Source organism: Temnothorax americanus, unplaced genomic scaffold (genome assembly GCF_048541705.1).
Source record: "Temnothorax americanus isolate GAGA-0224 unplaced genomic scaffold, ASM4854170v1 Scaffold38, whole genome shotgun sequence".
NCBI classification, from domain to species: domain Eukaryota; kingdom Metazoa; phylum Arthropoda; class Insecta; order Hymenoptera; family Formicidae; genus Temnothorax; species Temnothorax americanus.
The window spans coordinates 929,574-1,001,662 of NW_027509526.1; the positions used below are offsets into that span (position 1 = coordinate 929,574).

Here is a 72,089-nt window from a genome sequence, read left to right on the forward strand (position 1 = left end):
GCGCGCTGTTTGTCTATCACTACGAATCCGTACTTTTGTTGCCAACAATCGTGGCACAACGAGCAAAATTTATCGTACGACATATCGGAATTCACGTGATCGTTGTACACGTGTTTCAAATTGGTACCATCCTGTTTGAACAGGATCAGCAGATTCGCGTTGTCCCGTATCAGATGTTTAGGTATTCTCGCGTACGTCTGACAGAGATAGAAGGAGTCGACGCTCGAGTGCCTGCCCATTGAGAAATACTCTCTCACAGCGTCTTGCTTATCGCACGCCACGTCATCGAAGACGAAGATCGAGTTTGGACGTGCATCGCTCGGTGGAATGACGTCACTGTTATTGGAGAACGTAAAATAGCCGATTTCGTCGATCGATGTCAACAAATTCTCCAAATATCGATATTTCGGCTGTTGCAGCGATTTCGAGTACACGTACACGTTTTCGAAACGTACACCGTGCGGACTTTCCAGCAAGCTGATCAGAACGTTGGTTTTACCGCAATTCGAAGGGCCGCAAATGATCGCGCGTATAGTAGTCGGTAACATCGTACCGTGCTTGCGTTTCTCCACGTTGCCCCCCATCGACCGTGATCTGTCGTCGCAATTCGTCACGCGAATCGCCAACGGTTGTCGCACGAATCTCATTTCTTTCCACACTGCCGACTTTCTGGCTGACTCGAACGCCTATTTATAGGCGAGCGGAACCGCGAATCGCTCAGTAGCAAAAATGTTCGTCCTACTGTCGAGATCTTCCGATATTCGCGACTTGAGCGCCGAACAGCTGCAATTTGTGCCGAAAGTCGTTCTGCTGCAAACGTGCGGCGATCACGTCCACTACGTGTGGGACAAACTTCCGGAACATTTAAAGGCGGATTTGGAGGTTCAGATATATCGTCGCTGTTACGAACATTACAATCGACCGTGGCAGCGAACGCACATCGACGGTCCCGCGCCAATGATAAAGGATTGCGGCGAATGTCAACGAAAAAAAATGGTGGAGGCCTGTTAAGTCGCGCGATAAACGCACTTCCGTTCGAATTACACATTCCCAGCTATCAATTTTGCGGTCCGGGAAGTCGTTTACAAGAACGATTGGCGAGAGGCGATCAAGGTATTAATCCATTGGACGCGGCGTGTCGCGAGCACGACATAGCCTATTCGCGTAACCGCGATCTCACCGAGAGACACGCGGCGGACGAGATACTCGCTGCGAAAACGCGAAAACGCATTACCGCGAGAGATTCGACTCTCGGAGAGAGAGCTGCCGCTACAGCCGTCTGGGCGACCATGAAGGCTAAGACGAAGCTCGGAATGGGTTTGAAAACGAAAAAATCGAAAACTGCGAAGAAAAAAAATCTAACGAAAAAACGGATACTTCCTACAGCGAAACGAGGCGGCGTATTGCCAATTCTACCGTTGTTGGGAGTTCTCGGCTCTCTGGCCGGCGGAGCGGCGGGAGTCGTAAAGGCCGTGAACGATAACAAAGCCGCGCGGCGTCAGCTGGAAGAAATGCAACGTCACAATCGCGCCGCGGAAGGTCGCGGACTTTATCTCGCTCCGTACAAATACGGACGAGGGCTGTATCTCGGCCCGCACAAACGCGGGCGAGGAGTAGCGTCGAAAATAAAAAAAAAAAACGTCAAAAAGACGTTAAATATGCCCGCGGGTATTTACAATTGAATCGATTGGCAAGGCGTATGCGCGTACCGTTCTTCAGAGGTGTCTTCATGCGTGATTCGTTACCGATCGGCGGTGTACGTCGAAACGAGAGCGGTATCGTAAATTTGGACGACGCAGCGGGTCCCGGTACTCATTGGGTAGCGTACGCAAAGAGGGAAGATCGAGTCGTATATTTCGACAGCTTCGGCAATCTTCGACCACCGAAAGAATTGGTGCGATATTTCGGGCCGAGCGTGACGAAGATCGAGTACAATTGCACGTCTTATCAGCGATACGATCAGAACATTTGTGGACAATTGTGCCTGCGATTTCTCCGGACGATCGATGCAAATTTAAAGCCCGACGGTGCGCCGTGGTGACTCAGTATTCGTTAACGGTTTCCGCCGACATGTCTATAACGTTCACGCTGACCGGGAAGAGCAGCATCCTCGCGGAGCACTATGTTCCCGCCGTGGATCTGAGCGACGGTGACTACGAACTCGGTCTAACGTGCTTTGAGACTTATCACACGATTCCGAACGTGAATTCTTCAAACAATAAATTTTATTTCGACGAGGATGACACGGAAATTACGATTCCCGAGGGATCGTACGAGATACGAGCCATAAATGAGTTTTTGAAACGCGAAATTTCACGAAAACGCCCGCGACGCGTAAATCGTTCCAACGATGATCGTACGTCGGTCGCGAATATCGCGCGAGAGACGACCGCTCGCGCGAACGGCTACGAAGACGAGGCCGCGGAATACCCGATAGTGCTCCGCGCAAATTACAATACGATGAAGAGCGAGATCAAGTGCGCTTTCAGAGTGAACTTTAACAAACCGAGCAACGTTGGATCGCTGCTGGGATTCTCGTCGAAGCGTATATTGCAGCCGAGACAGTGGTACGAGTCGGACGCGTCGATTAATATTATCAACGTAAACATTATCCGCGTGGAGTGTAACGTAACCGCGGGTGCGTACAGCAACGGCAAACGCGTTCACACGATACACGAATTTTCACCGAGCGTACCACCGGGATATAAGATATCGGAAACGCCGGCGCAGATCATTTATCTGCCGATCATCGCGCGAAGCGTTACGGATCTAACGATACGCGTCACGGATCAAGACGGACGATTGCTCGATTTTCGAGGAGAAGAGATCACCGTCAGATTGCACGTACGACGGCTACAACGATAACGCGCGACGTGTGACATGCTCGTGTTGAACGACTCGGAGCACGCGACAAATAAGAATATCTTTACGACTGCGACGATCGACGATATCATCAAATCGACATTCGGTAGCGTTAAAACTGAGACGAAAACAGAGACGAGAAAAAAGCTCAACGCATCGAACGTTAAATTTTTACAATCTCTGGGATTCGCGGTACGAAACATCTGAACGATGACTGAAATTCTTAACATCGGAGGCGAGCCGGTCTTTGACGATCGCATCGTCAAGGTCGAGACTCACACGTACAACCCGTACGCCAACACAACGTTCGAGTATAGCGACGAGATACGAATACCCATACAACAGCAGGATCTGTATACGTTGCCGTGCGAAAGTTTTCTCTACGTCGAAGGAACATTGACGGTGACCCGAGCAGCCGGCCAAGCCGATGACGTGGTATTGGGGAATAATTGCGTCGCGTTCATGTTCGATGAAATTCGATACGAGCTCGACGGTGTGGAGATTGATCATTGCAGAAACGTAGGAATAACCAGCACGCTCAAGAACTACGTAACGGTATCGTCCGACAGAAGCGTGATCCTGCGAAACGCGAGCTGGGAACCGCATAATAACGCGAACGGATATTTCAATTTCTGCGTACCGCTCAACCTGTTACTGGGATTTTGCGAGGATTACAAACGCGTGGTGATCAACGCTCGTCACGAATTAATCTTGATACGATCGCGCACCGACAACAATTGTCTGATGGGAAGTCTCGCGTTGGAGCCTACTGTCAAACTCGTCAAGATACAGTGGCGAATGCCTCACGTGGTATTGAGCGAGGTCAACAAACTGTCGATGCTGCGCACCTTGGAAAACGGACGATATCTAAGTATGGGTTTTCGTTCGTGGGATCTGTACGAGTATCCCCTGGTGCAGAACACGACCAAGCACTCGTGGGCCATTAAGACCGCGACTCAGCTCGAGAAACCGCGATACGTCGTCTTCGCTCTGCAAACGGGTCGGAAGAACGTCATGTCCGCGGACACGAGCCGATTCGACGACTGCAAATTGACCAACGTGAAACTCTACCTAAACTCGGAAGTCTATCCGTACGACGATTTGAATTTGGACTTTGGTAAACACAGATGGGCGATTCTGTACGATATGTACGCGCGTTTCTGCAAGGGCTATTACGGATACGAATATCTCGAGCCGAGTCTCACCGTTTCGACTTTTCTACGTAACGGCCCGTTCGTGATCATCGATTGCTCTCGACAAAACGAATCCGTCAAAAACGCCACCGTGGATGTCAGACTAGAATTCGATTGCATGGAGAACGTACCGCCGAATACCTCCGCGTACTGTCTCATCATACACGATCGCGTGATCGAGTACAATCCGTTGACCAACGTAGTGCGCAAAATAGTCTGAGTGTTCGCGGCAACGTCGACGAAAATTTTGTCTCTCTTTAACCCCCGATACAAATTTATGCGAGGGGAAAAAGGGGAGCAGGATATAAAAATCAGAGTGTCGCGAAACGCGCGTCATTCCTCTCGATTCACGCATCGAAGAAAGAGAGATATCTCTTCATGTCCGCACCAACGTTCGTCGACCTGCAAGGTTTCGTCGTCGGGATGAAATTTGTCGTAAAGGAGGCCGCGGTGCTGAAAAACGGGGCCGTTCTGGCGCATTACATCTTTACATGCCCCATGCCGTGGAATCTCCTCACAAAATCCGACAAATCGTGCGCTTCCTGGTTGATTCGCAATCACCATGGATTACGATGGGAAGACGGAAACGTGCCGTACAGCAAGGTGAAGCGTTTAATTACATCGGCCGTGTTCGGTGAGGAAAAGGACGACAACGATGACGACGACGACGACGACGACGATGACGACAAGATGCCGACTCTCGTGTACGTCAAGGGATGCCAGAAACGAGAATGGCTGGTGGATCTGCTTGAGAATAAAGCGAGAAACCTAAACATCGAGACTCTGGATGCGGATTACGAAGATATCGAATCTTTAAATATTCTAGATGCTACCAATACTATGCGATGTGGAAAACACGTTAAGAATTGCGCGTTGCAAAATGTATTAAAAATATTTAACTGGTGGTCGAAACGCCAGAGAGAATTGTCATCTTTCTAAAAAATAAATTTTATATGTATGTGTAAATTTTACAATGCTTTATTTCTTTTCCCCATTAATCGATAGTGTACAAAAATTAAAGAATAAGTAGGTATCGTGACGAATTCTAACTCGATAGCTTCGATATCAGTTTTAGACGAACATGTTTGAACATGTTTCGCGGTTGATGTCTTGTGGAGGGGGGAGGGGGGATATACGTCTTAATAAAAAAAAAACATCTTACCTTAATCCCCTCTCCTAAAATTCAGAGCGCTAATTGGGCGTTCCAGAAACATTAATTCCCCCTCCCCCCTCCTTCATCATAGTTTTGTAAGTTGCCGCGTATATTCGATTAATTTTTTATACGACTAGTCTCGTATCGACTGCTTGTGCGAACGGTGTTCACTTCTCATAACCGAGAGAAAGAATGTATTCCGCTGAAGGAAGCAACGGCGGTAACAGCATTGGCAGTAGACGTATGAATTATTACGTGCCGATTCCCGATGTTGAAACTCCAACGTGTGAAAACAAGTAAGTTTTGTATAATTTATAGAGCTTTATATTTTTTTATATTTTTTTTGCGAATTGTATTATTTTGAAAGTAATCTCATTATTTTTTCTATAGCATTTCGTTGGAGCGTCGCGCGGTTCGTATACTAGGCAGACGATACGCATTGACAGCAACAGCTTATAAATATTTGGATATTGGGATCAACGTGGGACCTATGTCCTCTGTGGATATACATATTGGCGATAACCGAGGCAATTGAATAATTCTGCCTCATGCAACGTGGGTGACGTTCATCGAAAGACGTGCGGATATTCAGCAACTCGTGCGGTCACCATCGCATGCAGGACCATCATCGCTAGCGTTTCGAGATCTCGAACTCGTTAAAATATGCGACGCAGATATTGTAAAATTGGCCTCGTGCGACACCAGCTTGTTCGAACTAGAAGGGGACGGAAGCGAGAGAGAAACTGCGCGCGAGAGAGAACGCGAACGAGAAGACGGTCCTTTTTCAAGAGGAAGACGAAGAAAAGAAGGAAAAAAAATAACGCGCAACGTCACATGTTCACCAAAAAAAAACCTCAATAAATTGCCCTAAAAGACATGTCTGAAGAGGACATTGCGGCGGTATACATGCACAGCGGGGGTCTCCGAGAGACTCCCAGGCTTTTTTTTCGGCGTTTCATTGTTTCTCTTTTTTACCCCGTATATCTCGAAGTTTTTTTAGAAATTTTTTTTAAAATATATGTAAAAAGAAAAAAATATTAAATAATTATAAATAATTATCTATTCTCTTTCTTAGATAATTCTCCTAGACAGAAAAAATAAAGAGGAGAGACCGCGACGGTTAAGTCAAAAAATTTTTTGGTCGAGTACCTACGTCGTCAGACCATCGACGCTCGCTTTTGTAGTGAGACGCCGTAACCGAATGGCGGCTCGCATGTTCTAGAAGGGTGAGATCACTGCGGAGTCAAATGTCTAACTCGCTGTTTTGTTTATATTCGCCGATAAAATTCCAGCAGCCGAACGGCGCCTTTGTAATACCCCCGCGCCGATAAAGTGACGACACCCCCCCCGGGGGGACCACCCTCGGCGTAGAAGTGGACACCTACCCCCCCCCTCGGCGGTACCTCTTGTCAATACGAGATATGTTTATTAATATTTAATAAACATGTCCCGACACGCTCGCCAACCCCCCCTCGCTCCCCCCTCACCAACGAGTCGTCCCCCCGCCCCGGCTGACCCCTCGCCTCCAAGTCGTCCCCCCTCTCCGCTCCCCCTCGCCGCCAAGTCGTCCCCCCTCTCCCCGCTCCCCCTCGCCACCAAGTCGTCCCCCTCTCCCCGCTCCCCCTCGCCTCCAAGTCGTCGTCTCCTCCCCGTTCCCCCCTCGCCCTCCCACCGCCCCGTTTCCTTCTCGCCGCCAAGTCGTCCCTCTCTCCCCGCTCCCCCTCGCCATCAAGTCGTCCCCCCATCCCTCCCCGCTCCCCCTCGCCACCATGTCGCCCCCCCTCCCCGCTCCCCCTCGCCACCAAGTCGTCCCCCCCTCCCCGCTCCCCTTCGCCACCATGTCGTCCCCCCCGCCCCGCTCCCCCTCGCCACCATGTCGCCCCCCCCCCGACCCGCTCCCCCTCGCCACCAAGTTGCCCCCCCCCGGCAGACCCCTCGCCACCAAGTCGTCCCCGCGGCGCCTTCCCCCCCCTCTCGCCCCTCACCCCCCCTGAGATCCCCGGCCTAGAACTGTTATTGATATATCTACTAAAAATCAACAAATTCAACAACAAGGTAAGCTGCTGAACTGATAAAATTTTTCTTACATTGAGAAATTGTAGTGTATTATATTGCAAAATCGTTAACAAACTAAATCAATTTCTGTTTTAAACCTTTAGGAAAATAAAAAAACTACGCCCAACAGGTGAAGACATCACATAAATATGACAAAATAACAAAGCCAGCCTGCGTTCACAAATTGTGGAAGAATATATACGATTAAGAGGACGATAAGTATAGGCATATATCCACGCGGTAAAAATTTTTTATATCAAAACAAAAACATATATAAATATATATAATTATATATATTTATATGTTTTTTTAAATGTTTTTTTATGTTAATTATACATACATAACAACTGTTACATTTATACATTGTGACGTTGCGGCCCGCCGCTTCGTGGCAGCGCCCCGCCACCGTCACAAGGCGCGGAAAATTGCGCCCAGGGACGAGCCAGAGAGGCGACGACGAGATCTCCAGAGGCCAAAAATCGATATCGTTTCCGCGTTTTGATTATTCTCTTATTTTCATGTGTAATTGTAATGCGTACGGCGCCTCACCCACACCACGGCGAATCTTCGAGGGATTACAGATAACGAGAGGGGTCCGGGAGGACCAAGGACCGAGGAGGGTTGGCGAGAGCGGAAGCTACATGGATCACGGGCGGGGAGAGCAACGCGGCAGGCGTGCGGCGAATGAGGCGGCGATGGACAAGGCCGCCGGTAGCGGGGCCCCAGGTCCCGGGGCAAACCCGGCCTCAGCAATCTGCCTCCACGAAATACCGGCCCGCGGGGTGACTGATCACCGCCCCGAGGGCAACCGGAGGCACACCGGCCAGAGCAAAGTTCAGTCCGCTGCCCAGGGACAAATTGAAGAAGTCGCTACGCCGCCGAGGGACCGTTGCGCGCCCCCGAAGGATCCACCTTACGACGATCCTGCTTGAGGATATCGCGCGAGCTTGCACGCTCGCTCTCCATTGGTTGGCACGCCCCTACGGAAGGGGGTGCCGCATCGATTCCGTTATCGAGCGAATTTAGCGAGACACTCTCTGGTCGTCCGTCGGCGAGTCCGAACGTTTTCTTAAACTACGCGATAGCCGCCCCGAGTCGGGAAAATCTGTTGCGCTGCGACGATCCTCCGTACGAGGTGACGGCGAGGAGCCCTACGAGGAGACATCACATCGGTGAGGTTGCCCGCAGTAATTAATCGCAAAATGTAACGCCACGACGCCGCCCTCCGGTGCACGCTCTCGTCCGGGATAACGTTGTAATATCGCGACGCGCGGTCCCTTGAGACCGCGTATCGAATGGCGATCGACAGCGAGAGCGAAGGGCCTCGGGATGATATCGTGGCCGCGGAATTGAAGTAAAGACGCGATTGCGAGCCTCTGGAGATCGCGATAGATTTGTGGCGAAATCTGTTACTGCGCGTCCGTTTCGCATAATGTCTGCGCTCGTGGTTGTGCCTCGCACCTTCCGTATTCCCGGCGTATCAAATTACCAAACATTGCTCTTGTGAAATTTCGCATGCGTCGGCCCATCATTCGCGTTAATCGGCCGTCTGTGAGTGGCTAATTGCCTCAGAGAATCGTACGTGTTAAGGTAATTATGTTCGGATGCGTTGTTCGGTGATTGCGTGTTATTATTGCTCGCGGTAATCCCGCACATTTTCCTCGCGTTTCTTCCCGTATTTCGCGTTACGCCGATTGCCTCGGCGTTTCGTTTTCGCGTTCGGAAATCACTGAAGACAGTATTGTCTTTGCCCGAATGACTGGCGCTACCTTTGGTCATTTCTCGCGTTAGATTAAGTCCGTATTTTCGCGTTTGTTATAGTATTTCGCGTCTCCTTGCGATCGCGCCAAAATTGATCTCGCGTTATTGTGTTGCGTTCGATCCTCATTACGTTGGGGCGTGGCTTACGCCACGATTCATACTTGCGTTAGGCTTAAGATAATTGGCGACAGAATTCTCGCGCGACTCCCGGCGTTGCGTTCACGCGCTCCGAGCGTGAGGTATCGCCCTTTCGCGATCTTTCTTGCGAGATCTTATTTTCTATTTCCGTGATTATTTCGCGTTTACGGTTGATGGTCCATATTAATTGTAAGTTTTGTCATACTGTATCTCTCTGATCTCATCGCAGCGCCTTCTGCGCGTTTATTATACGATAACGCCGTACTTCGTTTATTCTGGTGTCCGCGCTACCATTATTTTTTTTTGTTTCATCTCTGACGCTCGCGCGACTGATTATAGGATTTGCCTGACCGACCGAAGCCGGATCGGTCTTTATATGTTTCACGCGCGCATTTCTAATGAATAAATGTTATTTTTATTTATTAATTGCTTGAGTTCGGAACCTTATTTATGGCGCGTCACCCCGCCGAATATCGCGCCGCCCTTCATCAACCCCGCCCCAGCCCTTAGGTCGAGCTAGCCGATTCCTCGCACATCCGCACGTCTCGCTGTGCGTCTCGTGTTGGTTTTCTTTCGCGATTTCGCGGACGCGCGTTGACGCGTCTGGCGCTCAACGGTAAATTCGTTTCGCGAAGTGTCGGAGGTGCGAGGGAATCGTCGAGGAGGCCCGTCATCCCGCTCTCCTTACTCCTTTTGATCCGGCACACGTCCCGGAGCGGTCCGGGAGTGAAAAAGTTGTGACAAAATATATGATTATACATGGGCAATTTTTTTCTCATTACCTCAAACTTCACCTATTATAAAAAATGCAATGCGAAAATGATCTTTTTAATTATTTTTAGATTTTTCTTTTTATTTTCTTCTGTAATATATATTATAGAAGAGAGACAAAAACATGTATGGACATATTTGATATATTTAATTATAAATAAATATATATATATATAAATTTTTTTACCTGGCATTAAAAAACATACGTTTACAATTATCCATTGGAATAATGTGCAATAACAGATTTGTCCAATATTTGCAGAATTACTTGGATAAATTATACTAATAGGTTGTGGTGATGCAATATCAACGAAGTATTGAAGATAAAAACCGGCGATCGCTCAACGTTGGAGAAAGAAAGTGGGATACAATTTCCGATTTCAAATTCAGTATGCAATTTAAAGATCATTTATTATTAAAAGTATACATATTAAGTAAAAGTATCTGTGCGATTATTTAAACAAATAATGAGCATTTACATATTTATCCAATACTTTATTTGCAGATAAATAACTTTGATAAAGGATGAATTACGTTGGGACACAGGATGGATATACATTGGTTCATCCCAAGAAATTCTGATATATGTGAGTGTATAAGGTATCTACTTAATTGTTACGCCGATTGCACAATGTGTTATTTCTTTATACGCCGCAAGAGTATAAGTGACTTCCTCCAATAAGAAAAGATTTATAAGATGATATGACAAAATCTGAATGAAATTGGAAATGCTGCAATTATATGTCTCGATATTAATTTGCAACAATACTAGTAGAAATTGAGACCTTTGTGCAAATATTGAAAATTTGGACAATTTATTTATAAATAGTATTTCAGCAAGACAGCAGCGTTATGAAGAACCATCTTAGTGCAATAATTGTCCAATTGAATGACAATATTTACGTAATTTTCCTATCGGGGATCTTTCAAAGGAGCAATGGCTTTCGCTTTGTATTTTAATAAAATATTTTTATTTTGTACTGTTACCTCTGTAATTCTTTGTGGCCATTAAAAAATACACATGTAAATAACTTTGTATTTAAATATCTTGTATTCCCTTGTTAAATTTAAATAAAATTTTTTAATCTTATAAAATTGTTATTATACATTCTTTTTTAATTGACACAATGTAAAGATTTTTCAAAGTAGTGCAACAATTATTTTTTGAGGCAATATACATGTTCTCTCTGTAATTGGCGCTCTAATTTAAAGAGATATTATTTCTTTTTTGTAATTGTAATAAATCACTTGAAGCGCGACTCTTCTTTTTGAAAAGGTAACATAATTTTGTGACGTGTATCACTTGGGTTATAATTTTTCGGAAATAAATATACTACTGTTTAGATTTTTTCGAGATTTTTCGAGATATAAAAATCCACCACTTGTTACTTAGGTTTTTTCGAGGTATAATACTACCACTTTTTTTTTTTAGGTAACAACATATACACTACTATACGTGTACTTGGCGCCTTTTTTACCTTTTTTTAAAAAAGGTAATTTTGTGCGGATTTTATTTACTTGTTCCGTCTGTTTCTATTAGATTCAAGTTAGATCCCATATTCCAGTTCGATACATCAGCTTGACCTGAAAAACTCAGCGACGAATTTACGATTAAACTATATTCATAACAATCACAATTTCGCTATAATACACAATAATAAAATTAAGTTTCCTTGTTTGTCTCTAATTTTAAAAATTTAGTTAATATAATGTAAACTTTTATGCAAATAAATTTAAATTTAAAAAAATATTGCACAGTTAGTAAAGCCACAGTAATATATATTTTTTAACCCCGTTTTTACCTTTTTCTGCGAACATGGTATCTAAATCTATGCCATCCAAGCATAATACATTACTTTCTGTATGTTCTTCATTATTATTATTATTTGGTAATTCAGTATCAGTATCTAATAATGCAGCATTTTCTGTAAATAGGAAATATTCTCGTTTACTCGATTTCATCAAGAGACACGGTAGTGTCTCGCGCCAAGTACACGCGGAGCGAGACCGACCGTGACTCTTTTACGCGACGCGACGGGTTGCGAGTATACGAGATGTTGAGATCTCGATAACGAGTGAACGGATCAAGTTCTAAGTAGGCTTGATCGATAGCTTGGGGTCCAATTAGGGGGGGGGGGTTTCTCTTATAATATTCCGCTACGTGCCCTACGAGCGGAGATATTGCGACGCAAAGTCCAAATGTGAAAATTTTTTATTAAGATCCTTCCTTTTCCTCCTAACGCCGACGTCTGATATGATGACGTCATAATCAGAAACGTCATTTTCACTTTTTCGACGCTGGCGGCGCAGGTATCGCCAGTTTCGATATTGCGCGCGTATTTCGAAATTAGGTCGATAGACTTATCGGTCAGGAGGAAGATTTCTATTTAGGTAAATTAGGTATATATATAAATTTTATATATTGACGGAAAAGAAGATTCTCTACGCTTGGCAGAAAGTGCCGCTAGGGAATTTTTAAGTCGATTCTTATGAATCAAGTTTGAGTTTGATGTCTAGGTATCCCAGGTTGCCGATGTCGAGGTCCAGATAGTGCGCTTCATAGTTTTCGGTGTCCAGGTGTAATAATACGTTGAATTCGATGTCTACGTGTCCCAGTTTGCCGATGACGAGGTCCACATAGTGCGTTCCGTAGTTTTCTGTGTCTACGTGTATTAATACCTTAATTGATGTTTAGGTGTCCCAGGTTGCTGATGACGAGGTCCAGATATCGCGCTCCGTAGTTTTCGGTGTCTAGGTGTTATAATACCTCGAATTCGATGTTCACGTGTCCCAGGTTGCCGATGACGAGATCCAGATAGTGCGCTTCATAGTTTTTGGTGTCTAGGTGTATTAATAACTTTAAATCTGAATGGGTGCGTTCAGCCGATACTCCGCTAGCCTAGCAATCGTGAGCAGTCGCTCGTTTTCGCTCGTTTGCTCTCCTTTTAATTCATTAGGTCAATTTAAATTTTCGAGGTCTAACAGCGCCAAGTTTTTTTTACAAGAAAAATTTATGTATTTTAATAAAATATTTTTATTTTGTATTGTTACCTCTGTAATTCTTTGTGATTAAATCTTTTATTCTATTGAAAAATACATATATAAACTTTATATTTAAATACAAATTGTATTCCCTCGTTGGATTAAATATTTTAATAAAATATTTGTATTTTGTACTGTTACCTTTGTAATTCTTTGTGACCATTAAAAAATACACATGTAAACTTTGTATTTAAATATCTTGTATTCCCTTGTTAAATTTAAATAAAATTTTTTAATTTTATAAAATTGTTATCATACATTCTTTTCTAATTGACACAATGTAAAAATTTTTCAAAGTAGTGCAACAATTATTTTTTGAGGCAATATATACATGTTCTTTCTGTAATTGGCGCTCTAATTTAAAGAGATATCATTTCTTTTTTGTAATTGTTATAGATCACTTGAAGCGCGACTCTTCTTTTTGATAAGGTAACATAATTTTGTGACGTGTATCACTTGGGTTATAATTTTTCGAAAATAAAGATACTACTGCTTAGATTTTTTCGAGATTTTTCGAGATATAAAGATCTACCACTTGTTACTTAGGTTTTGTCGAGGTATAATACTACCACTTTCTTTTTTTTTAGGTAACAACATATACACTATTATACGTGTACTTAACGCCTTTTTTTACTTTTTTTTAAAAAAGGTAATTTTGTGCGGATATCACGCTTTTTTGTAGTATATTACGCATTTTATAAACAGTATGTACAGGATAAAGCTATTTGGAGGTATAATACTACCACTTTGTTTTTTTCGCGGTTAAATTTACATAATTTAAAAAAATTATATTTGTACCGATAACTTGTTTTCCATTTTTTAGTTCCGAACATCTTTGTTTTTCATGTATCGATGCTCCAAATTTGCAATCAACTGCAGATTTTTTTGATATTTTATGTTGAGCAGAGCTTATTGCTTCAACTTTTCTTATTGTTGGCTTATAGTTTATAGGAACTTGTGGAATACCTATTTTATTTCAATATTAATATTATTTCTAATATATTTATAAATTAATATGTTGAATGTTTTTAGTATATTTGTAAATCAATACTTACATATTTCTTTTAGTTTAATTTTAGTAGATGTGTCATTTTCATGGTAGGTTGATAGTTTATTAATTCTTTTCTTAGCTGTATTATCTATTAAAAAAACACTTGTGTAATATAAATATTGAAACTTATACAATTGTTTTCAATAGAAACAAAAAATTGTATGAGTTAACACATCTCACAAATTTTTATATTACTTTGACATTACATAAGACTGTTCTTCAACTAGAAGGATGTTATAAATTCTTATAATTTTATACATTGCAAATATAAAAGCTATTTTAAGATTTTAAAAATTTAAATAATTTAGTCAATGTGTTGTAACATTGTCTCAAACATCTAGCTCTATACTTCTTTAATACCATTTAATCATAAAAATTAATTTAAAAAACTTAATGCTTACCTAAATTTTCATTTTCTTTTTCTTCCTCGGATGAAGATGTAGTACAGTAACGAGGTGGTTTATTAATTTGTCTTTTCTGTAAAGATGCTTTATTATACATTTTTTCTTTTAGAGTTGACAATGTTTCTTCATCATTTGTAGAAATGTTTGTTATTTCAATTTCAAATTCTCTAGCTTTCTTGTATGTATCTAGAAAAGATAAAAATTAGATGAACAATTTATACATTAATTTTAATATATATTAAAGATAATATATCTGAATATATATATATATATATATATATATATATATATATGTATATATATTTACCAAAAGGACCTAATAATTTTTTATAGTGAATAATATCCCAATCATTATTAGGTAATGAGTTTTTTTTAGACTCAACACTAGCATTTTTCTCTTTCGGTGGCCATTTAAATGCTTTAGATAGTACTATTAACCACGATGATGGTATGGTTGCAGACCATTCATCCCACAATACGACAAAATACATTCTGTAAAGTAATGCTGAACCTTCACCGCAAATATATTGGATCATGGGACGAGATGAAAAAAATCATGCTGAGAATTCTTGCATGCTATTTTTAAATAAAAATAATGTTGCTATGAAATAACATTATAAATTGACATTACTTTAACTTCATATACCTAGGTATATCCTGTATTATACACATTTTTTAATAATATTATATTTAGAATATAAAATATTATTTAAAAATGCGTATGTCTAGAAGAATATTAATATATGTAGAAAATGGTAAAATGTAAAATTCTGCATTCAGCAAGACATAAAACTGAAAAAAATTAAATTAATTCATCAATTATCTGAATAAATATATGGAGCATAAATATTTATAATGTGAAAACTAAATAAATTTTAAAAATAAAAGAATTATAATGCGATTATTTAAGAAAAATTAATTAGACAAAATTGATAAAATTTTAGTTAATTGTGGATTATATGTATGTTTATAAGACACAATTTGAAATAATTTTATATTATTTTATACACATGAATGAATTATGGGAAAAAAACAAAAAGAATTCTTGTAAGGAATACAAATTGCTTTCATGTTTACTTCATCAATTGGAACATTTTTTAATTCGGACCATTCATTTCCAACAATTATGTTAAATAACTCAGAATTAACGGGATTTATTAATATTTTTCCTTGCATAATGGAATCTTCATTACATTTATAAATATTTTTAATATGAAAGATATCATTATTTTTTAAATAGCAAAAACTATCAGACTCTTTTTTTACTGACAATTTAAATGTTTTATAGAAAATGTAATCATATGCTAATATCGTTTCATTAGATTTTTTAGAATTATATTGAGCAACTTGAGATGTTGAAAAGTAGTGTTCTTGTAGCTTTTTCTTATATTTAGCACGTTCCACTATTCTATTATGTAATTGTTCGAGAGGTTTTTCTGCTTTCTTCAATTGTTTTTTAATTTCATATAAAAAACTTTCAAAAAAAAAACTACTAAATGAATCTAAAGGTCCAAATTTTACTACATCATCAGGTATGTGAATTAAATTATGAAATAAATTCTTAGCATACTCATTATTATTAATACAATCACTTTCATGGCACAATATTCTAATAGCACAATGTAAAGAATTAAAATGCAACAAATAATTTTGAGGTAAATAATTTTGGAATATAACTGGTCCTACATATAATAGAAATAGTCTGAATTCCGTTGCTTTCCAACGGTCCAACTCTTCTAAACTACGTGTCTTCCGTGCAAAATCACTTGGTATCCATGCAGATATATTACACAAAGCTTCTGAAATTTCCTGTATAACTGCAGACTTGAATTTTATAGCTTTGATTTTTCCATGTACAAAAATTTGAAGCATCTTTTTTACAACTCCCAAGCAAACTAAGTGCATATAATCTAATGGAAATTGGCTTACCATTCCCACATTTGCTCTCTCAAAAATTGATCTTCTAATATGATGCTCTTCATTTTCTTGATTAACAAAATTTTCATCTGTTCTCAATTTTGCATTTATTTCAGGGAAAAGCATTCGATGATTATTATAATCACCTTCTTGCATGCACTTTGAACAACCAAAATATCCATTAAATGTTTTCGTACATTTTACAAATGATCGAGCTGGAGAATCACAAACTATACATCAAATTGCAACGGTAAAATGTATTTCATTAAACTCAAATCCTTTTTCGTGTAATAAAATATACTCTTCGATAAAATCTTGTAGAAATACATTAGAACAAGCAGGTTTATTATATCCATGATATACTCCAATAACAAATGGTTCAAAATTTTTTGGATATATTTCTCCTAGTATTGGATAAAATTGGCTTTTTGAGTTTTTTGTTAAAGGTAAACCATCAATATTAATATTTATCTCTATGTTTTTAGATATTGTACTTAAACGTACAGTTTTTAGAATATCTATCAAAGCATTTTTTAGTCCATAATGAAAATATTTCCTAGGAGGGACTTCACGAACAACAATGTGCTTAGGAGTTTCAAGTAATGTTCTCGGATCAAGTGGAAGATCTTGTAATTTAGTATTATTATTAACATTTTTCAATAACTTTAATAAAGCTCCAGTAGCTCGATGAGTAATATTATATTCGAACACCCATTGTTTCAGTTGTTCTTTAAAGTTTGAAGTTTCATTTAGTGCTATATTATCATCTGTTATATCATTCAATTTATCTTCAATGAAATAGTTTCCTTCACTATTATTGTCACTGTTAATGTCATTATAGATATCAATATTTTCGCCTATATAATTATTGCCACTGTTATTGTCATTATTGATATCAATACTTTCACTTATATAATTTGCAGGATGCATTATTTCATATTTGACACTGTCACTGGAACATACTTTGTTTTCTTCTACATTATTATCACTTATTTGAATATTTTGTAAAAATTTATAAGCTTTGAGAAGCCTTTTATTTTTCTGACTCACGGATAAATTTTTAAAATTTTTGTGTAATGACATTTTTAATTTATCAAATTAATGTAATGTGTAAAGCATATGTGGCGGTTTTCCGACCGCACAATCAAGACGGTACGCGCGCCGCGCGCGCGCCCACCGATCACGCGCCGAGCGCGTGGGCCCGACTACGGCCCGCGAAGCTAGACGAAAGCGCCGCCGACAGGTGGCAGACTTTCTCGCGTTTCAGTTCCCGACAGGGAAGAATAAAAGGCCACACGGCGACGGCCTAGACAGCTTTCGACTGCTCTTCGGCTCAGAGCCGAGAACAGGAGAAGCATTTTGGTAACCGATCTCGCCGTCACCTTGCCGCCGCCGAAGCTACGGCCACCACCGAGACGAGCTGCGCCACTTCGCCTGCCGCTACCGCCACAACCTCAGCGGCCCCTGGACTACCGCCCAGGCCAACTGTGGAAGCTCGTCCAGCTCCAGCTCTCGCCGGTGCGATTGACTCGTCCTCCACGTGCGCTCATCACAACGTGGGACGTACGAGTTCGGCGCTACACGTCTCCACGACTAACGTGGACGGTGCCTCCACTCCTGTCGTCGCTGCCACCGTCACCCTCCGAGCGGGTACACCAGGGGACGCAGACCATGCGACCGCGCGCTTCGGAGGCGAGTTCGGAAACGATCCGACGAGCATCCTCAATGGAGAAGATACCGACTGAGGGGACGAAGGCGAGGATCGATAACGTGAGACGCCCAAACCGTAGTGACCGGCAGAGGCAATGGACCAGAGGACCATCCCGCATACCTGGCGCACGAATGTGCGACGCCAGATTTACCGACGAAGCAAAGTTCCCGAAAAGGATACCGGCTTCGGGTACAAAGATGCCCGACGGTCTTACCAAGACCTGGGATACCTCCCCAGGAGGTCGGCGCCATTGTCCGACAAAGTCCGGGCGAAACGCACTTTCGCCAGGAACTTGCACATCCGACGGCCGTACCAGGACCTGGGACACCCTCCCAGGGGGTCGGCGCCATTGTCCAGCCAAATCCGGGCGAAACGCACTTTCGCCAGGAACTTATCTACCCGACGGCCTTACCAGGACCTGGGACACCCTCCCAGGGGGTCGGCGCCATTGTCCAGCCAAATCCGGGCGAAACGCACTTTCGCCAGGAACTTATCAACCCGACGGCCTTATCAGGACCTGGGACACCCTCCCAGGGGGTCGGCGCCATTGTCCAGCCAAATCCGGGCGAAACGCACTTTCGCCAGGAACTTATATATCCGACGGCCGTACCAGGACCTGGGACACCCTCCCAGGGGGTCGGCGCCATTATCCAGCCAAATCCGGGCGAAACGCACTTTCGCCAGGAACTTACATATCCGACGGTCTTACCAGGACCTGGGACACCCTCCCAGGGGGTCGGCGCCATGATCCGGCAAAAACCGGGCGAAACGCATCTTCGCCAGGAACTTATCCATCCGGTGGACGTACCAAGTCCTGGGACACCCGCCTAGGGGGTCGACGTCGAGCTCCGACAAAGATCCCCAGGATACGCATCATCTCCGGGAACAGTGGCCCGGAACAGCGATACCAGCACCTGGGAGACACAGCCAGAGGGTCGGCGTCAACGGCCGACGACATCGACGTCACCCGGACGTCGTCTACAGGGAGAACACCCAAATTCACCTTCAGGGGCATCTTCGAGGAGGTGCGCATAGGTCGACGTCGTCCGCGTCGAACATTTTCCGGGAGTGAAAACCTGGTGCAGCGGTACCAGGGAAGGAAGGTTCTCGCACTGCGTTGCGCGTGGAAATTTCCACGGGAACCTTCTAGAACGGGCGATGCGCAAAAGGACACGCGAGAGGGTAGTGAAAATCATCGTGTTTTCGCATGATCGCGCCAGATGTGCCGGCCGCGAACAATAGACGATCGAGAAAGTTCCGGGGAGTGGGAACGATCCGGCATAAGTGGGGAGCCCAAGCGAGAGCGACCGCTCGAGGCAGTCTCTCGGGTATAGCCGTGGCGAACACACGTATCACACTCTGTACGATCGGCATACGCGTTATACTTTACAACCGAGAACTCCCGCGTACTATCGCGTAAAATTACTCGTCTTAACCAACAGCGAGGGGCAATTAATTGCCAAATACAATCGAGTGTTAGCAACAATACGCGAGTTGAAATTCGGATACATTGTTAATTAGTGGAAGTGCAATTATCGAGTATATAACAACCACGGGCATTGGGTCACGCGGATACGGAATATTGTGCGGACATTATTAATCATTGTATTTAACCACCGAATACTCGTTCGTTAATTCAGCGCACGAACATTGTATGATAGAGTGATGGTCACGGCCGAGTGCGTGATCATAGTTTAACAATCACGAGGTTCAAAGTCCTCCGATCGGAATAATTATCTGGAATAAAAGCATCGTATCGACTAAACGAATAAGCCGAGATACGCAATTTGAATAATTGTGCAACTTTATTAAAATAAAGCGACGTTCACACCGAGGCGAGAAACTCGCGTTGTGAGACACCTTTATGATATTGTGAAACGGCCTGTAACGTTGAAATGATGATGTGGCATTAAAGATTAATTAATTCTGAAACAAATTTTCCTGATTAATTATAAAAAATTATCGATACTTACCTTCTACTTACCTTGTCCTTCGGCGATGATCCAACGTTGTCCAGCGGCAATCCGGTATGCGATGTAAAGCGAGGATCCGGGGAAGCAGAGCAGCAACAAAGCAGCGATCCATCCGAGGCGGGAACTGAAAAAGAGAAGCGCATTAGTACGTAATTAAACATAATTATCGGGACTTATCCTTATCTGGTATGCGAGGTAAAGCGAGGATCCAGAGACGGATAACGGCAACGGCGATCCAATCCGGGCGTCGATCTGCAACATAACATAAAATAATTAGTACATAATTATTTTATAATTACTTACCTCTATCTGGTATGCGATGTAAAGCGAGGATCCAGGGATGAGAAGCAGCAACGATGATCCAACAGGGACATCAGTCTGAAATAAAATTCAAATAATTAGGATATAATTGAATTATCCTTACTTACCTCTATCTGGTATGCGATGTAAAGCGAGGATCCAGGGATGAGAAGCAGCAACGGTGATCCATCAGGGACATCCTTCTGAAACAAATAATTCCTATTAGCGTCTTGCGAATAATCGGGGCGTTGATGCGAACTTACCTTCTCGGTAGTCTAAGGTAAAACCGAGTGGCGACCGTTTGATAGGAATATTATCCGCCGGAATCGGGCTCAACACGTACCGTCCGGTCACAACCATCCCGCCTGCGCGTGTACACCGAGGCGTGCAGCACCAGCCATCACGCGGCACTCAGGAAGTGCAGACGGACACGGAGTGGGAGGTCACCTCCTCCCAAGGGACGCAGACCGAGGAGCCAGCGACACTCCTATCGGAGTCGACACCGACTGCGGAACCGGAGCAGTCCCTCACACCACCGGGGACACCGCCGGCGTGGCGGAAGTTCAGCTCCTTCCGGAGGACCACGACGCAGCCGAGCATCATCTGGCGTGAGCGACTCCGTGACTAGGAGGAGAAGAAACCAATCGGCCCTTTTCAGGGCCACACAACAAGAAGAGCCCAAACGGCCCTTTTCAGGGCCGCCTCCACGGCCCTTCTCAGGGCCTTCTTCAGCACACTGACACATCGACATCTGTATAACAGGACCTAGAATAAACGACCTATTTATTGTACACCTCTGTCTCTCAGCTCACTCGGCGATCCCTCTCTCGCTACGACATATCCTCTGCGAAGGGCACGCGACGCCCCAGCGTAAGTGGCTAGCGCCCACAGCATAAAAATACTAAGTATAAAAATACAAATTTTAAAAGCAGAAAATATATGATAAAATATAAATTACTTTATAATTATTTAATCTTTTGTTATAAGTTACTTTACCTTCATGTTTTTTTTAAAGCTCAATTTTTATTTTAATTTGGCATCCAAAGAAAAATGTAGCTTAAACTCGAAAATTAATCCTAAAACATATATAAATAATTAATTTTCTGATTAAATGTTATTTATATATGCATCAAAATTACGAAAATGTGTTATTTTTAATATGACACTATACACATTAACGTGCATAATATCAAACAAAATGTTAATTATTATTACCTGCTATTTATTATTTCTTCGCTTCTTTCTTTCTTCTCTCTCTCTCTCTCTCTCTTTTTCTCTCTCTCTCAGCAGAAGCAGACGTGTGAAACATCGCTCCGTAAAAGTGTTAATTTTTGGGTGGTTTAGAAGTGAGGGAGAGTGTTAAAGAGTTGTGTAACGAATATCTTCATAGACCGGGGGTAGCCATAAGTGTTATCTAGCCGGAATATGTTGATACATAGACACGAGAACTGCATTTCGTACAGAGGTCATCGAAGCCTCGTACGACAGGTAGACATCGGCGACGAACACAAAACGCTGACGTGTGAAAGTGACGTGTTAAAGTGACGAGTCAATTAACTGTCTCTGCCGATATTAGCAGAATGAACGAGGAATACGCCGAGTATCGATGCTCGGCATGTAAGAAGGCGATAAAAACGGAGGTGATAGCATGCAAGTCCTGTACTAAGCTCTTTTACCATCCAGGTTGTGTATCTAAGCACAAAATTTATGATAGAAACAGCGATTTGGTGTCGAGTCCTGGCACATTCGAGAAGTTAATTATTAGTGATGGTGATAAAGTAGCTGATATAAATAAAGCAGTGGCAGCAGCAGGAAGAGCAACGGCACCTGCAAAAATGAATCCGGCGCCAAGCAGCGGGAATAAAGTAGCAGCCGCGAGTGGAACAGAAGATATTGATAGAAAAATAGATTGGCTTGTAAAAACAGTGAAAGAATTAAAAGATGAGGCAGCATGTAAAAAGGACATCAAGTCAATGATAAAAGAAATAGTCCGTGAGGAGATGGAAGGCATTAAACAGGCATTAATAGAAGAATTGAGAAAAATGTTGACGCAAGGGGCATATGGACCGTCAAGTGGAGCGACAAGAAAATATAGCGATGTGATTAAAGAAAGGAAGGAAGAAAATATCTTGATTATAAAACCAAAAGTACAACAAGAGAGTGAAATTACGAAGAAAACAATTAAAGATAAAATTGATATAACCAAGATGGAAATAGGAATTACCAAATTAAGAAAGGGAAGTAAAGGGACAGTGATCTTAGGATGTGAGATGGAAGAAGAGAAGGATAAGCTAAAGATGACGGTACAAGCGGCAATGGGCGAGGAGGTCAAGGTCTCTGAGCCACAGAAGAGGAAACCAAAGATTAGAATAATTAATGTTGGTGGAGAAGAAATGAAAATGGAGGATGATAAACTGATAGATACATTCAAGAAGCAGAATAGAATTGGCGAAGAATCCTGTATGCACCTAGTGAAGAAAATATTAAGAGGAAAAAATAAGGATACTGAGCAAGGATCCGTAATAATTGAAGTGGATGAAAGCACTCATAATTCACTAATAAACAGAGGAAAAATAAATTTAGGATGGCGAAAGTGTCCCATATTTAATTATATTAGTGTTAGAAGATGTTTTAAATGCTGGGGCTATTACCATATTGCCAAGAATTGCACGAGACAGGAAACATGCTATAAATGTGCAGGAAATCATAAGGCGAATGAATGTACGACGGCGAAGAAGAGGTGTGTAAACTGTACCTATAAGAATCAGACGTACAACTTGAAGATAAATGTTGAACACGAGGCGCTGGATTCGGAATGTCCGACATTTAAGAAAGTATTGGAGGAAGAGAAAAAAAGAGCCGGCTGGGAAGATGCAAAATAGCAACTACAGGGAAAAGCGGAATTACTCTGGTATACAAATGCGCAAAGCTTCTTGGCGCATAAGGATGAAATTCAACATCAAATTATGAAGAGGGTGAATCCTGCGATTCTAGCGTTATCGGAGACTAGATTGACTGTAGAAATTGAGGATAGTGAGGTCAATGTACCGGGGTATAGTATAGTTAGATGTGATGCTGAAAATAGAAACACAGGAGGAGTACTGTTATATATATATATATATATATATATATATATATATATATATATGTGTTAAAGATGATATTAAATTTAAAATAGTTGATAAGAAAAAGATAGTGTCAAATTGTTGGTGCGTGGTGATAGAAATAAGAGAGAATTTATATAAAGGTATGATAGCAGTAGTGTATCATTCGCCGAGTTTGTCAAATGGCGATTTTGTAAGATTTTTGGAAGATACGGTTGAAGATCTAATAATAAAGTATGACTGTATAGTGATAGGGGACTTTAATATAGATATAATGGTAGATTCATTTTACACAAAGAAATTATTAACGGTAATGCAAAACCTAGGGATGAGGCAATACGTTGATTGTCCAACGAGAGTTACAAAAGATAGTCGTACAATGATAGATTTAATTTTTTCGAATAAAGAAATAAAGGTACAAGTGAATGAGAAACCGAAAATAACGGACCATGGATGGCTAAAAGTAGAATCTAATATGAATAAAAAGAGAAATAAATATAAAGAATTCAGAGGCAGGGACTATAGTAAATTTAATGTAGATGAATTTCTTAGAATAATGGAAGAAAGAACTGAGCAAGGTCAAGGGCTAGACATAAGTATAAGAGCGGAGAGATTTGTTAATAGTATAGTAAGTGTAATGGATACTGTAGCACCTAAAAAAAAGTTTAAGATTCCGAAAATATAGGAAGGGAAAATGTGGTATTCAGATGAAATTAGAATGGCAACAGATAGAAGGGATGAGGCTCACAGTAGAGCAATAAGCTCAGGCAAAGAACAGGACTGGGGATTTTTCAAGAATGAAAGAAATGCAGTAGTTAAACTTATTAGGGCAAAAAAGAAAGAATATTATGAGAATATGATAGATAATAATAGGAGTGATCCTACAAAAATGTGGAAAACTTTGAAAGAATTAATTAAAGGTGAGCAAAGGGGTTCAGAGAACTTCGATAATGTAGATTTTGAAATATTAGAAGACATAGAAGAATGCAATATAGCTGATAAATTTAATATATATTATGTAAAAAGTATTAGCAACATTGTGCAATCTATTAGTAATAAGGGGATAGAAGGCATAGGTAGGAGACCTATTTATGTAATCGAGAATAAGGGAATTATGGAAAATTTTGAGCCAATTAGTGCAAGTGATCTGGAACAAATTGTTAGGAAACTACCACGAAAGAACGGAACAGAGGAAGGGATAAATAGTGATATACTGAAAATGGTGCTACCTGTGATAAAAGATGAGTTTGTAGGGGTAATAAATGATTCGCTTAGGACAGGTAAATTTCCAGAAGGATGGAAAACATCCACGATAATACCGATACCAAAGGTAAACAAACCAAAAAAAGCGAGCGAGTATAGACCGATCAATATGTTACCGATATATAAAAAAGTATTAGAGTTAGTTGTAAAAAAACAATTGAAAAAATTTCTAGAAGACAATGAAATAATAACCGAATACCAATCGGGATTTAGGAAACAGCAGTCGTGTGAGACAGCAATTCAAAGTTTTATCGAGGAATGGAAGTTGATAATTGAGGAGAAAAAAATGGTGGGGGTGTTATTCCTGGATCTTAGGAGAGCGTTTGAGACAATAGATAGGGTAAGATTAGTGGAAAAATTATATCAGTATGGAATAAGAGGAGTGGTACTGGAATGGATAATATCGTATTTAAGTAATAGAAAGCAACAAGTTAGATTCAATGATATATGTTCTAAAATAATTGAGACAGTATATGGCGTGCCACAGGGATCAGTATTAGGACCTCTATTGTTTATTTTATATATAAATGATATAGTTAAAGTCTGTCCGGAGGGAAGTATATTTAGATTATTTGCAGATGACACGACCGCAAGTGTAACAGGAGAAAGTTGTGAGGAATTAGAAATAAAACTAAATATGGTGCTCGGTATACTTGAAGAATGGATGAATGTAAATATGTTAAAAATGAATGCAGATAAGACCAAATATATGATAGTTAGAAGTATAAGGAAAGAAATAAAAACAGACATAATAGTAAAAAGTTTGGATGGAACTATAATTGAGCGTATCGAGATAGCGAAACATCTGGGTGTAATGATCGATAGTAAACTCCGTTGGGAGAATTACTGTGATTATATGTTAAAGAAAATAGGGAAAAAAGTGAGTTTTCTGAATAGAATAGGAAATTATATATCGGCGTACACTCGATGTACTGTGTATAAGTCTATCATAGCGCCTCACTTTGAATATTGCGCAACGATGTTAATAGGCATGGGTGAGACGCAACTGAATCGACTGCAAGTGGCACAAAACCGTGCCATGAGAGTCATACTGCAATGCTCGCGATATACAAAGGTAGAATTGATGCTGCAAACCCTTAAGTTTATGAATGTAAGACAGAGGCTAATGTACAATGTATGTATTTTTATTTTTAAGATAGTAAGAAACATAATGCCAAAACATTTAAGTAATAGGATAGAAATAATAGGAGATTTGAGTGGACGGCAAACGAGGCAGACTGAGAATATTAGAATTCAATATCGCAGGACGAGAAGCGCACAGAAAAGTATATTTTATGAAGGTTTAAACATGTATAACGCCCTGATGCCGATAAAAATTAAGCAATGCGAAAGAATTAAATTTTTCAAACGTAGGTTAAGAGAATATATTGTACCTGATGTAGAGAAATTAATTTAACGATATTTTATGTAAAAAATAGCCTAGAAGGCTAATAAAGCTCAATCAATCAATCAGTCAATCAATCAATCTCTCTCTCTCTCTCTCTCTCTCTCTCTCTCTCTCTCTCTCTCTCTCTCTCTCTCTCTCTATCTGTCTTTTGCTTCTTCGTGTCTTCTTTAACTAAAAAAAGTTTATATAAAAAATAATTATATTTACTTTGTCTTTACATATACGTGTATATAAATATGTGTATATATATTGTGACGTGACAAAAGTCGCGTCCCTTACCCCAGATGGGAGCTCGGCCGAGGGAGGCGTCAGGGATGGTGCCTCCGCCCGAGGCGGGCGGAGAGCGAGCCTTTAGGTTAGGATTAAGACCTTTTGCGAGCGTTACAGGTCGAGGGAGTGCGGAGCAGATGGCCAGGGTCACGACGAGTGTAACGGCTTATGCCGCGTCGAGGGACTTACGGCTGGACAACCAGGAGCTTCCGAGGGCGTACGATCGGCGGGCGGGTCACGCTGGGGCCCACAGCCGGCAGATCAGATGACCTGTCAAGGCGTCAAGGATGGCACGAGAGCACTGCAGCCCGGATACGGGGGACGCCCCGACGAAGGTCCCCGTTAAGGAACGGGGCCACCACCGCTGAGTACCGCTCCCGGTCGACGAGCCATGGCCCGTCCAGCCTGGCCGTCGAGGAACCGGACGATGAGACGCGGCCTGGACAGCCGGTCTCAAATAGGCGGACTTCAAAACTACCGCCGGCGGATGGGCGCAGTGACGAGGGGCGCTCGCGAAGGGCGCGACGATCGCCTAGAGGGATCGCTGGCAGGCCAGGGCGCAGCACCGATCAGGCTAGGGAAACCGGCGCGCGCGGGCGCGCGCGGGTCCTGCGTGGTCCCGCCGGATCAAGGAAACGCCACTGTCGAGCGAGCCGCCATCCCGGCAACATCCAGCCCTAAGAGCGAGTGACGAGCCGCCGGAACGAGACGATTTGTAAGGCCACTGCTCAGCCTTCCTCGAAGTAAGACCGCGAGAATACCTAGGCCCTCCCGGGAGTCGCGTTGTGCCGCGGTAAAGTATGAAATCGGCTGTAATTAAAGAATATCGAGTGCCATACCGCGGGAGGGCCCGTGCGGCGAAGTGATCGCGAGTACCCGCCTCGGGGATGAAAACGTACGGCCGCCGACAGTCAGCGTACATGTAATTTCGTTGTGATATCGTTTCGTGTACTTCGTTGCGTATGATTTTGTTGTGAGTGATTTCGTTCGCGTAATTTCGTTGCGGGTGGTTTCGTCGCGTGGAATTTCATGAACGCCGTTGGCTTAACCGTGCCGTAGTTTTGAGAAGTGGCTCTCGCGCGTGAGAGAGCCTCGTAGTTATCGTTGCCGGTTAAGTTCATGCCATTTGTAAGTAGCTATACGTGCGTTTCATCGGGATTAATGGCCCACGGTTGTGTCGAGTTAACGGGTGGGGCCATTCGTGCGCTTCGAGGGGAGAGAAGATCCTCAGCGTTGTCGCGGTAGACCGCAGGGAAATTGCGTAATTGTTTAAGGAGATTGCGTTGGTTATTGGTTAGCATCTCGCGTTTGACCGTCCGGGTGGAATTCGCTGCAACTTATGTCGGGGAATACTCTTGTGCGAATTCAATCGGGATTGCCGTGCAGCTCAGCGACGGAATGAGTATCGCGCTCGTGGGGTGACACGTGGCGTGTGCTCGAATTCTGCTTGTTCGCCGTGGAACTCGCTATCGTCCACTTGTTATCTGCCTTAACCGAAATATAATTTAATGTTTTATGTATTTGAGTGTGATGATTGCGCTACGCTCCCTCTCCTATTCCATCCGCGGTTGATCAAAGAAGCCCACGCCTGAGAAATACTGCGATCTCGTGAATCGTGGTGCGAGGAATCTCACCTGGCGCCCAACATAACATCTCTAAAATATTCAGTCGAGCTACCATCGGGGTTTCGGAGAGCAGTATCGCGAATATTGATAAAGATTATAGTGAAGAAAGCGACGGCGCGCTCCTCCACGGCCGGCGAGACCGTGAGGACATCGTCGTCGTCGTCGTAATATATATATATATATATATATATATATATATATTGGGTTATGTCTGCAAGAAGCACATTTGTAATTAAAAAAATTATTTTTTATTGTAAAGTCTGATATAGACATCCTAAATCTTATTTTAAGGATGTTTAAAACAGGGTTTAAAATGTTCATAGACTTTAAATAACAAAATAATACTTTATGATTGCAATGTGCTTTTTACAAACATAACCCAACTTCTTTGGTTGAATATAGAGGCAACATAGAATATATTGTTACGCCCGTGCTGTCCTCGTGTCGCGCGTGTGTGCGAGTCGCCCGTTGTTTGGTGTCGCGTCGCGAACCGTCCTTGGTGACGGATGCTTGTTTACTAATATTGATTGCGTGATGCTCAGTTAACTATTGATTTTCCTGTTATACCTGATGTTCAGATTTACTCTGGGACGCGTCTCGTTCGGACATGTCGTCCCGAGCTCCTCTATTATACCGAGAGTCGTAATAAAGAGCTACTGATTTTCTAAACGAGTCATCTTATTTGTGCGAGAGTGTCGTGACACGCGCCGCGAGTGTGAAAGCGAGTGATTGTGTGGCGAACGTTCGTCGGCGCGTAATATTTTGGGGGCTCGTCCGGGATCGGACGAGCGAGGATCGAACAAGCAAAGATCGGACGAGCGACAATACGACGGCCATGTCCAGCACAAGGAAGCGGCTGAGGGAAGCGACTCCGCAGTCGGGCGCTACGGAGACGTCAGCGGAAATTGTGACTCTCCAGGCCGTCATAGGAGAGATCCGTTTGATGCGCGAGGAACACGCACGTAGGGAGCGCGATTATGCGGAGACGTTCCGCCGCCAGGAGGAGGAGCTCTGCCGTCTCCGCGGGATTATCTCCAACACAGAGCTAAGTCGTTCTAATAATAGAGCGTCTGGAGACTCGGGGACGCGAGTCGCGGGCGGCGCGGGGGCGCGAGTCGCGCACGCGAGTGAGGGGGACGCGATCCCGAGAAACGCGGGGAACGCGAGTGAAAGCAACTCACGCCCGGCTGAAAGAATCGAGATCACGAGTGACGCACAAAGAAATATCGCGCGCTTGACCGAAAGATACTTGACCGCGGGAAATGCGGGCGAAAATTTGTATCGGGTGGGCTCAAACGTGGCTAGCGCCGGGAATCAGATTTCGTACGCAGGTGACGCTGCCGCGGGAGCGGGCCTCGGGCTCGGCTATAATTTGAAGCCCGATACGTATGACGGGACAGTCCCACTTCATGAATATCTGTCACAATTTAATCTAATTGCGCGAGCGAATTCTTGGAATAACGCGATGAAAACTGTTGTGTTAGCCTCGAGTCTGAGGGGAAAAGCGCGTTCCATTTTAGAGACCGTGCAAGATGTTGACTGTCTAGATTTTGCAGAGCTGAAAGCGAAGCTCGAGCTACGCTTTGGGGAGGGTCATTTAACGCAGAATAGTTACTCCGCTCTCACCAATCGCAGACAGAGATTCGGGGAGGATCTAGCTACTCTCGGTTCCGATATTGAGCGTCTATCTCGTCTTGCGTATCCCGAGTGCCCCTATGAGATCCGGGATAAGATTGCTTGTTCGCAATTCGTTTCGGCTGTGTCCGATATTTTTGTTCGACGTATGTTGCAAATAGAGGGGATAACCTCATTAAGTCGGGCAGTCGAGCAAGCAAAAGCATTGAAAATAATTCAAGGGGACAATTATGCTCGAGAGAAGGAGAAGACGAATAAAAGTTTTCCGAAGGAGGGACAGAACAATAATTTTAATGGGAAAAAGGGCACGGAAGGGAACGGGAAACAAGCTGAAGAAGGAAAAAATGAGCAGAGGGGAAATTCGCGTGGCAGCAAAAACGCCAGTCGCGGTGAGTGTTGGACCTGTGGTAAGACCGGACATTTCCGGTCCGAGTGCCCGAAGGAAAGGGGAAACACGGTTTAGTCAAACTTGGCGGGGAAGGTTTGGCTCGTATTGTTAATACCCCGTTTATTTTTTCTGAAAATGTTCTGTTAAATAAAACCGGTTTTAAACAAAGTAGAATTAAGCCTTGTTGTTATTTTTGTTATGATGGAAAAATTGATGGGAAAGAGTGTTCTTTCAAGGTTGATACGGGCTCTGACGTATCCATTCTCAGTAAGAGATTCGTAGAAGCAGGAAAGGAAAAGCTTCCTTTTGAAGGGATAAATTTGAGATATCCTACCGGGGAGAAAGTTACAGTAGAGTGTAAAGTAGAAGCTAAAGTGGAAATAGGAAAATATTCTTTTGAGATCCCCTTGCTTGTTGCCCAAATTAATGACGACTGTATTTTAGGAGTGGATTTTCTTAAGAAGGCGAATTTGGAAGAAATTTTCGATCCTGCATTTCAGACTGCAGGATCGGGAATACAATTAGCTCGCATTGAGAATATTCCAAATAAAGTCCCATTTTCCTTGAAAGAACTCTTCGAGAATAATTCTGTGAATTTTGATACAACTCAGAAAGAACTTTTTGCTGAATTTCTTGAAAGATTTTGCGATGTATTTTCCGAGAATATTGTTGCGGGAAATTGTAATGTTATTGAACATGTTATAAATGTACAAGACTCTCTCCCCAGAAAACAGGTACCCCGACGAATTCCTTTTCAAATGAGAGGGGAGGTAGATAAAATTATCGAGGAAATGAGGGCTTGTGGAGTAATCGAGGAATCAAATAGCCCCTGGGTTTCCCCTGTTGTATTGAGGCGGAAAAAAGATGGAACACTGAGGTTTTGTGTGGATTATCGATTTGTAAACGCTTTAACGGAAAAAGATTCATATCCCCTCCCCAGAATTGACGATATATTTGATCATCTATCAGGTAACGTGTGGTTTTGTACTTTAGATTTGAAAAGTGGATATTGGCAAATTAAAATTCGTCCTGAGAACAGAGAAAAGACGGCCTTCTCTTTCGGCAGAGGACTATGGCAATTCACAGTGATGCCTTTCGGGTTGTGTAACGCTCCGGCAACTTTTGAACGCCTAATGGAGAAAGTCTTGCAAGGTTTACTATTTAAGATTTATTTGGTTTATCTAGACGACATAATAATTTTCGGGAAAACTTTTGAAGAAATGTTAAGGAATTTAGAGAAAGTATTCTTACGCTTGCAAGAAGTAAATTTAAAGATAAATCCTAAAAAATGTGTATTCTTTGCAAAGAAAGTAAAACATTTGGGCCATTTAGTTTCGGCCGAGGGAATTTCCACAGACCCTGAAAAAGTCGCTGCCGTGGAGAAATGGCCAGTCCCTCATACGAAGACTCAATTAAGGAGTTTCCTCGGGTTTTGTTCTTACTATCGGAAATTTATCAAAGGATTTTCTTCGATAGCTAAACCTTTATATGTGTTGACGGGAAATCACGTTAAGTTTACTTGGGATGGGGAATGTCAGAATTCTTTTGATGAATTGAAGCAAATGTTATCCTCTCCCCCGATTCTTTCTTTTCCGAAAAGAGAAGGCGGTTTTGTTTTGGACACTGACGCCTCCAATATAGAAATTGGCGCGGTTTTATCGCAGGAACAGGAAGGGGAGGAGAGGATCATTGCGTATTTTAGTCGGGTGCTCAACAAAGCTGAGCGGAATTATTGTGTGACTCGTCGCAAACTTTTAGCGATTGTTGACTCTATTAAGTTTTTTCGCCATCATCTTTTGGGTCGTGAATTTTTGATCCGTACAGATCATATTTCTTTGCGTTGGCTTATGTCTTTCAGGGATTTGGATGGACAGTTGGCTCGTTGGCTGGAGAGACTCCAGCAATATCAATTTATTGTCACTTATAGGAAAGGACTCTCTCATAAGAATGCCGACGGGTTGTCGAGACGGTCATGTGAATCGGTTGGTTGTGAATATTGCGCCAAGGTAGAAAGGAAAAATTTCGTGGCGCTGGAAAAAGGACTCGCCCGCATTGAATTAACGACAGGAGATCCCATAGAATGAAGTCGTGAACAAAGGACAGATCCGAGCATTTTAGTTATACTTCGTGGAAAGGAAGCAGGGGTTCGTCCGGCACGAACCGAGATAGCTGCGGAAGATGTTTTCGCTCAAATTTATTTGTCTTATTGGGATGCTTTGGTACTAGAAGAAGGAATACTCTATAAGCGATGGGAAGCTCCGAATCTTCGATCCAGTTTTCTTCAACTTATAGTTCCTCGGAAACTTGTTAAACGAATACTGGAGAAGTTACACGACTCTCCGTCCGGAGGTCATTTTGGAATAAATAAAACCTTGGAAAAAATTCGGAAACGATACTATTGGGCAACCTGCAAACAAGACGTGGAAGACTGGTGCAGAACCTGCAAAGTCTGCGTTGCTAGGAAAAGGCCCTCAGGGAAAGGAAAATCTCCTTTACAAGTTTTCAATGTCGGAGCTCCATTGGAGAGAATTCAGATGGACATTCTGGGTCCTCTTCCGTTGACGAAATCTGGGAATAGATTTCTTCTTGTCATAGTGGATTGTTTTACAAAATGGGTGGAAGCTTTCCCCTTGAGGAACATGAGGGCAAAAACGGTAGCAGAGATCTTTGTAAAACAGTTCGTTTCTAGACATGGGGTGCCTACTGAGGTACATACCGACCAAGGGCGGAATTTTGAATCAAGACTCTTCTCGGAATTGATGAAGCTGTTGGAGATAAGGAAAACAAGAACTACAGCTTTACATCCTCAGTCCGATGGACAAGTAGAGCGACAGCATGAGACCATAACTAATTATCTAGCGAAGTATATTTCGGAAAATCAAAGAGATTGGGATCAGTGGATCCCCATGTATCTTTTAGCGTACAGATCCTCGAAACACGAGTCAACTGGACTTACTCCTTCAGAATTATACTTTGGCCGAGATCTCAGATTACCTACAGACTTGTTGCGAGGGAATCCTTCGGAATTTCATGCTGAGGAGCCGCCACTGGTCGGAAATTTTGTTAGAAATTTGAAAGAAAAGTTAGAGAAAATTTATACTAATGCACGGAAACAATGGGATTTGAAATCGGCTCGAATGAAGGTTCGCTACGATCGCGGAGTTAGAAAGGTTCTCTTTCAGAAGGGGCAGAGAGTCTGGTTTTTCAATCCCCGAAGAGTCAAGGAGAAGGCTCCCAAGTTGCAAAACCATTGGGAGGGACCCTTTTTGATAATTAAGAAACTCAGTGACGTGGTTTATTGCATTCGGAAATCACCTCGTCACAGGAGTAAGGTTGTACATTCGGATAGACTAGCTATGTATTCTGAAAGGAAATTGGGTTGAGCAGTTAGAGTAGGTCGGAGCCCGGAGGGTGGGTTATATTTATTAACAATCGTGTTTTCGAAATGAATGGTTAATAAATATTCTGAGGAAATGGGTTCTGGTTTTTCCTTAATGTTTTAATGTTTGGTTTTCCGTTACTGCGTTTAATGTTCTTTTCCTAGAGGGAGTCAGTGGTGCTCGAAGAGGGGAACTTGGCAGAACATCGGCCGAAGACTCCTCGAAGGAAGTTTTTTTTTTTTTTAAGAAGACTGCCTCGCCCACGGTTTTTGAGCGTGGTTTTCCCGTGGGACGTTGAGCAAATGCTGAGGCAGAGACTCGGGGTGTCTGAAAAGACGTTGGGTCCACGCGAGTTTCCCCCCCCCTTGTCTGAAGATTTGGGACGGCGTCGTGGGAAGCCGACAGCGAGGGATACGCCGGGGGAGCGGAGCAGAAGTCATCTTCGGACCGTGGAGGGGGAGCCTGGCCAGCTCGCCCCAAAAGAGGTTCGGAAGGAGACTGGCGTGCGGCTACCGGGGGCCAAGAGAAGCAGAGCCCGGTAACTTGGAGCAGCAGCTCGAGGAGGGCAAGGACTGTTTCGGCGCCCTCCGGGGCGCACAAAAGAAGCTACCGCAAGTTGACTACCCTCCTGGATTGTCTGTGGCGACAATCTTGGAAGAAGGGGGGTAGTGTTACGCCCGTGCTGTCCTCGTGTCGCGCGTGTGTGCGAGTCGCCCGTTGTTTGGTGTCGCGTCGCGAACCGTCCTTGGTGACGGATGCTTGTTTACTAATATTGATTGCGTGATGCTCAATTAACTATTGATTTTCCTGTTATACCTGATGTTCAGATTTACTCTGGGACGCGTCTCGTTTGGACGTGTCGTCCCGAGCTCCTCTATTATACCGAGAGTCGTAATAAAGAGCTACTGATTTTCTAAACGAGTCATCTTATTTGTGCGAGAGTGTCGTGACACGCGCCGCGAGTGTGAAAGCAAGTGATTGTGTGGCGAACGTTCGTCGGCGCGTAACAATATAATAAAAATATATAAGAAAATATAATCTCTATTTCAGGTTCAAATTTATATTTCATAATATTTATAATTTAGAAAAGATTTACCTTAGAAACGTTAATAATATTGATGTGAATGCTATCAATCAACTCGAAGCATGCTGAGCATGCAGAGTTCATCACACGTATATAGCTTTTGCGCCTGCGCGCGGCATTCGCAAATAGCACACTTGTTAGAGACTGTAGAAATATTTATGAAGAGACATCATAAAAAGCTCTTCTGAAAGATATCTTATAAAAAGATAACTTATTGATATCATTTTTAAGAAAAATTAATGAAGTCTTTAAAAAGTCCTCTTAAAAAGCTCATCCTCTCAATAATGCTCACTGGGATGCTTCCCCAAAAGCCTAGTATGATTCTCCCGCTATATCCTGATGGGAGAACGTATTTTGGATTTAAACGTTGTCCTTCTGGTCGCCAGACACGATATCGTCCATCTTCTGCGGATGAGAAGACTTTTTCATCCATCCAAACAACAGCGTTCCATTCTTCTTGTGGTGTATTCAAATGTTCTCTTGCAAACTGCATTCTTTGTCTTCAATGTTCTGGCTTCAGTTCTATTTTCTTTGCTGCAGGACGAGAGTGAAACTTTGCAGCATTTAATCGGCGTCTAACTGTTCTCACGGAAATATTTAAGTTCCTGTTCTGCAATACAGTTTCAGATGCACCAAATGGATTTTCATCCATAGCTCTAATAATTTCTTCATTTTTTTCTGGTGTTGTTTTTTGAGGACCTCTGTTATTTTTTCGATGATCTTGGAGATTGTTAATTTCTCCTTCTTCATATTTCGTGATCCACAACGCAACTGTTCGACGACTGCATCCCACAATGCGCGCAATTTCCGCTTTGTTGTGACCTCCTTGATGTAATCCAATTATTCTTCCTCTTTCTGCTATATTTAAATTCGCATTTATGTGCCGCTCCATTTTTACAATTTTTACAGTCACTATGTCAATTTTATTTTTATTAATCTTTTATTTAGTATTAGTTATTAAATATGTTACTATGGTAATATAAATACGGTGCCAAAATTCAATGATGTAATTAATTTAAATTATAATTAACATCGATTCTATTAGAAAAATAGTCAATCTGCTGTTAGATTAGCAAATGTATAATATATTCATGTGATCTTTCTCTCTCTCTTTACAAGTGTATATACACATAATTTTTTAAACGATATGCTATTCTTTTTACAAAAGTAATGGTAAAAAGGAAACAATAACGTGATATTTATATGAAAGTACTTTTAATTTTAATAAAATGAAGTATTTTTATAAAATTAAAGACACAATATAAGACAAATGAGAGCTATACGCTGATATTAAAGCAAGAGATTTAACATTTGTTTAATAAATTTAACGGGCACGCGCTCCGCCTAACCGAGTAAGTAAGAAAACGATGAAAGTAGTGGTATTTCACCGGCGATGTTGCCATCTCCCACTTTATACAGGGTGTCTGGTAATAATCGCCGGACCTCTTGTATGCAAGTAGAGTGAGTCAAACCGAGTAGAAAAGTCTTCTATCATTTTGCGAAATTCGCAATACTTATTGAGAAATTAATTGAAAAAGATCGGCCAATTCACGCGCGTAGAAGCCGGCGCGGCCAGAAGAGACGCCCACACTCCCACCGTAACCCCCGTACAAGGCGCGCGGCGAAGCAGTAGAAGGGACGCTGCCGCTGGCTCGCGAGCGCGGAGCGGCGCGTAAAGCTCCTTGCACAATAGCTTTGTCGGCAACTTTATCGTTGTCGCTATCGCTATCGCTATCGCCTATTGTGCAAGGGGCTTAACGCTAAAGCTCCGCGTCGAATTATTCTCTCTCTCTCGCGCGCGCGCACGAAATAAAAAATATTACGCTGTCAGAATAAAACGCCATTTACGGTCCGAGCTTGGATCTTACAATTAGTAGCCTAATAATAATATTTTTTGTGTAGTACACATAATTTTTTCTCCAACAATTTAGTAGACTGCGCGCCGACTAAATTGTCTGCAGACTTGCAACACAACAGCTCCCGTTCTAGTAGTAAAATCCCCTCTCTTTCCGTAATTAAATTGATTTGATTTAACTATTACTACGTTTAAACGCGAGCGTTACTTCTGTAGTAACTTACGATAATTCCTTTTCGTAAACGGGATTTTGTAGTAACTTACGATAATTTACTTCGCGTAAACGTGTAGTATGTGACGCTAAGCATCTAAATAAATGTAAAGAATTTATTACGAAAAATTTTATGTAGTGCACAAGAAATATTATTAGGCTACTAATAATAAAATTCAAACTCGGGCCGTAAATGGCATTTTATTCTAATTTGATTATGCTGTCATTTCCTCGCCACCTTGCGGTATACAGCACGGCGCATTTTTTTTTAAGTGGTATCCCCAGTAGGTCTAATCCACTCTCATAAAATTTAATGTAACAATTGTTCGAAGTGCCTCCCTTGTTTTTGTAAACAAAGTTCGGCCCTTCGAATAATGTTGCGCGTCGCGCGATACGCCATTTCTGGCGTGATGGTATTAAAAGCTGCGAGAATTGCTTCTCGCATTTCAGCTTCTGTACCATCACGCCTGTGCTAGACTATGGCTTTAATGTGTCCCCACACGAAATAATCGAGCACATTAAGATCTGGCTATCGCGGCGGCCAAATGATTGGGCCACCTCGACCCACCCATCTGTCTGGATAATGCGCGTTTAAAAAATCGCGTACTTGTCGAGAGAAATGTGCAGGAGCTCCGTCATGCTGAAAAATAATTTCTCTTCTTGCATGGAGAGGAATATCTTCGAGGAGAGCAGGCAACTCATTTTGAAGAAAATTCCTGTATATCTCTCCATTTAAACGGGGCGGTAGGAAGTAAGGACCAATCTAAAATTTGCCCCCCCAAAAAAATGATTTTTAAAGCTGCGAAAGAAAATTCCTTAAATAATTTTAAATAGGTCTGATGATTAAAATTCAATATGAAGAATAGGGTAAGGAAAGCCGTAACGGGATGCTCGTGTTAAATTATTTTTAATCAACAAATATTTTTCCAACCACAGTAAACTGCGCGCCGACAAATCGTCAGACTTGAAACACAATTTTGGTTGGTGTAGTAAAATTCCCTTCCACCTCCTTAATTAAATCGTTACGATTTAATTTTTGATGCTAAGCATCTAAAAATTGTAAAGAAATTTAGTGGGAGAGAATTTTACTACACCAACCAAAATTGTGTTTCAACAAGTTTGACGATTTGTCGGCGCACAGTTTACTATGGTTGAAAAAATATTTGTTTATTAAAAATAATTTAACACGAACATCCTGTTACGGCTTTTCCCCTTGCCCTATTCTTCATAATAAAATTTTTTAACTTACTAAGTAAATTTACTACTTACGATTCGGTCTGCTGTTATTCCCGCCCATACATTTATCGCCCAGCGATATTGAAATGCGCGTTCTCGAACGACGTGCGGATTTTCTTCTGCCCAATACACGTAATTTCGTGTATTAAACACGCCGTTCGGGATGAACGTAGTTTCATCCGTCCACAGAATACGGTCGGGGAAAAAATTATTCCGCCGACACTGCGCGAGAAATCCTGTACGTGTTTCGCTGATTGTTAATATTTATTAAAAAATCACGCAAAAACATTAAATAAAAATACCTTCACAAAAATAGATGCGATGTTCTTGATCTCTCGAAAAGAGTTGCTGTACTCCCTGATGATGATACGGATGCTGTCTGTTCCGACGTAAAACACTGTACACTTTGTGTCGCGAGAAACCAAGCAGCCGAGACACATAGCGTACGCTGTATTTGGGGTGTTCTTCGAACACCTGCAGGATTCTTTCCTCATCGTTTACGCGAATCTGCATCGGTGCACCAGCGTTTCGCCGATTTAAAACCACACTTCCCGTATCTCTGGCGCGTTGCACACACCTCGAAATTACTTTGTCATCGGGATGTCGACGCTCGGGAAATCGTTCCGCGTAAACACGAGCCGCGCCAACAGCGTTTTCTCCGGCTATTCCGTACGCGATAATCATATCGGTGTATTCTCTTGCAGTATATCCCGCCATTTCTTTACAATTTTTATAAGACACACAGATCTCGAACTCTCGGCACCTACTCTTGTGGAACGACGAGATCGAAAGAAAACCGCGACGATAACAAATGCACAATCTGACATTAAGATCCCCGACAACTCTTGTAAAATCATCGGAGATCCCCTCAACGTATGGAACAGTGAACCATTTACGCCGTTCTTCTTCGCAAATGGTTAGAGATTCATCCTGTCTGCGAGTGCGTCTGTTAAGTAACGCTTTAATTTTCATGTTGATAGTATCAAAAATTTATTAAAGTACAAAAGGATGTCCTCCCAGCTCAATCGAATAAATATGTGGTTTACAAAATTTCCTGTAGAGAATGTGACGCGTCAAACGTAGGCCAAACTAAAAGGCAATTAAAAACCCGAATTTCTGAACATCGGAGCCACATTAATAGAATTACCTCGACACAATCTGTCGTCACTGAACACAGGCAGAATCTAGATCACGATTTTGACTGGGAGAATGTGGAAATTCTAGACAAAGAGAAATATTTATCCAGGAAACTAATTTCTGAAATGATTCACATAAAACTACAGGAAAATAGTATTAATTTGCAAAATGACACCGATTTTCTACATCACGCATACATGACTATTTTAAATAAATTGTAAACTATGCCTACGATTGATGTCCTTATTGGCTGTACAATTGTTATGACGCGTCGAGCTCTCGTGCTCTCATTGGTATTTTGAATTTGTCACAACAATACTTTTATCATCGACACAACTATCTATGTATACATTCGAGTTCTGACTGCGTTACGTTAAATGTTTTTATTCCGTCCTTCGTTTTTAAAATGTCGATGCTACCAACAAGTCACTTCGATTATTTATTAATTCCCACGTTCTCTTTGGCCATTTGGTAAGTTAATCACTGTCTCGTGTTAATTAAGTTTTGATTTTATACATCAAAATCTTACAGATAAGGATCATTTGGTACAAATAACACGAGTCGACGAGCTTGCTATTTAGTTTGGAGATCGTGGGCTAACCATTGTTATCGCTGAGGATGGCTCGAAAATGAGCCGAAACGTTTGAAGTTATATCCAAGAAGATGAATAAATGAGACATTACGCAAGAAGAACCGCGTTTGACCCTTATAGCCTCTTTTCTTCCCGTTTTGGTAGATTTTAAATTCCTTGAGACATTCACTCTCATTTTCGAAATCTCTTTTAAGAACTTCTATGTGACTTTGATTGACTTTAGTTAAATCTTGTTTATACCACAACCAATCACACACATCACTCACGTATCCGAACTCGTTCTTCAGAAATTTATTTTTAAAAATCTTAGATGCAATCATATAAATCTGCCGAAATGTCTTAGGCCTCTGGTCTATTCGTAGACCTTGCTCTTGTACTTCATTAGATTCCGGCTGCGCTTTCTTTTTTTGTTTTCTACATTCTCTTGACCTTTCGGTAGATTACTTTGCGGGCATTTCAAGATTTTTCATTGAAGATGTTTGCAATGCATCCTCATCCTTTTCCGCTTTCTTTTTTCGTTCCCTACATTTTCGTGATCTTTCTGTAGATGACATCTCAGGCCTCTGGTCTATTCGTGGACGCTACTCTTGTACTTCACTAGATTCCGGCTGCGTTTTTTTTTTTCGTTCCCCACATTGTCGTGATCTTTCTGAAGATGACATTTCGGACTTCTCATTTTTTACAGAACTTGTTGTTGGCAACTCTTCCTCTTAAACGTCCTTTATTCGTTTCATATATTCCCTTGATTTTTTGGTAGAGGACATTGCGTTCCTTACTCGAATCCGCGTCTCCTTCTATACTTGGACTCCTCTAATAGACCATTCACAACTTACTTCATGTTATTAAATTTTTCAATTTTTAACCCTCTACCTGTATACGTGGGTCTACGGTGTTTTGTCCAAAATTATATCTGTTTGTGACTTTAAAACTTACAAGCCTGCCAAAATCGTAATAATCGATGTTTTTCAAAATGACTATACAATCGTTAACTACAATGTAGACAGATGCTTTTTAAATTTTTTCAGATTTTTGTGATTTTTTTCAGATTTTATGTTGTTTTTCGAGTCAGTTCTACATTATTTGCCACACTTTCTGGGGATGTCGACATATTTGATATATCGCATATAGCTATCGATTTTCGTGTTGTATCGATGTCATATTAGTTTTCTCGATTCCAGTGGTATATTCCTTTCTATATATATCTAGTAAGTTTTAGTTCAATCTTGTGTAAGCACTCGTACGTTGCACATCCTCGTATTAAACGTGTAAAACTATAATTGTCGTTAATTACATATCCCAGTCCTGTGCTTCCCATAGTAAACAACAGGTTATGGGCCCAGAGAGGTCGAGGAAAAGTAAAAACCGGGTTGTGTATCGACGTGAATACGGGCAGTGAGTCGCGATCGGTGACATCGTATGTAACTACCAAAAAAAAGGGCGCGACGATGCACGCGGCAGGCACGCAACATATCAATAAATTGTGCGACAACAATTACGAGGTATGGAGGATGCAAATGAAGAGCGTCCTCGTGTACAACGACTTGTGGTGTTATGTCTCCGGTACGATCGTAAAACCGGAAAATGCTGAAGCGGCAGCGGCATGGATAACCAAAGACGAGAAGGTGCTTGCGTTGATTGTTCTCGGCGTTTCGAAGACGGAGATCGGCCATATTCGAAAGCAGACAACATCCAAGGGAGCGTGGGACGAGCTCGAAAAAATTCATAAGTCGCAGGGACCGGTCAGAAAGGCAGTACTGTATAGAGAGTTATACCAGTCGAAAATAAAGCCTGACCAATCGATGGCTCAGTTCGTTAACGAATTTCAACAACGTGCTGACATGCTTGTCGACATTGGAGTGATTGTCCCGCCGCAACTTCTGTCCATAATGCTGTTGAGCTGCTTTCGGAAGAGTTCGAAAATTTTCGCGTTGCAATCGAGTACCGAGATGATATTCCTGAGGTAGGTGTCATCAAAGCCAAGCTGATCGAGGAAGATGCTCGAAGAAGAAGTAACGTCAACAGTGAAAATAGTGCCGCATTGTACTCTCGCACCCCGAGTGCATACAAAAAGGAAATCCACGCGAAAAATAGTAGTAAATGGTGGTAAGTTCCTTGGAAAATGTTTCAAGTGTGGCAAGTTTGGCCACCGTGCATCGGTTTGCAAAACAAAGTCACCACAAAATAAAGCCAATCGCGCAGACACCACTGAGAAGAATGAAGACGTACTGATAGCTACAACTGCGATGGCTTGTGAAGTGGAAAGGGAAGAATGGTGCATTGACAGCGGTGCGACGATGCATATGTGCAAAGACAAGAAGTTATTCGAAAGTATAAGCAATGATCCGCCATGTGGTATTCGTACGGCGGGGAAATCTGTTGTGATGGCTTACGGAAACGGGAGAGTGAGTCTCAATGTTCCATCACAAGATGCCGCGAGTCAAATTGTTCTTTCAAACGTGCTGTATGCTCCGAACTTACGAAACAATCTGATATCTGTATCAGCCATTACGAATCGTGGTTATTCGGTAACGTTCGGGAAAGAAAATGCGATTGTATCGCGAAAGGACGGTTCTACCGTATTTACAGCCACGAAGAAAGATCGTATGTATGTTGTGAAAACGACGCAGCAACACAGTGTTATTATGATCGCGGATGGTTCGGTAACGACTCTGAAGTTATGGCACGAGAAATACGGCCATCCTAATTTCAACGATTTGCGCAAACTGAAGACAGAAAATATGGTAACCGGACTCAACATTCCATCAGGAGTAACCAAGATTCCATGTGAGATTTGCAACCGAGCGAAGATACATGCATTACCGCATCGAACTTCAGAAACAAGGGCAAAGAACACACTGGAGCTAATTCATACGGACATATGTGGACCAATGAATGTCACATCGATGGGAGGCGCACGTTATTTTGTAACCTTTATTGATGATAGAACCAGGTACATCGAAATAGTCATGCTGAAGAAGAGAAGTGATGTCTTCGCCGCATTCAAGAAATATGTAGCCAAAGTAGAAAGAGAGCATGGTAGAAAAATAATAAAAGTACGTTCTGATAACGCGAAAGAATACATTTCAAAGGAGTTCAACCAGTACCTCGAGGCAGAAGGTATCAAGAGAGAGTTTTCAGTCGAGTATACGCCACAGTAAAATGGCGTGGCGGAACGAGCGAACCAAACAATTGAAGAAATGGCACGATGCATGTTATTGCAATCCAGAGTTCCGACGTCGCTATGGGCCGAAGCTGTAAACACGGCAGTATTCCTGCGAAATAGATGTCCATCGAGAGCAACGGAAGACAAGACACCGATGGAATTATGGAATGGGAAGAAACCGGATGTGAGGAAGTTCAAAACGTTTGGTTCTCATGTAACTGCTTTAAAGAAGGGTCTTGGCGTGTCGAAATGGGATGCGAAAGGCGAAGATTTCGTGTATGTTGGATACAGTACGGAATCGAAAGCGTATCGGCTATGGCGCAAAAGTTCTACAACCGTAATAAAAAGTTATGATGTCCGTTTTATTGAAAATCCACGTTTTGTAACTCAACAGTTACCAGAGAACATAGAATTACCTCTCCAATCGGAAAACACGAGAGTGGAGCAAGTAACGGACAATAATGACGGTGAGACTACAGCTGAAGATCAACTAGATGAAGATGAGTCAGAGGAGTCGAATCAGGACGAAGAACTTGTACAACCCTCATTAGAGAACCCAAAGAGAGGGTCAGGTAGGCCAAAGATTATACGTACGGGTCAACCAGGAAGACCGAAAAAGGAGTACCAGACGGCAAACATCGCAGAAGTAGAGAACGACCCGCTAACCGTAGAAGAAGCTATGTCCAGTGTTCACAAAAACGAATGGATGGAGGCGATGCGAAGTGAGTACAATTCACTTAAGGAATGTGGAACCTGGGAGCTTACCGACTTACCTCCAGGCAAGAGAGCAATAAGTTGCAAATGGGTATTTCACACGAAGAAACGTCAAAATGGTGAGGTAGAAAGATACAAGGCGAGATTAGTGGCTCGTGGATGCGAACAACGATACGGGATAGACTTTGAATAAGTCTACGCTCCTGTCGCGAGGATGGAAACCATACGCACCTTGCTTGCGTTAAGCGTCGAGGAAGAATTACATGTCCACCAAATGGACGTTGTTACAGCCTATGTCCAAGATGACCTATCAACGGAGATCTACATGGAACAGCCATTCATGTTCGAAGTTCTTGAAGAAAAGGGTAAGGTGTGGAAGTTGTTACGACCCCTATATGGTTTGAAGCAATCCGGCAGAGAGTGGCATCAAAAGTTGAAGAAGAGCTTGAAGAACATCGGTTTACATCAGTTAGAAACCAAGCCATGTGTGTTCGTAGGTCAAATAAACGGTGAAATCATAATCGTAATCGCTTATGTTGACGATCTGCTTATAGCATCGCGAAGTTTGAAAATACTCAATACAGTAAAAATGAAACTAAGTGAAAAATTTAAAATGAAAGACTTAGGACAAGTGAACGAAATCCTGGGGATGCGCGTTGAACGTGAAGGAGCCACAAGGAGCATACGAGTTTCTCAAGAGGCGTACGTAAGAAGAATCATCAAAAAATTCGGGATGACATGTGCTAATCCGGTTTCAACTCCAATCGAAGCTGGTGTAAAATTATCACGCGAAGATGAAGCAACATCAAAGGAAGAAAAGGATGAGATGAAACGGATGCCATATCGAGAACTTGTCGGGAGTCTAATCTACCTAGTGAATACTACAAGACCCGACCTATCATTTGCGGCTAATGCTTTGAGCCGTTTTAATGCAAATCCAGGAAGATTTCATTGGAACGCAGCGAAACATGTAATCAGATACCTGATAGGCACCCCTAATCTTGGAATCACTTACGTCAAATCTGGCAAACCGCTTTATGCCTATGTTGATTCCGACTGGGGAGGAAATGTTGACAACCGACGTTCCTGTACTGGCCTTGTGCTAACGCTAGCAGAAGGCCCTATCAGCTGGAAGTCCAAGCAACAAAAGTCAGTCACCCTTTCAACCATGGAGGCTGAATACGTTGCACTTTCTGAAGTGGTGAAGGAGGTTATATATACACGGCGCCTCCTTAATCACATGAGCGGCGGAGTCTACGTGAACGACCCAACCTGTATAAATTGCGATAACCAAAGCGCGATAAAGTTCAGCAAGGAGAGCGTCTATCATCAGCGGAGCAAGCATGTGGACATCCGTTTCCATTTTACAAGAGAGGCTCAAGAGGAAAAAGAAGTTATCGTGCAATATATCCCAAGCGATAAAAACCCTGCAGACTTGCTGACTAAATCATTACTGAAAAATAAAATATCAAAATGCAGGGACATATTTAAACTAACTAATTGATTGTAGAGCATTTTTTGTTGTTGTTGTGTGTCGATAGGGGGAGTGTTGTTTTTCGAGTCAGTTCTACATTAATCACCACACTTTCTGGAGATGTCGACATATTTGATATATCGCATATAGCTATCGATTTTTGTGTTGTATCGATGTCATATTAGTTTTCTCGATTCCAGTGGTATATTCCTTTCTATACATATCTAGTAAGTTTTAGTTCAGTCTTGTGTAAGCACTCGTACGTTGTACATCCTCGTATTAAACGTGTAAAACTATAATTGTCGTTAATTACATATCCCAGTCCTGTGCTTCCCATAGTAAAAAACAACAAATGAAACATTTATATATATATTTAAATATATTTTAATCGCCTCTGTATAATTATATATAATCATATATAATCATATAGGGTTATATATACTTCCATATGAATCTGGAAAGGATGTGCAGGACCAGGCCGAGAAGTAAACACAGGAGGAAGCCCCTCTTCAACCAACCAGCGCCGCAGGAGCGGCGTGAAAAAAGGCCCAGACCCCTCGAAAGACCAGTAGGTGGCCAGCCAGTAGCGCAGGAGCGTCACAAGAAGAGGCCGGAGCCCTCCACGGGTCACACGCTACTTCCGGGGAAGCCCATACCTCTAGAGCTGCCGGAGGTACGCCTCACCAGGCCCGCCGGATTAATACTGGCCAAGCGAGATTGCCGCATCACTCGACCACCGGCCCTCCATTTGATCCGAATAAAGCAAACCCGGACCACGGCTTGTCAGACCGTGTGCAAACGGGCCTTCCTGGCACCTGGGTCGCCAGTTGATCCACCGGACCAGCCAACGAACCAGCTTCCCGTCACCCCGGGCGCAAAGCTTGACTTGAATAACAACGAGTCATCCACCAAGCCCCTCGTGAATAAAGCCGTTTATATGCTTAAATTTTGATACCAATACATTCAGTACTTATATTTTTTGATTAGGCGCCTTCAAGGCGCCGCCTAAGATAATACAAACACAATGTACAATTGTACATATAGAAGTTGAAAAGTATATTGCTTTGTTACCAAATCTTGTCTCGATAACTCACCGCCACTGCCTTGATCCCTATTGCGACTCTACACTATTCCGAACAGTAATGAATAAATAAACGAACATGTCCTCCGATATTACATATATTTAAGCATACAATTTGCGTGCTTAAGGAACAACGCAATCGCAATTCACAATTTTGTAAATCGCACATCTTTACTTGCAGATCAGTATCGGCATTTGCGTAATCCGATGCGCACCACGGGTTGCTCGGTCGGATATTGCACATTATGATGTCTCTTATAGATATGAATAAGTCTTTTACAGACATTATATATGTCTCTAACACAGACATGTTTCTTATAAATAAAATTAAAAAAAAATCAAAAAGTTAAAAGTTAAAAATTAAAAGTTAGAAGTTAAAAGTTAAGGTACATAAAAGAAATTAAAAAGCAAATGCATAAACAAATTTTTTAAATTTAAAACAAAATTACAATACATTAACAATTTTAGTGTTCAAAAATTTGAAATTATTTATTAACTAGTAAATATTAAAAACAACGCAACAACAATTAAGATATTATAAATATTAATATAAAAGATTTGTATATCATTACATAATGTAATATAATATTAATAATTAATATCTGAAAAAAGCCCTACACATGAAGGGTGTGGTTACATTCCTTAGAACTGTTTTAGAGCTGCAATTAAAAATTTCTAAATTCGTCTATTTACTTCTTCCATATGTACAAGTTGTTCAAGAGAAAACCAACAAGATGAAAATGCAATAGAGACGATTGAAAGTGACAATAATAAAGAACTGTTTTTGGGACAACACACAATGCTTTGGAACGTAAATACATGGATATAGCACCCGGGCAAAATAAAAAGCCTTTGAGCATCGTCTTTGACTCGTATGCAGAAGAATTATCTTTCCCGGCAATATATTACGGACATCCACGAGTCTTTAAAAAAGGCATCAGAGTAATTCTGTTCAGAATAGCAACAAGCGAGATTAGACGTAAAGATCGACGTGGAGTGACACCATAGCATATTCTTTATATTGCTGCAAAGATAATGCGTTTGAGAGTTACCGAAGGACTCTATTCCACTTTCAAAGTAAACGCCTCTACTGAGAATATTACTCGATGTATGATAGAAGATAAAACGTACCTGGATGAATGTGTGGAAAAGAATCTAGCCATTTTGAAATCTATTCCAAACTCGATGCAATATTAGAATTCACGGAAGAAAGATTTGTTTGCGATGATAAGACAACTTGGGAAACCTACAATGTTTCTAATGATGAGTGCAAACGAGATACGCTGGCCACACCTCCTAAAGACATTGTACAGACTAAGTAGAGAGGGAAACGGTCAAGAACTGATAGATCCAATGATCGAATTACAAGCATTACAGAGGGCCAGCTTAGTAAACAAAGATCCAGTAATATGCTGCATTTATTTTAACAAAAGTGTCGAGGTAATTATGAGAATCTTATCAGCAAAAAAGTCATACAATCCCTTTGGAAAGTATAGAGTGATAGATTTCTTTAAACGTATTGAGTTTCAAAACAGAGGTAGCCCACACGCGCACATCTTGCTTTGGCTAGAAAATGACCCTAAAAAAGTAATATCGGAGAATATGACCGAAACCATATTACATCAGAGATTTGTGTTCAGTATCAGTCACTGATTTACCAGAAACATACGCTAATCAAGTGCACAAGCACACGTTTACATGTTAAAAAAAAAAAGATAATAAGTGTCGGTTTAATATACCCTACTGGTCTATGGATCAAACTCGCATCATGATACCCATCACTAAAGACGATGGTCGCAGAGAAGATTTGAAAAAGCGGGCCTCAAAACTTAATGATAAGCTGAATAATAAATTTTACGAGACAATCGAAAAGTTTCTATTGGATAATAATATGACAATGAAGTTTTACTTAGATGTAATTCGAGTAAGTATACGAAGACCTACTGTTTTTTTACAAAAGGAACATGAACGAATTGTGGACAAACACTTTCAATCCATGGATAGCAACCATACTCAAATCAAATATGGATTTGCAGTTCATTATCGACGAATATTCATGCGCAGCATACGTTGTTGAATATGTTAACAAGAGCAACAGAGGGGTAAGTTATCTTCAAAGACAACTTGTGGAATTATAGGATAAAAATCTAGACCTAGATTTTATAGGATTAATGAGGAAAGTGTGCATCAATATGTTGAACACTGTTGAAATGTCTTGCCAAGAAGGAGCTTGGTACCTGTTAAAACAACCCATGTCTGAGGCAAGTAGAGAGGTAATCCTCATCCTAACCATGTCGCCTAGCGAACGTGTAAAAAGACATAAGAAAAAGAAACAAATGGACATGGAACAGATGCCATACGATTTTACAGATGTGTGGACTTTGAATGTGATACAAAAGTACGAACCTACTCGAATAGAGGATGTGTGTTTGGCAGACTATGCAGCATGGTATACAATGATAAACAACAGAGACTATAAAAAAAGAAAACAGGCAAGAATCCTGCGTTACTGTAATTACGAGATGACAGATAAGTTGACGGAATATAAGCGTGAGATGGTTACGTTATTGGTCCCTTTTAAATGTGAACATATAGAAATCACTGATCACATGAAGTACTTGCAGCTATTCGATGAAAGAATAGAAGTCATTAAGAGTAATTTTGGTGAATATCAAAAAGTAGATATCGATAAACACATGGAGGAATATAAAATCCTTTGTGAAGATGTACAGGAGGAAAGAGAGGAAATAGACGCAAGGCAAGAACTTTTTTTACAAACTATAGCGACAACCAGCGTTAATAACGATGATATAAATAGTATTGAGGTGGGAAATTTGACAGCAGTAGTCAGAATGCGCGACAATGTTATGACAGCGAGGAGTTTTGTGAGAGAACGCGTAGAACAAATTACGAACAACGAAACTTCCTTCTGACTTTAATGAATACATTGCTAACCGCAGATAGAACTTTTTAAGTGTTCTTTACAGGAGTGGCTGGTAGTGGAAAAACTTTTACATTAAATTTAGCAAAAGAACTGACGAATATATTTGCACAAACACAAAACATAAAAACAAATGCATACGTAGCATATGCATCCACAGGAAAAGCTGCGGTGGCCACAGGAAGAACCACCGTATATGCAGCGTTTAAGATAGCAATTTTAAGAAGTAACCCAGGATTGGCAAGAGAGACTATACAGTCTTATCGGAACGCATTTGCAGGAGTCAGAGTTGTAATTATCGACGAGGCAAGCATGATAGGCGCGGAGATATTAGACAAGATAAACAGTAGAATGTGCTATATCACTGGCAACTTTGACGATCCTTTTGGAGGAATGAATGTCATTTTCTGTAGTGATCTTAGACAACTACCACCAATTAATGCAAGAGCCACATACAAACGGTTAAAAGACTCCATAACTGGGGCTTACCTTTGGCAAATTTTATGAATTGACAAGAGTAATGCGTCAGAGTGATTTAGTCTTTTTAACGATACTCAATAAAATAGGTAACGGAGAACCATTGATGGAAAACAAGACAAAGTTAATAGAGAGTCGTTTTAGAACTGTAGAGTGGTGTAACAAACATGTCCCTGGTGCAATACGCCTATTGTTCGAGAGTCCGCGGGTTGGAGACAGCACGAGGAAGACCAATACACGCACGTAAAATAAAGAGTCAGAAATACGAATCAAAGTTTATAATGTCCAAATAAATATGTACAAATATTTACAAAAGTTCTTTTCAGGCAGAGAGCCGTGAGCGCGCACAGAATTTAGCACGGCAAAAGCGGTGAAATCAACCGAGTGTGTTGCAAGGCAAAAAGCGGTATCTAAGCGGTCGTATCGAAATACTAGGCGGGTGATCTGCGAGCAAAATCGATTCCGCGGCGCAGCGGCGGTCTTTTTATCACCTCCGAAGCAAACCTCCCTCCAGGCTGGTTACCACTAATTTCGGGAGGGTGATTGGCCATCGGAACCCTACGTCATCGTGCGGACGTCACCGATTTCACGTGACGACCCGAAGGGAGCGTTACTTGTTTTGGGTCGCTGTGTTTATAACATGGATCTTTTCTTTGTGTAAGCGGATGAGTCGTTCGGACCGTCGAACAAAGCTTGACTTTGTTATTGATGACAATATTATAAAATTTTCCAGAATGCGAATAACGAAAGATCCATGCTATACTGAACATTATCACTGCGAATTTAAGGCGAAATTTTAAGCGCATATTTTATTGAAGGCGTGCTCGCGCTGACACGCAACCGAACGCGGTTTTCGTGATACGGTTATCACGATCTCAAACATCCCGTCCGCCTCGTCATATGGTGACGAAACGAGACGGTGCGCTGGGGCGACGAAAGTCGCAGCAGAAGATATCGATATTTCGATTTTTAATTGATTCACAATGATGGCGATTCCGGCGCGTAGTGCTGGCGCGCAATGGCGGTGTGGTGCGGCTGCGCGACCGCACGCAGTGCCGAGCCAGCGATTCACGCGGAGGCCTTCGAGCAAAGAAAGTTCCTCGAAGAGGAGCTCCCAGCAGTGAGCGTCGGAGGAGGTGAGCGGAGTGTCCCAATCCAGCTGCTGCAGCCACGCGGATTGGATTAGAATCTTGGCGCGGATTATAACCGGAGCGAGCCATCCCAACGAGTCAAAGAAACGTGCGGTTTCCGCGAGAACGCGTCGTTTCGTAAATTGCGTGATTGTGCGCGGGTGTATCGCGAACGCGAAACAGTCCTCGCTCGGGTACCAGAGGAGGCCCAACGTGGTCTGGCTTTCACTCTTCTAAGATTGCGGTTCTTGGAACAGGCGGTGTTCTAAGGGAATGCCCGCTAGGACTTCCTCGCAATTCGACGACCACTTCCGAAGCGGAAACCCGCCCGCCATGTAAAGTTCGCGAAGTTCAGTTTGCAACGCAATCGCATCGGGTATTATGTCCGCCCCCGTTTGGATATCGTCGACGTAGCGATCCTTGAGCAGTGCGACGGCGCCCTGCGGAAATCGAACCTTTTCATCGTTGGCTAACTGGATTAGTGATCGGATTGCGAGAAACGGCGAGCACGCGAGACCGTACGTCATAGTGTTCAAGAGCAGTTCGCGCAACAGTTCGGTCACCTTGCGTCTCCATAGGATTCTCTGGAATCCGCGGTCTTTGGGATGCACGAGGATTTGTTGACGGTACATCTATATGATGTCCGACACGTACCGGCGCCAACGCGAGATCACGTCGGCGAGCGCCGGCAAGAGGTTGGCGAGTAGATATATCAATAAGAGTTCTAGGCCGGGGATCTCAGGGGGGGTGAGGGGCGGGGGGGAAAGACTCGCGGCCGAGGGGTCTGCCGGGGGGGGGACTCGTTGGCGAAGGGAAGCGGGGGGAGGGGGGGAGGACTCGCGGCCGAGGGGTCTGCCGGGGAGGACGACTCGTTGGCGAGGGGGAGCGGGGGGGAGGGGGGAGAACTCGAGGGCGAGGGGGAGCGAGGGGGGGAAGGACTCGCGGCCGAGGGGTCTGCCGGGGGGGACGACTCGTTGGTGAGGGGAGCGGAGGGGGAGGGGTCGGCGAGCGTGTCGGGACATGTTTATTAAATATTAATAAACATATCGTATTGACAAGAGGTACCGCCGGAGGTGGTCCGCGGGGGGGGTGTCGTCACTTTATCAGCGCGGGGGTATTACAAAGGCGCCGTTCGGCTGCTGGAATTTTATCGGCGAATATAAACAAAACAGCGAATTAGACACTTGACTCCGCAATGATCTCACCCTTCTAGAACATGCGAGGCACCATTCGGTTACGGCGTCTCACTACAAAAGCGAGCGTCGATGGCCCGACGACGTAGGTACTCGACCAAAAAATTTTTTGACTTAACCGTCACGGTCACTCCTCTTTATTTTTCTGTCTTAGGAAGAGCCGCTTATCGGTGTTTCGCGGCGCCATTCAACTATGTCGTCGCGCGTTACAAAGGCAAAATATCGTATATAGATATACAGTATAATAATGTATATAGATTTCCTCTCTCGCTCGCGTTCTCTGTCGCTCGCGTCTCTTCGTTCGCGTTCTCTCTCGCTCGCGCCCCTTCGCGTCTCTTTTCATTATAATAAATAATTGGGAGAAGGAAAGATAATTTTAGATACAGTGATATGCATTTTAATATATATACATTTATTTCTCATGTAATGCATCGTGTACAATATTATCTGCAGCATACGCCAACAGTTCACAATCAATAATTGAATTCTTATCATAAAATTCACGCAAGATTCTAACTGCATTACATTTATCGGTGATACAATTTTGACGTAAAATGATTACAAATTGTTTAAATTTTTCACTTACGCCATGAACATTTTGGCATAGTTGAAAATACACATTCTCGACGCAATGTTCTAGTTCGAACAAGAAGAGTACGGTTGACGGTTTCATGTACAAGCTGGTGTCGCACGAGGCCAATTTTACAATATCTGCGTCGCGTATTTTAACGAGTTCCAGATCTCGAAACGCTAGCGATGATGGTCCTGCATGCGATGGTGACTGCACGAGTTGCTGAATATCCGCACGTCTTTCGATGAACGTCACCCACGTTGCATGAGGCAGAATTATCCGATTTCCTCGGTTATCGCCAATATGTATATCCACAGAGGACATAGGTCCCACGTTGATCCCAATATCCAAATATTTATAAGCTGTTGCTGTCAATGCGTATCGTCTGCCTAGTATACGAACCGCGCGACGCTCCAACGAAATGCTATAGAAAAAAATAATGAGATTACTTTCAAAATAATACAATTCGCAAAAAAGATATAAAAAAATATAAAGCTCTATAAATTATACAAAACTTACTTGTTTTCACACGTTGGAGTTTCAACATCGGGAATCGGCACGTAATAATTCATACGTCTACTGCCACTGCTGTTACCGCCGTTGCTTCCTTCAACGGAATACATTCTTTCTCTCGGTTATGAGAAGTGAACACCGTTCGCACAAGCAGTCGATACGAGACTAGTCGTATAAAATTAATCGAATATACGCGGCAACTTACAAAACTATGATGAAGGAGGGGGGGATTAATATTGCTGGAACGCCCAATTAGCGCTCTGAATTTTAGGAGAGGGGATTAAGGTAAGATGTTTTTTTCTTTATTAAGACGTATATCCCCCCCTCCCCCCTCCACATGACATCAACCGCGAAACACGTTCAAACATGTTCGTCTAAAACTGATACCCCTTTCGAAGCTATCGAATTAGAATTTGTCACGATACCTACTTATTCTTTAATTTTTTGTACACTATCGACTAATGGGGGAAAGGAAATAAAGCATTGTAAAATTTACACATACATATAAAAATTATTTAAAAAAAAAATGACAATTCTTTCTGGCGTTTCGACCACCAGTTAAATATTTTTAATACATTTTGCAACGCGCAATTTTTAACGTGTTTTCCACATCGCATAGTATTGGTAGCATCTAGAATATTTAAAGATTCGATATCTTTGTAATCCGCATCTAGAGTCTCGATGTTTAGGTTTCTCGCTTTATTCTCAAGCAGATCCACCAGCCATTCTCGTTTCTGGCATCCCTTGACGTACACGAGAATCGGCATCTTGTCGTCATCGTCGTCGTCGTCGTCATCGTTGTCGTCTTTTTCCTCACCGAGCACGGCCGATGTAATTAAACGCTTCACCTTGCTGTACGGCACGTTTCCGTCATCCCATCGTAATCTATGGTGATTGCGAATCAACCAGAAAGCGCACGATTTGTCGGATTTTGTGAGGAGATTCCACGGCATGAGGCATGTAAAGATGTAATGCGCCAGAACGGCCTCGTTTTTCAGCACCGCCGCCTCCTTTACGACAAATTTCATCCCGACGACGAAACCTTGCAGGTCGACGAACGTTGGTGCGGACATGAAGATATATCTCTCTTTCTTCGATTCGTGAATCGAAAGGAATGACGCGCGTTTTGCGACACTCTGATTCTTATATCCTGCTCCCCTTTTTTTTCCTCGCATAAATTTGTATCGGGGGTTAAAGAGAGAGAAAATTTTTGTCGACGTTGCCGCGAACACTCAGACTATTTCGCGCACTACGTTGGTCAACGGATTGTACTCGATCACGCGATCGTGTATAATGAGACAGTACGCGGTGGTATTCGACGGTACGTTCTCCATGCAATCGAATTCTAGTCTGACATCCACGGTAACGTTTTTGACGGATTTGTTTTGTCGAGAGCAATCGATGATCACGAACGGGCCGTTACGTAGAAAAGTTGAAACGGTGAGACTCGGCTCGAGATATTCGTATCCGTAATAGCCCTTGCAGAAACGCGCGTACATATCGTACAGAATCGCCCATCTGTGTTTACCAAAGTCTAAATTCAAATCGTCGTACGGATAGACTTCCGAGTTTAGGTAGAGTTTCACGTTGGTCAATTTGCAGTCGTCGAATCGGCTCGTGTCCGCGGACATGACGTTCTTCCGACCCGTTTGCAGAGCGAAGACGACGTATCGCGGGACAACGCGAATCTGCTAATCCTGTTCAAACAGGATGGTACCAATTTGAAACACGTGTACAACGATCACGTGAATACTGACATGTCGTACGATAAATTTTGCTCGTTGTGCCACGATTGTTGGCAACAAAAGTACGGATTCGTAGTGATGGACAAGGACAGCGCGCTTTCGAACGGCCGATACAGAAAAGGATTTAACGTGTTCGCGATACCGTAAAAGCGATCAGTCGTTGCCGATACCTCGTCGGAGGTGAAACATTAGCGTTATTACAAAGAGAGAGATCGACACTCCGCTTTTTTGTTCCGCGATGGCTGCGATCGACAAAAGCGAGAATATTCGCGAACGCGAGAAGGTCGTGAAAGAGATTGCAAAGGCGAGTTTTTCGATTCGCAAGAAACTTCGCGCTTTGAAGACCGGTAAGATCGAGAAGGACATTGAGTTGGACACGCACTTTAAACCTCTCATCGGGCCGTTGAAAAAGATCGTTGACAACTCGAGCTTGATCGCGGTGAAAAAAGAGGAGCCGATGGAGAGCGACGCTGACGCGAAAATCGAACCGCTATCCGTTCAACAGCGCGGGGAGGAGGAGGAGGATGCTACACCAAAGAGAAAGAAGAAACGATCAGACTCCTGGCCGGATCTGTCATCGACACCGTGTAAATCTGATCAATCGAAACGACCGATAACCTCTACACCGATAACCTCTACACCGACGTGAACCGTGCAACGTACAAGTCCCGATTTTCATGAAACCGCGAATGTTTTCGAAACCACGGACGACTCGATCAGGACGACCGTTCATAATCGGTTGCAAACGTCGGAGGGTCGAAAATGGTTTATAGAATCGTTGGAAGATCACTTGGATCCACTGAGCCGAATTTACATCGCAGATGTTTTGGGCGCCTGTCCATCGATGGACATAGGCGTTTATCTCGGCAATAATAAATTGATGCTCGGTAATAAAAGTTTTGACGTGGACAAAGCGGATAACATTTATATCGACGGCGTACGATACGCCGGCACACCCGGTATTTACGAGTTGATCTTTAAAAAAATACCCGATGACGCGATCTACACGGAGGACGATAAGATCAAGTACAGGAGCATATTGTTGGCAACGAGTGCTCATAAATACAAGCACGATCCTCTCGGGCGACTAAAGGGCAACGTGGGATTCAAGTATCGATTTGTAATCTCACCGTTGATGTCTACCGAATCCAAGAAGAAAAAATCCGGAAAGGGATTATCCATGCCTCGCGCGATGACGCTAACCGACAATAAGATCGACTACGTGCACTGGGACGACCCCAACGAGCTGGTGGATTGTCTGCGATTGCTCGACGCTTCGCGTCAAGCTGGCAACAATGCCCACGACAACGAGATCATGTCAATCATCGAGGAACTTCGCGAAGCCGGGCTTATTATAAATTAAACCATGCGACGGCAATCCGTTCAATCAGCGTCGAAATGCCGATCAACAAATTTGGATTGTTCGAGCACAGCGGAGACGCGACGAACGCCATTTCGTACCATCGGTGGAGCGGATTAATGAAAAATTTCGTGCGCAATAACGCTCTGTGTCGCGCCGCCACGGACTTTGACGCAAAGTCGCGCAAGATTCGTCGCGTAGCGCAACCTGAGACTGACGGTGACGCGGTTAACAAACTGTACGTTGATCAATTCTTTAAAATATTGAACAATCAACAAAAAGAATCAGACAAAAAGCTGACTGCGTTCGAGAAAGATCTGCAAGCGTTACGGACTGCGATAAACAAGCTTCGCCATTCGACTACCGTTGAATCGGACGCGACAACGAACAAGAATGGACAAACGGTTCAGCAGAAACGACTATCGAAAGGCGTCGAGTGAAGAGAAGCAACGGTTCATCAACGACGGCGAGGAACGGCAACGAACGACTCGAGAACGGTTGTCGGACGGCTGTCTAGCGGTTCGAGAACGCTTGTCAGACGGTTGTCGAACGGTTCAAAAACAGCTTAAAAACGATTACGAGCGATTTAGAAACAGCTGCGAACTACGCGGAGACAGGAAAGGCTACAAACGGCTAGAGAACGTCGACGACGACGACGATGAGTGGTAAAAAGCAGTTAACTGACGACGACGACGACGAGCGACAACGAACGATTCACGAATGGTTCAGAAGCGGTTACGAATGGTTCAGAAGCGGTTACGAACTGTTCAGAAGCGGGTACAAACTGTTTGGAAACTGCTACGAACGATGCACTAGAAGCAGAAACGACGACAACGAAACATGAGACCGTTAAAATCGACCGATGCGGATAAAAATATCGAAAAGCGACGACTCGTCGAGGAACTGCACGCTCCGGCGAGAAGAAATTTTCCCCGCAGACACGTCATAGTGCGAGGGTACGACGACCTGTGGCAGGCTGACATCGTCGAGATGCGTCCGTACTCGCGTTTCAACGGAGGCTACCACTACATACTCACCGTCATCGATGTGTTGAGCAAGTACGCGTTGGCCGTGCCGCTCAAGTGTAAAGGCGGCAGCGAGACAGCCGACGCTATCGCTGAGATAATTCGACGCAGCGGGAGGTGCCCTAGTAATCTACAAACCGACATGAGGAAGGAATTTTACAACACCGACGTGCAACGTCTCGTGAGAAAACACGACATTAATCATTATTCCACGTATTCGGTGTTGAAGGCGTCGGTCGTCGAGCGATTCAATCGTACGTTAAAAAACAACATGTGGAAGATGTTTACGCTCAACGGAAATTAGAAGTGGGTCGACGCGTTGCCGCGACTCGTGTCGGATTACAACGCGCGCAAGCATCGAACTATCGGCATGCGATCCGTCGACGTTACCCCCGTGAAAGCCGAAAGACTCTTGGCTACGGTGTACAGCGCGATAAAGATCGCGGATCCGGCAAAATTCAAAGTGGGTGACTCGGTGCGCGTTAGCAAATACAAAACAATTTTCGAGAAGGGCTACACACCGAATTGGACCACCGAGGTGTTTAAGATCGTTAAAGTGCAGCGTACCAATCCCGTAACCTATCTACTCGAGGACTATCGTGGAAAATTTGTCTCTGGAGGGTTCTACGAGCACGAGTTGCATCGCGCGACTTATCCAGACGTGTATCTCGTGGAGAAAGTACTGCGCAGGAGGGGCGACGAGGTTTACGTTAAATGGCTGGGATTCGATGGATCGCACAACTCATGGATACACAAGAACAATGTTATTTAATTCGTGTAAACTGTATTTTTTATTTTTAATATAAAAAAAATGCAATATCTAATATGTAATACATGTAAAATGTTTGAAATATGAAATACATATAAAGTACATAAAAAATATGAAATACACATGTGTAATATCTTTATTATAATATTCTTTCCAATACTGTAATATAATACTCACAATACGTTACGTTATACTACATTCACACACATTCGTACATTCATACGTTATACGACATACATACGTTATACTACTACTACTACATTATATATTACGTTACATACATATACTATACATACGTTATACTATACATACGTTATACAATACATATGTTATACAATACATATGTTATACAATACATACGTTATACAATACATACATTACACAGGTATTCGATAATGTCCCCACGGTAACGTATCGGTCGAATTAGGTATAATGTATCGCTTGTCGTCGTACGGACTCAGAGCGATTTTTGTTTCGGATACGGTGTACACCTCGTGTTTTTCGGACCTTATGCAAGCCTGCTGTCGCTTCATTTCAATTTCGTCTCGCAGACATCTCGTGTAATCGTCGAACGTTATCGACCTGGCTACGACGTTGCTCTTGACACCTTTCGCTTTTTTACAGTCTTTCTTACCATCCACTCGCAAGGCATACATTTTCGCCCTGAGTCCGACGAATTCGGTCATGATCGCACCGTTATTCTCGTCCTTCATCAAGCCCGGCACTTTTTTGTTCTCGAGCGTTATACCGTACGCGTTGTCGATCGCGTAATCGCTCGTGTCGAATCTAGCGATATCGCGTTTCACGTTCTCGTACACATCCTCGCACTCGATGTAGTATATCAGACTGTCCGTATCGGTATACATAATTCTACACTTGTCGCAATACAGGGGAGACATGTACTCGTGATGAAATTCGTACAAACAGACTTTCGATATGTCGAGAATGCACATGCCGACGTAAATAGGTTTGTCAAATTTAACGTCGAGTTTTCGCAGTTCGACGGCTATCAGATTTTCTGAAAAAACGCTCCTGCTGTGAAAATTTGGTTTCGAGATCAGTGCCTCCGCGCCATATCTACCGTTCCAATTTGTCACTAATTTTACATCGACGTGATTTCGAACGTTCTCCATCGTTTTCCCGAAAACCGCGTTGTTCATCAATTTATACAGATTTTTCTCGAAATCGTTTTTGGCCAGTGTTCTAAATTTTGTATTGAGTTCGATGTAATTGTAAAGCCATGGAGATTGAGCGAATTGTAATACGCGATGAATTTTTGTGACGCGAAGACCGTGGCGCGTGCATTGCTGTAGGTTGCGGTAGTGTATGACATAACGTTTCTTATCGTACAGCGTGGCGAGAAGTTTGTCCTGCCGTTTGCCGGGTGGTTTATCGCGCGTCGGACAGAACGATAGGTCAGCGTGCGCGTCGTGTTTATTCTGCGGATACTCTAGATCGACTTCGAGAATGTAACCCGTGGGCGAATCCAAAGCGATCGCGCTAAACTCGAAATTCGAGACGTCTTCGACCCATCGAAAGTCTGCATAAGGCAATGGTTGACACATTGCCCAGCCGTACAAGTTGTTTACGTCGAAATACATCAGGTATGACGATGGTTTCGATGTATCGTAAGATTGCATGTACCTGTTATTGGCCAGCGCGTATCTGCCGGAACATTGACTCAGACCACCGCGTATACCGCGTTCGATGAACATGACCATGTCAATGTCCGTGAGCAGTTCGAAATTGATACCCGTATGCTTCAACATAGCGTCCCACGTAAACCCCGGTAGAGTGTAATAATACGCCGGATCGAGTCCATAACTCGCGACGCAGCTATCGCGAAAATTTTCAAAGATATCGGCCAACAGCAAGACATCGATCTTTAGTTACAAATCGCTGTAGTCACCGAGCGTTCGAATGGAGAACCGCTGCCAGACGTTGACGGCGTGCGCGTAATCGCTCTCGGATACGGTGTCGCCTGTCAATGAACTGTAAAACGAGTCGCGCGATGGTAAACACGCATCCTGCAACTTTTTGACGCAGTCAATGTACTCGTACGGAAAGACACCTTTTCGCGTCAATAATTCGAAATCTTGGTCGGATAACGCGGAAAATTTTGAACGTATAATTTTTAACTTATCCTTATCGAGGAAGGATGCTAATTTTTCGAGACTCGCGCTAAGAAATTTGTACGAGTCGATGAATCTTAATTTGATGCAATTTTGGTAGTTTTTATCCTCAGTGCTTTTGACGTTTTTCGTAAATGAAATGTATTTTTCCTTCGTGATTGGAAGTAAGTCTACGCGTCTTTCGTAGGCTGTAGCTATTTCCTTGATAATAAAATGCGCGTCGTAACCCAATAAATTATGAAAAATTATTGGAATGAAGTGAGAATTTTTATAATTTAAGTTACAATTAGAATGCGCGGGACCTCTATAACGACCGGTCAAGTGACAGTGATCGCGTACGCGCACGTCGTCTGGCTCGAACGGTTTTTCGCACACGTGACAGTGCGTTGCGCTGTTAAATTTTTTCCACTCGTCTCGCGTAAAATCCGCCATGGGTATATTATCGGACAAGATGTTCTTTACGTCGTGTGCTAAACGTCTTAGTTCCTCGGCGAACGACGCGACGCAATCCTTATCGCGACGAAATCGATACGCGGATAACGAGTCGTCGTACGAGCACCGCACGTAATATACTATGCTAAATACCCGATGATGTTGAGACGTGTATGTGGACGTGGATCCGCATCCGTTTTCTCGAGAGTACATTCCAGGTCAGCGTATACAAATGAAAATAATGTAAACATCTGCAAAAAAAAAACAATTTTGAAAATTATTAAATAAAAAAATAAAATATTGTATTTTATAATTTTATTAAAAGGAGTATAAGTACTCACCGATCGCAAATGTATTTCCGACCATTGTACCTGCTCAATTGCGAGCTTACGATGCGGGATAGATTTTTTATCCACGCGAAATGTCCCACGTCGTCTCGCGGGTCCTGCACGTACAACAGATTTACGTGCTTTTCTTTCTTCCGGTCGGTGAACTGTATCGGGAGAACGGTTGGCGTCTTCTCTCCTTCGATGGCATACACATTGATGGATATATTGTTGTGATTTTCAAAATTTTTAATCTGTTTCAAAGTCATTGGAAACTCAATGCCTTGTAAATTTAATACTGTTGTGTAATCAGGGTACGAGGATTCCCGATATGTATGATCCTGGACAGGATACAGCGCGGCGACCACTGACCACGCGAAGCACGCATTGTCCATCGATTGCACGTTTATCACCGCTTTTTTTAATTTAATTTTTTGCGGTAAATTGATGTAACATCCCGCGCGCAAAGGATTGTACTTGTTCTCGTTCACTGTCAAATTGAGTATACGCGACAACGCCCATCCGCTATCGCGTTCCTGAAACTCTTCGAGACGCGATAAAGTAGGTTCGATAACGTGTAGCTCGTACCACTCGCGCAGATCGGACGCACGAAAGAGTTTACGGTTTCCCGTGCTGACACTTTTGTTTGCACGTTTGTCACCCGTCACAAACTCGCCGTTGAACACGGTGTTTATATTTACATTTGCGTGTCTTTGCACGACGTTCCGCACACGATCGAGCACAATGACTTCGGCGTCTTCGAGAAATTTTCGCGGTTCGATGTAATTGATATTTATCATCGCACCGGTCAATACACGCCATTCGAACGCGGCATCGATCTCTCGCCAAACGAGTCTTTCCGCGTTTTCGTTACCGCTACTACTGTCCGCCGCGTGCTCACCACCGATATGTACGAACCGTCTCTGTAATAGAGTCTTCGCACCATCAAGTCGCGCGATTCTTGCATAAAGATGTCATGTTTCCGACAGTCTGAGAGCCGTCTGAGACCAGCGGACGTTTGGAACGACAGTCTTCTTCGAGCTGCTCAATAAACTTCTCGCATCGCTGTTCCCATGCGAGATATTCGTCCAAGGTAGCGATTTGGTTGGATCCTTCCACCAGGTCGCGTTCCGTTTTATCGAGATGTTCCATGTTTTTTTTTAGTACTGTCTTTTTTTTTTTAAATCACGTTACATTCTTTGATGGAGCACTTGCCCATCTCCTTTATCGTAAAAAATATTCTTCTGTATTGAATACTTGACACAAAAAATTTCACCCTCGAATATGAACGTTCGCGTCGCGAAAACTAGCCGAAGACTGATCCACAAGATGTGGATCCATAATCATCCTGGCGACAACGGATGCTATGCGTTCGTATAATTATCGTTAGACATATTTTGTTTATACATTCCAGCAGCCGGATATCGGCGCTCGCTTTTTGTAATATGCCGCGCCATAACCGAATACCGCCGCGACGGTTAAATCGTAATCGGCAGCGGCTCTTCCTAGAAAAAAACATGAAGAGGACTCCGCAACGGTTAAATCGTCATCGGTGACACATTTTATCAATTGTTTACCTCGGCTATTTTATCTTCAAACCGTCGTCGGACCATCGACGCTCGCTTTTGTAGTGAGACGCCGTAACCGAATGGCGGCTCGCATGTTCTAGAAGGGTGAGATCATTGCGGAGTCAAGTGTCTAAGTCGCTGTTTTGTTTATATTCGCCGATAAAATTCCAGCAGCCGAACGGCGCCTTTGTAATACCCCCGCGCCGATAAAGTGACGACACCCCCCCCGCGGACCACCTTCGGCGGTACCTCTTGTCAATACGATATGTTTATTAATATTTAATAAACATGTCCCGACACGCTCGCCGACCCCTCCCCCCCGCGCCCCCTCACCAACGAGTCGTCCCCCCCCGGCAGACCCCTCGGCCGCGAGTCCTTCCCCCCCCCCGCCCCTCGCTCCCCCTGAGATCCCCGGCCTAGAACTCTTATTGATATATCTACTTTGGCGCCAACGAGCAAATGCGAGTTTAACAATTCACCGGACTTCGTGCGTTGCGACCCGTTAAACACCACTCTAAGTTTCGTTGTGGAGCTGGTCTCCTTGAACACTCCGTGATGTGGTAAGTAGCACTTGCTCACTTCATTGTCCTCGGGATTGCTCACCTTCGTCATGTGTTGCAGGTCTTCGTACTCCTGCATGAAGGCTCGGTAGAGCTCACCGAATCGCGAGTCCCGGTCACACCGTCGCTCCATGATTGACAGCAAACGCTCTGCCGGTTTGCGAGTTTCCGCGAGGTTCGTTGGAGTGGTCTTGAACGGGAGTCTTACGACGTACCGTCCGATAGCGGTACGCTCGTGGGTGCGCACGAAAATCTCCTCACACTTTTTCTTTTCGGGCGTGAGAGCGGCGGGAGAGGAAATGTCTGTTTCCTGCTCCCAAAAGCGGCGCACTAGATCGACCAGATTGTGGTCGGCGGTGCATTGAAGAGAACTGCGGTTTGGTGCCCCTTTGGTGCACCGCAGCCTCCTGAGAGGATCCACCTGAGGGCCGTTCTTTGCGCGATTGGAGCTTGAGGTCCGCCCTTGCGGATGCCGTCTTCAAAGATGGTGGAGCAGACTTCCGATCCAAAAAGTATTTCGACTGGATCGTTGTCCAGGAACTGCGGGTCGGCCAGAAGAAGTCCCTGAATGTGCGGCCACGTTAGTGCGCGCCTCGTAGTCGAGCCTTGATATAACGAGAAACGCGGCAGAACGAACGCGACGGCAGAGATCGTAGACCCGGTCGTGTTGGAGGTGAGGCTCACTGTCACCTTCCCACGAGTCGATCCCGACTTTGAGTCGCCGATCCCAAAGATTGACACGGCGGAGTAAGAACGTTTGAGGCGGAGCTGTTGAGCCAGAGATTCCGAGATGATCGACACCTCGGATTCCTGATCAATGAGAATTCTCACAGCGTGAGGCTTTCCATAACGATTGGCGACCATCACCCGCGCGGTTGCAAGCAGAATTGCCTTGCTATCGTCGGCTTGACGCACAACGGATAGTGCGCTGACCTCTGCAGGTTGCGGCGCGGTACCCTGAGCCTCGTGGAGCATCGTGTGATGCCAAGATTTGCACGTTAAGCAGGTTCACACCCTGGCGACAACGGGCTAGGGTTTGTAAAATTTAATGTTAGAATTTTTGTTTTACATTCCAACACCCGGTATCGGCGCTCGCATTTTGAATATGCCCCCGCCTTAAACCGAACCCCGCACTTTTTAAATCGTAACGGCAGCGCCTTCCTAGAAAAAAACATAAAGAGGACTCCGCAACGGTTAAATCGTCATTGGTGACAAATTTTATCAATTGTTTACCTCGGCTATTTTATCTTCAAACCATCGTAGGGCCATCGACGCTTGCTTTTGTAGTGAGACGCCGTAACCGAATGGCGGCTCGCATGTTTTAGAAGGGTGAGATCCTTGCGGAGTCAAATGTCTAACTCGCTGTTTTGTTTATATTCGCCGATAAAATTCCAGCAACCGAACGGCGCTTTTGTAATACCTCCGCGCCGATAAAGTGACGACCCCCCCTCCCCCCTCCCCCCCACGGCGGAACCCCTTGTCAATACGAGATATGTTTATTAATATTTAATAAACATGTCCCGACACGCTCGCCGACCCCCCCCCTTCGCTCTACCTCACCAACGAGTTGTCCTTCCCCCCCGCTCCCCCTCCTCAACGAGTCGTCCCCCCCCGCCTTTCACCCCCCCTGAGATCCCCGGCCTAGGACTGTCACTGTTTTATCTACTATTATGTTCGATCCAACTGTCCAAAAAATTTCTCTCTTCGTCTTCTTCTTCTTAAGACAAAATACAATTCCTTTAATAAAATAGACTAATTTAATTCTTCTTCTTCCAATCCAATTCGACTATCGATATTTTTAAGAAATAAAGAAACTCTTTAAAGACTATAATTAGACTATAATTTAAAAATATAAGATTATAATATTCAACTTACTAAATCAATAAGAAATATACCCACAAACACAGTCGAATTAAAAACTCTCTCTCTCTCTCTCTCTCTCTCTCTCTCTCTCTCTCTCTCTCACTCTCAATAATTACATTAGTTTTATAATTTTTCTGTCTTTTACACTTACTCTGTCTCTTTTTAACGTATTCTTCATCTTCTTACACAGACACACAACACACACTCTCTCTCTGTCTCTCTAGCTTTCTTTATCAATAATTCGTTAATTTAATTTTATAACTTTTCTGTCATTCGAAACGAACCTCGCAAGTTGACACATATATATGAAGCATGCCACGCATAAAACAAGAAAATGAGATACCAATTATTAACATTTATATTAAATGAATACATTGCTTTTCGAGATATTGATTTAAAAAATCTTTAAAGAAAAGATATATTTCTAAAACAAAATTTTATTTATTCAAATTTTGACATTTTACCATTATATTTTTTTTCTTTATTAAATAAATACATTGCTTTTCAAAATAATAATTTAAAAAATTTAAAAAAAAATATATTTCTAAAACAAAATTTTATTTATTCAAATTTTGACATTTTACCATTATATTTTTTTTAGGGTAAATATTAAATTTTTCAATATTTTTTTCGAAAACTATACACATTATGGCGCTCCCCGTAAAATTCTACCCCTACTTTTTTAAGATTCGGTCAATAAATTCCCGAAAAATTAAAAAAATTTTTGTACCGGTTTCTAAAAAAATCGGTAACAAAAAATTATACATTTTATAGCACTCCCCGAAAAATTCTACCCCTGTTTGATCTACAATTCTTTGAAATTCGGTGAATTATTTCCCGAAAAATTGGAAAAATTAAAAAAATTGGTTTTCAAAAAGATTGGTAACAAAAACTGTACACATTATGGCGCTCGCCGTAAAATTCTACCCCTACTTCATATACAATTCTTTCAGATTCGGTCAATTAATTCCCGAAAAATTGAAAAAATTTCCGTACCGGCTTCCAAAAAAATCGGTAACGAAAAATTATACACTTTATAGCACTCCCCGGAAAATTCTACCCCTGTTTGACCTACAATTCTTTAAAATTTGGTGAATTATTACCCGAAAAATTAGAAAAATTAGAAAAACCGGTTTCCAAAATATCGGTAACAAAAAACTATACATACACATAGTGGCACTCCCCGGAAAATTCTACCCCCATTTCATATACTTTTGGTAAAAATTCGGTTCAGGGGTTTGAGCTGGGCGTTGATGAGTGAGTGAGTCAGTTTTTTTACAAGAAAAATTTATGTATTTTAATAAAATATTTTTATTTTGTACTGTTATCTTTGTAATTCTTTGTGATTAAATCTTTTATTCTATTGAAAAATACATATATGAACTTTATATTTAAATACAAATTGTATTCTCTCGTTGGATTAAATATTTTAATAAAATATTTGTATTTTGTACTGTTACCTCTGTAATTCTTTGTGACCATTAAAAAATACACATGTAAACTTTGTATTTAAATATCTTGTATTCCCTTGTTAAATTTAAATAAAATTTTTTAATCTTATAAAATTGTTATCATACATTCTTTTCTAATTGACACAATGTAAAGATTTTTCAAAGTAGTGCAACAATTATTTCTTGAGGCAATATACATGTTCTCTCTGTAATTGGCGCTCTAATTTAAAAAGATATCATTTCTTTTTTGTAATTGTAATAGATTACTTGAGCGCGACTCTTCTTTTTGATATGGTAACATAATTTTGTGACGTGTATCACTTGGGTTATAATTTTTCAGAAATAAAGATACTACTGCTTAGAATTTTTCGAGATTTTTCGAGATATAAAGATCTACCACTTGTTACTTAGGTTTTTCGAGGTATAATACTACCACTTTTTTTTTTTAAGTAACAACATATACACTACTATACGTGTACTTGGCGCCTTTTTTTACCTTTTTTTAAAAAAGGTAATTTTGTGCGGATATCACGCCTTTTTGTAGTATATTACGCATTTTATAAACAGTATGTACAGGATAAAGCTATTTGGAGGTATAATACTACCACTTTGTTTTTTTCGAGGTAACAACATAACAGGGTAACAACATAATACATATACACTACTTTGCGTGTACTTGGCGCACTTTTTTACCTTTTTTTTAAAAAGGTAATTTTGTACGGATATCACGCCTTTTTGTAGTGTTACGCATCTTAATTTTATAAACAATATATCTTATAATCTTATAAACAGTATATAATACAAGGTATGAAGCTAAAAGTGTTACGGACTATTATTTCTAAAGAAAACAACAATTTAATATTTTGCTTAGTTTTTTTTTAATAATAAACTGTAACCCTTTTAGTTGTACACCTTGTATATATTTTTCAATTTCAACATAAAACATAATCGCAATAAAGCATGATTAATGTTAATAAGTCGTTAACTGTAAAAATCCTTATTTATTTTTATTTGCGTGTCTTACTGAATGTTGTTCGCAACTGTATATGTACCGATATCTTCAGGTATCGATATTTTTGATAATTATGTATACGTCAGACATAATTTTAATTCATCCAATTTTTATTATGTCTAGACATAATTTTTGTCCAATTTTTATTATGTCTAGACATAATTTTAATTTAGCAATTTTTATTATGTCATGATATAATTCTAATTCTGCCGCTAGGGAAATTTAAAGTCGATTTTTATGAATCAAGCTTGAATTTAATGTCTAGGTGTCCCAGGTTGCCGATGACGAAGTCCACATAGTGCGCTCTATAGTTTTTGGTGTCCAAGTGTATTATAACCTTGCATTCGATGGCCACGTGTTCCAAGTTGCCGATGACGAGGTCCACATAGTGCGCTTCGTAGTTTTCGGTGTCTACATGTATTAATACCTTGAAATCGATATCTACGAGTCCTACATTGGGTGCGTTCAGCCGATACTCCGCTAGCCTAGCAATCGTGAGCAGTCGCTCGTTTTCGCTCGTTTCTTCTCTTTTGACCTAATAGATTAGAAGGAGAGGAAACGAGCGAAAACGAGCGACTGCTCACGATTGCTTGGCTAGCGGAATATCGGCTGAACGCACCCATTCAGATTTAAAGTTATTAATACACCTAGACACCAAAAACTATGAAGCGCACTATGTGGACCTCGTCATCGGCAACCTGGAACACGTAGACATTGAATTCGAGGTATTATTACACTTAGACACCGGAAACTATAAAGCGCACTATCTGGATCTCGTCATCGGCAACCTGGGACACGTGAACATCGAATTCGAGGTATTATTACACCTAGACACCGAAAACTACGGAGCGCGATATCTGGACTTCGTCATCGGCAACCTGGGACACGTGGACATTGAATCCAAGGCATTAATACACGTGGACACCGAAAACTACGGAGCGCACTATGTGGACCTTGTCATCGGCAACCTGGGACACCTAGACATCGAATTCAACGTACGATTACACCTGGACACCGAAAACTATGAAGCGCATTATCTGAATCTCGTCATCGGCAACCTGGGATACGTGAACATCGAATTCAAGGTATTAATACACGTAGACACCGAAAACTACGGAGCGCACTGTGTGGACCTCGTCATCGGCAACCTGGGACACGTAGACATCGCATTCAACGTATTATTACACCTGGACACCGAAAACTACGAAGCGCACTATGTGAACCTCGTCATCGGCAACCTGGGACACCTAGACATCGAAATCAACGTACGATTACACCTGGACACCGAAAACTATGAAGCGCACTATCTGGATCCCGTCATCGGCAACCTGGGACACGTGGACATCGAATTCAAGATATTAATACACGTAGACACCAAAAACTACGGAGCGCACTATGTGGACCTCGTCATCGGCAACCTGGGACACGTAGACATCGAATTCAACGTATTATTACACCTGGACACCGAAAACTATAAAGCGCACTATCTGGATCTCGTCATCGGCAACCTGGGGTACATAGACATCAAATTCAAGCTTGATTCATAAGAATCGACTTAAAAATTCCCTAGCGGCACTTTCTGCCAAGCGTAGAGAACCTTCTTTTCTCAATATTTATTATATATATACCTAATTTACCTAAATAGAAATCTTTCTCCTGACCGATAAGTCTATCGACCTGATTTCGAAATACGCGCGCGATATCGAAACTGGCGATACCTGCGCCGCCAGTGTCGAAAAAGTGAAAGTGACGTTTCTGATTATGACGTCATCATAACATCGGCGTTAGGAGGAGGAGGAGGAGGAAGTATCTTAATAAAAAATTTTCACATTTGGACTTTGCGTCGCAATATCTCCGTTCGTAGGGCACGTAGCGGAATATTATGAGAGAAACCCTCCTCTAATTGGACCCCAAGCTATCGATCAAGCCTACTTAGAACTTGATCCGTTCACTCGTTATCGAGATCTCAACATCTCGGGTACTCGCAACCCGTCGCGTCGCGTAAAATAGTCACGGTCGGTCTCGCTCCGCGTGTACTTGGCGCGAGACACTACCGTGTCTCTTGATATTCCATTAAAATAAAAAATACTACTTGGGTTAAAATAAGAAGACCACTGAATAGAAATCCAAAAATACATACTAATCTTTTTTTATTTTTTTTTAAAATAGTACAATATTTATGTTTTGTGTACTTGTAGACAATTAATATAAAAATTGAAAAGGACAGAATAAATTATTGTAAAGATCATCAAAAAGAATTACGCACTGAAAAATATCAAGATTTAAGAGATTATATACAAACTATAGCGAATAATTTAAATAAGCGTATTGGAAAAATTGTTATACTTCCATCTACTTTTATTAGGTCACCGCGTAATATGTTACAAAATTATTAAGATGCAATAGCAATTGTTGGTAAATTTAGCAAACTAGATCTTGTAACGATGCACCCTTTACGACAAGGCATCGTCACCGGCTACCACCCGCCGGGAACCGCCCGACCAATTCCCCGTCGGGCGACCACAGAGCGCGGTGCGCCCACAGTTTTTTAAGTATTAGAAACGCACCGTGTGCGCGGGAAATCCGCCGCACCGGTGCCTTCCCGCACGACGCCGATGAGCGCCGAAGCGAGCCGATCTCCGCCGAAGCGAGCACGCGGGGTCGCGCCGCTCCCACCACCGCGCCGTCGCCTGACGATCAGCCTCCCTCCTGCCAAGCTCACCGCGCCGAGCGGTATAAAAAGCCGGCGCGCTCGACGCAGAGACACTTTGTCTTTACCACGGCTCTCCGCTATTCCTGACGAAGCTACCCTCCGAATCCTAGGGCAACACGCACAACGAGGTCCAGAGTTCTGGTTCTCGATTGAGGGTTCTCAGAGTGTTCCCGAGCTCCCTGAACACTACCCCGACGGCCACGGCACCGTGGGGTCGAGCGTGCTCGGCCTCGCCGCGAGGGTTCTCGCGACCGTGACCCCGGGATTCCGCCATCCTCCGGTGCAATATACCGCGCTACCTTACCCGTGCACATGTCATATACGGCGTTCTGATAGCTGTAGCTGCGTTCCGTATGTAATATACCGCGTTCCGTTATTGTCCTGTACTAATTCCGTGCATATATCATATCCTGCGTTCTGATATCTGTAGCCGCGTTCCGTATGTAATATACCGCATTCCGTTATTGTCATATGAATTAATTCGGTTCATATAGCATAGCTCCTGCGTTCTGATATCTGTAGCCGCGTTCCGTATGTAATATACCGCGTTCTGCTATCATCTTATATCTTTATTTTATGTATTAATTCGGTTCATATAGAATATCTGAGATCTGTAGCCGCGGTCTGTAAGTAATATACCGAGCGGCGTTATTCTCTCCTCTGCATACCGCACCTCGGGGCAAAGACTCGAGTCCCGAGATTCCGTATACCGCGTCGCGTGCACCGGCACTACCGACTACTGTAATCTACCGCTTCCAACTTATGTGTAATACGGAATCTTGAATGAAGGGCATGTTAATGTCCCATGGCAAATTGATTACTGTCTCTGGGCCTTTCATCGAACTCCCGATCCCGTAAACCAGTCCGCGTTCGATAAAGTCAGGCTGTTACAATCTTTTCATTACAATGACTTGCAATCTAAAATGGCGAGAAATTGAAGAAAATCTTTTACCTGGTCAACAAGCTTCTGATAGACCTGACATTTGTGCATGTTTTTAATATAAAAAAAATTATTTAATTGATTTTATTTTAAAGCAAAATTGTTTTGGAAAAGTAGCAGCCTTTGTGTATGTCACTGAATTTCAAAAACGTGGTTTGCCACATGTTCACATGTTAATTACTTTAAAATATAATTTCAAAATAACAACTCCACAAATCGTTGACAAATATATTTTTGCTAAAATTCCTAATTCTCGTGAAAATCATATATTACATGACATAGTTATGATACATATCCAGTGATCGGCAAAAGTTCTGTGTTTAGAAATAATATCGGCGGTGATTTTCAATTTACCAAAAATAAAAAGTTTGAATGTATTTAATTTTAATTTACAAGAAATTAGTAATTTGTTGTAATTCGTATTCGACCCTTCGCGGGTATGCCGCGCGTTACGCACAGTACATTACATTCCATTACTAGTCTACGCTAATATCTGGAAAGGCGCTATTGCCCGTATTATTACGTATCTCTATGCGACACCTTCACTTCCTCTTTGCCTCTTACGAGAGTCACAAGTGCTCGTGCTGTATAATATACATATCTTTCGTTCTAAAGAGAATCTCACGTTCTTTCTTGCCCGATTCCAAATCCTGCGCCAATGGGTTATGGGCCCAAGTTACATATAAATACGGTCGAGAGTATATAGTAACGCGTGTCGGTCAGCCTACATTTGCCGCGTATTCGAGCACGTGTCGAGAACGGTTGAGTACATACTCGGTGTGCCTGTGTATCCGGATCATTGCGGGACTGTGGAAAAATGTCGACCCTGATAAGGATTGAATTGCTTACAAAGAATAACTACGATTCCTGGAGCATGCAGGTGGAAGCACTAATGACGAAGAATGGCACGTGGAATATTCGAGAGGCGAAGTTGTGACACCAGTGATAATACCCGGAGACCTGACGAGAGAGGCGACACATAAGCAGTAGATACAGGGCGATAAAAAAGCTAAGTCCGACTTAATTTTGTCTATTAGTCCATCAAAGTTGCAACAGATACGGGGGTGTGTAATATCACGTGAAATCTGGCTTAAGTTAAAGGCTCGGCCCGAAAGGCCATCTTGTTAAAGAAATTAGCGCTTCAGAAATTGCAAGAGGGGGAAGATGTGCGCAAACACAGGAACCATTTTTTTGACGCTGTTGATAAATTGGCCGTTATGGGCGTAGATGTAAATCAAGAATTACTAAGTATTTTGTTGTTAGACAGTCTACCGCCGAGCTTGATTGAATCTAATGTTCGCTATGTGTTATACTTCCTGACCATATAGTTTAACGATGATAATAAGATTCAAAACCTGACGCGCAATTCAATCATTGCTAAATAACTTATAACTTGATAAGGACCCAAAGTAGAGGT

General features: G+C 42.5%; 5 protein-coding genes, 1 long non-coding RNA gene and 1 pseudogene across 7 annotated transcripts; 1 reads left to right on the forward strand and 6 right to left on the reverse strand.

Annotated features, from left to right (window-relative positions):
• The first annotated feature begins 3,072 nt into the window (after window positions 1–3,072).
• Window positions 3,073–4,275, forward strand: LOC143902101 (uncharacterized). The gene is made up of 2 exons (XM_077414807.1): window positions 3,073–3,543; window positions 3,655–4,275. The coding sequence occupies exons 1-2, from the start codon at window positions 3,073–3,075 to the stop codon at window positions 4,273–4,275; spliced, it is 1,092 nt and encodes a 363-aa protein (XP_077270933.1).
• Window positions 4,276–11,357: 7,082 nt separating this feature from the next.
• LOC143902144 (uncharacterized) lies at window positions 11,358–16,495 on the reverse strand. Of its 2 annotated transcripts, XM_077414847.1 has the most exons (7): window positions 16,360–16,495; window positions 14,738–14,922; window positions 14,428–14,616; window positions 14,031–14,114; window positions 13,774–13,941; window positions 11,736–11,858; window positions 11,358–11,517 (listed from the first exon to the last, which is right to left on the reverse strand). In XM_077414847.1, exons 2-7 carry the CDS (start codon window positions 14,919–14,921, stop codon window positions 11,444–11,446), a joined length of 822 nt encoding a protein of 273 aa, XP_077270973.1. In that variant the 5' UTR covers window position 14,922; window positions 16,360–16,495; the 3' UTR covers window positions 11,358–11,443. The 2 variants fall into 2 exon arrangements, with proteins under 2 accessions (XP_077270973.1, XP_077270972.1); XM_077414846.1 differs by lacking the exon at window positions 16,360–16,495 and having other exon boundaries at window positions 14,738–15,146.
• Window positions 16,496–16,584: 89 nt separating this feature from the next.
• LOC143902145 (uncharacterized) lies at window positions 16,585–17,383 on the reverse strand. Its single transcript, XM_077414848.1, has one exon. It carries the CDS (start codon window positions 17,275–17,277, stop codon window positions 16,585–16,587), a length of 693 nt encoding a protein of 230 aa, XP_077270974.1. The 5' UTR covers window positions 17,278–17,383.
• A 2,486-nt stretch (window positions 17,384–19,869) lies between these two features.
• On the reverse strand, window positions 19,870–20,683 carry LOC143902146 (uncharacterized). Its single transcript, XR_013258269.1, has 2 exons — window positions 20,595–20,683; window positions 19,870–20,534 (listed from the first exon to the last, which is right to left on the reverse strand). It is a non-coding gene; the product is annotated as an uncharacterized LOC143902146 (long non-coding RNA).
• Window positions 20,684–36,864: 16,181 nt separating this feature from the next.
• On the reverse strand, window positions 36,865–38,284 carry LOC143902102 (uncharacterized; annotated as a pseudogene).
• A 12,448-nt stretch (window positions 38,285–50,732) lies between these two features.
• On the reverse strand, window positions 50,733–51,131 carry LOC143902103 (uncharacterized). Its single transcript, XM_077414809.1, has one exon. The coding sequence runs from the start codon at window positions 51,129–51,131 to the stop codon at window positions 50,733–50,735; it is 399 nt and encodes a 132-aa protein (XP_077270935.1).
• Window positions 51,132–57,817: 6,686 nt separating this feature from the next.
• LOC143902131 (uncharacterized) lies at window positions 57,818–58,843 on the reverse strand. Its single transcript, XM_077414833.1, has one exon. The coding sequence runs from the start codon at window positions 58,833–58,835 to the stop codon at window positions 58,053–58,055; it is 783 nt and encodes a 260-aa protein (XP_077270959.1). The 5' UTR covers window positions 58,836–58,843; the 3' UTR covers window positions 57,818–58,052.
• Between the last annotated feature and the right edge of the window lie 13,246 nt (window positions 58,844–72,089).

Bases quoted from the DNA above. Each gene is read 5' to 3' on its own strand.
- LOC143902101 (XM_077414807.1), top strand. From the start codon at position 3,073: ATGACTGAAATTCTTAACATCGGAGGCGAGCCGGTCTTTGACGATCGC. The intron at 3,544-3,654 runs GTGGTGATCAAC...GTCAAGATACAG, and splicing joins TTTGCGAGGATTACAAACGC to TGGCGAATGCCTCACGTGGT.
- LOC143902144 (XM_077414846.1), bottom strand. From the start codon at position 14,966: ATGATCCAATATATTTGCGGTGAAGGTTCAGCATTACTTTACAGAATG. The intron at 11,859-13,773 runs GTACAAATATAA...TCCTATTTACAG, and splicing joins AAATGGAAAACAAGTTATCG to AAAATGCTGCATTATTAGAT. The intron at 11,518-11,735 runs GTAAAAACGGGG...TGAGTTTTTCAG, and splicing joins TACCATGTTCGCAGAAAAAG to GTCAAGCTGATGTATCGAAC.
- LOC143902145 (XM_077414848.1), bottom strand. From the start codon at position 17,277: ATGCATCCTGCAAATTATATAAGTGAAAGTATTGATATCAATAATGAC.
- LOC143902103 (XM_077414809.1), bottom strand. From the start codon at position 51,131: ATGTACCGTCAACAAATCCTCGTGCATCCCAAAGACCGCGGATTCCAG.
- LOC143902131 (XM_077414833.1), bottom strand. From the start codon at position 58,835: ATGAACAACGCGGTTTTCGGGAAAACGATGGAGAACGTTCGAAATCAC.